The 71,664-nt window shown below is 33.8% G+C and overlaps 8 protein-coding genes and 6 pseudogenes across 10 annotated transcripts; 10 read left to right on the forward strand and 4 right to left on the reverse strand.

Annotated features, from left to right (window-relative positions):
* Positions 1-617: 617 nt before the first annotated feature.
* Positions 618-2,246, reverse strand: LOC120131313 (annotated as a pseudogene).
* Positions 2,247-2,328: 82 nt separating this feature from the next.
* Positions 2,329-4,435, forward strand: LOC120131294 (annotated as a pseudogene).
* Positions 4,436-15,149: 10,714 nt separating this feature from the next.
* Positions 15,150-16,820, forward strand: LOC120131480 (annotated as a pseudogene).
* A 965-nt stretch (positions 16,821-17,785) lies between these two features.
* LOC120131322 lies at positions 17,786-18,671 on the reverse strand (annotated as a pseudogene).
* Positions 18,672-18,975: 304 nt separating this feature from the next.
* On the forward strand, positions 18,976-20,325 carry LOC120131509 (L-type lectin-domain containing receptor kinase VIII.1-like). The gene has a single exon (XM_039148498.1). The coding sequence runs from the start codon at positions 19,014-19,016 to the stop codon at positions 19,866-19,868; it is 855 nt and encodes a 284-aa protein (XP_039004429.1). The 5' UTR covers positions 18,976-19,013; the 3' UTR covers positions 19,869-20,325.
* A 6,980-nt stretch (positions 20,326-27,305) lies between these two features.
* On the forward strand, positions 27,306-30,290 carry LOC120131491 (annotated as a pseudogene).
* A 986-nt stretch (positions 30,291-31,276) lies between these two features.
* Positions 31,277-34,511, forward strand: LOC120131502 (syntaxin-81-like). Its single transcript, XM_039148488.1, has 7 exons — positions 31,277-31,484; positions 31,619-31,702; positions 31,797-31,901; positions 32,511-32,651; positions 33,027-33,269; positions 33,732-33,863; positions 34,253-34,511. Exons 1-7 carry the CDS (start codon positions 31,407-31,409, stop codon positions 34,394-34,396), a joined length of 927 nt encoding a protein of 308 aa, XP_039004419.1. The 5' UTR covers positions 31,277-31,406; the 3' UTR covers positions 34,397-34,511.
* A 1,068-nt stretch (positions 34,512-35,579) lies between these two features.
* LOC120131518 (60S ribosomal protein L35a-1-like) lies at positions 35,580-52,835 on the forward strand. Of its 3 annotated transcripts, none has more exons than XM_039148510.1 (5): positions 35,580-35,689; positions 35,850-35,885; positions 36,293-36,521; positions 36,606-36,648; positions 52,826-52,835. In XM_039148510.1, exons 1-4 carry the CDS (start codon positions 35,658-35,660, stop codon positions 36,645-36,647), a joined length of 339 nt encoding a protein of 112 aa, XP_039004441.1. In that variant the 5' UTR covers positions 35,580-35,657; the 3' UTR covers position 36,648; positions 52,826-52,835. The 3 variants fall into 3 exon arrangements, with proteins under 3 accessions (XP_039004441.1, XP_039004439.1, XP_039004435.1); XM_039148508.1 differs by lacking the exon at positions 52,826-52,835 and adding an exon at positions 36,984-37,205; XM_039148504.1 differs by lacking the exon at positions 52,826-52,835 and adding an exon at positions 36,987-37,205.
* Positions 39,055-39,567, forward strand: LOC120131332 (probable sugar phosphate/phosphate translocator At5g05820). Its single transcript, XM_039148343.1, has one exon. The coding sequence runs from the start codon at positions 39,055-39,057 to the stop codon at positions 39,565-39,567; it is 513 nt and encodes a 170-aa protein (XP_039004274.1).
* LOC120131341 (probable sugar phosphate/phosphate translocator At3g11320) lies at positions 39,632-40,361 on the forward strand. Its single transcript, XM_039148351.1, has 3 exons — positions 39,632-39,863; positions 40,000-40,162; positions 40,270-40,361. The coding sequence occupies exons 1-3, from the start codon at positions 39,651-39,653 to the stop codon at positions 40,359-40,361; spliced, it is 468 nt and encodes a 155-aa protein (XP_039004282.1). The 5' UTR covers positions 39,632-39,650.
* On the forward strand, positions 41,896-44,202 carry LOC120131540 (annotated as a pseudogene).
* Positions 44,499-45,002, forward strand: LOC120131351 (the record flags this gene model as incomplete). The annotated part of the gene is made up of 1 exon (XM_039148361.1): positions 44,499-45,002. A coding segment is annotated over one exon (504 nt), but the record flags the coding sequence as incomplete, so codon positions are not given.
* LOC120131471 lies at positions 47,147-51,768 on the reverse strand. Its single transcript, XM_039148460.1, has 4 exons — positions 51,185-51,768; positions 50,922-51,037; positions 48,598-48,841; positions 47,147-48,494 (listed from the first exon to the last, which is right to left on the reverse strand). The coding sequence occupies exons 1-4, from the start codon at positions 51,569-51,571 to the stop codon at positions 47,148-47,150; spliced, it is 2,094 nt and encodes a 697-aa protein (XP_039004391.1). The 5' UTR covers positions 51,572-51,768; the 3' UTR covers position 47,147.
* Positions 52,836-55,660: 2,825 nt separating the features above from the next.
* On the reverse strand, positions 55,661-57,990 carry LOC120131551 (probable signal peptidase complex subunit 2). The gene is made up of 5 exons (XM_039148521.1): positions 57,837-57,990; positions 57,573-57,724; positions 56,849-56,930; positions 55,967-56,109; positions 55,661-55,898 (listed from the first exon to the last, which is right to left on the reverse strand). Exons 1-5 carry the CDS (start codon positions 57,936-57,938, stop codon positions 55,802-55,804), a joined length of 576 nt encoding a protein of 191 aa, XP_039004452.1. The 5' UTR covers positions 57,939-57,990; the 3' UTR covers positions 55,661-55,801.
* Positions 57,991-71,664: the final 13,674 nt, after the last annotated feature.

Raw genomic sequence — 71,664 nt, forward strand, 5'->3', positions numbered from 1 at the left:
ACCATTATTGTATCTTCTATATCACCAGACCCAGAGTCGAATACAATGATCAACATCAATATACAAATACTTTACACTCTTCTATCTCCTTTATCTCATATATGCAAATGAATTTTAGAAAAAGAAATGAAAAATAACCAATGGGAAAGAGAAGATTGTGAAAGAAGAAATAAGATGAGATAAAAAGATGGATTGAATACAAAATAAGTGCCCAAATTATAGCGTTTTTTACGAATAGGTGGCTAAACTATTTTTTGAATGATCCTGGTACATAACGTTACAAACGTTACAACTTTAGGTTCCTGGGCCGTCAATGGCGTTAATTTTCACTGTTAAGTGACACATGTCACAGTTTGTTAATTTTAAAAGTTTTATATAAAATTTTTAAAATAAAATTGTATTCTAAAAAACACAGAAATTTCAAAATAACACTAAAACTTTGAAAACCTTCATTTCAACCCCTAAACCCACGCCGACAGCCGCCCTTTTCCATCGATGAAACTACACCCGACCTTATCTCCCCCGACAACCGAAACCCCTAAGAAATCATGACCGATCGACGTTTTATACCTCGCGAAACCTATTATGAAAATTAGAATCCCACACGATTCTGACGGCTAATCGGCGACGACTACAACGGCATATGAATAGGAGGATGGCAGGGACTACATCGACGACGATGGTAGTGGTCGAAAAGGGCATCAACAGTGGGTTAGGCTTAGATTTTGGGGGTTTTGGGGGTTTTTGGGATTTAAGAGAAATTAGGGTTTTTTAATAAATATAATAACAATTTTAATATTTAAAAAAAATACATTTCAAAATTACCGGATTGTGATACGTGTCACTTAACGGAAGAAATTAACGTCGTTAATAGCCCAGACACTTAAAGTGATAACATTTGTAACATTATGCACCAAGATCATTCAAAAAATAGTTTAAACACTTATTCGTGAAAACGTTATAGTTTAGACACTTATTTTATATATAAGCGTAAAAAGATTGATCGTCTATAGTTCATCGTTGATGATAAACGACTAAATTTGTTAAATTTGATTAAAAGGTTATAAAATAAGAAAAATAATTAGAATTATAATGGCTTATTTAAAGCTATTAACCCTTGTGTATTAGATAGCAATAGTAATAAGTAACAAAATTTGGGACAAAAGTGACACATTGATGAATGTTTACTTGATGAATTCAAGCTCATTTCTCTAATAGCTTCGATTAGACGGTCCAAATTAATATAAGAAGAGCCACCAACATTGACACATTGATTGGTAAGCTTAGCCATTTCAGCGGCTGATTTGGCAAACTCCTCCTTTCGATCCACCATCACATCCTTCACCATCTTCTCCACGATCTTCCTATGGCACACATCCTTCATGTCCAACCCAATCTTCCACACCTCACTCACAACCCTACTGTTCAAGTGTTGCTCCGCAAAGTACGGCCAACAAATCATTGGCACCCCGGCAACGACGCTCTCCAAAGTTGAGTTCTATCCGCTATGTGTCAGGAACCCGCCTATGGCCGGATGGTTCAAGACCTCCTCTTGCGGTGCCTAATTGACAATGTAGCCTTGATCCTTGATCTTCTCGGAAAGCTCCCTCAACATATCCTCCCCGTCGACATCTTTCCCGATCACGGAATTCGGCCTTACAACACACAAGAGCTTCGTTTAACTATTAAGAAGTCCACTCCAAAGCTCAACGAGTTGCTCCCTTGACGTGGTCGTAATGCTACCGAAACTCACATAGATAACGCATCGATTCGGTTGCTGGTCGAGCCAAGAAATGCATTTCCTATCAACTTCCCAAAGGGTATTTAAAAAGGGATGGTATGATTCTCCATGTTTTGCCTTGAGTCTGGTGTTCAACTGTGCATTGATGGGTCCAACGGCATAGACATTAGGGCATTTGGTGCGTATTTGAGATAGGTCCGTCGAGCTCCTCGGTGGTGTTGAGTACCAAGGCGTTGGCTTGAAGGCTATTTCGTGTTTGTTTAACGACAAGTTTGATGAACGGGTCTTCCATGTCGGTCGCACGGCAACAACTCGGAAGATCTCGACATCGGAGATAATTTTCCATACCCGGTACCGATGTTATCGGTCGATCCATGTCTTCACTTCCTTTGTTGTATAAATAGCCCAACTAATGCCTATATTAGGATAAAAGTAGCTATAATTAACTTCCCTCTTTCTAGTCATAACATTATAGAAAACTCTTTTTTTAACCCCATAACCGCATTGAACTCTAAAATTTGACCTCTTTTGTTGTATAAATCCGTCAACAATCTCTCATTATTCTACACAAGACTAAAAAAAAGTAATTCAACAATGGCTACAATGTTATTGTGGTGCATTACGATGACCTTTTTTATAGTCTTTCAAATGACAAGTTCTAATGTCATTCCGGTTAAGATGAACGTGATCGATAAATGTTGGAGAAAGAACTCTCTTTGGCGGACTCAACGACAACGGCTGGCTAAATGTTCTGTTGGTTTCGTCGGTAAAATGACCAACAATATTGGTAAGGATGTCATAAAATATAAGGTCGTCGATCCTTCCGATGACCCGTTAAATCCTAAACAAGGAACCCTTCGTTACGGGACTACAATGATCAAGGGAAAAGTATGGATCACTTTCAAAAACAACATGCAAATCGTACTCCAAAGACCACTTCTTCTAAGCAGCTTTACCGTCATCGACGGTCGTGGTGTCGACGTCCACATAACCGGCGTCGGTTGTCTCGTGGTGTATAAGACAACCGATATAATCATCCACGGGGTACGGATCCACCACTGCAAATCCCACCCACCTAGCACCGTGATGGGTCCGGACTCAGAGGTGATCCCATTAGGTCAAATGGATGGAGATGCCATAAGATTGATCACCGCAAGGAAAGTGTGGATTGATCACAACACGTTGTATGAATGCCAAGATGGTCTCCTTGATGTCACTCGAGGTTCCACCGATGTTACCATATCTAACAACTGGTTCAGAAACCAGGACAAAGTTATGCTTCTTGGACATGATGATGGCCATTTGAGAGATAGAAACATGAAGGTCACTGTCATTTTTAACCATTTTGGACCTAACTGCAACCAAAGAATGCCAAGGTAAAAATGGCTTAGCTCTATGTTATAATTTACAACCATTATAATTTTTTTATAAAAAAATCAGATTCAGCTCGGATCGGGTCAAATTTTTTGAAGGAGTAAGATCAGGTCGGGTTCAGATGGAGGGTGAAAATACTTAGACCCGATCCGACCCGGGGATAAAAATGTAATTTTCATAAAAATATTATTATTTTAATTAACTCATTATTTTATATCGGGTCCGGTCAGAGATATACTCTAAAAATATAGCTCGGGTTCGAGTCAGATGAAGGATATATATTTTCGGGTTTGACCGGATTTGGATGGAGGATATATAATTTTTGGGTTGGATTCGTGTTCGGATGGCGGATACATACTTTGGGGTGGGTCGGAATCACCAAATACTCGACCCATTGCCATCCCTATCTGCAGTAGGCCACATACTTTGGGGTGGGTCGGAATCACCAAATACTCGACCCATTGCCATCCCTATCTGTAGTAGGCCAGTTTATCATTTTGACTCCTATAATATTTTCGCATCAATTTAGCCGAGATTGTTTAATTACATCATCCTAAACCTTAAACCCCTAGCTTTTATCCATAAACCCTAAACCTTTAAACCTTAATCCTTAATCCTTGGACCTTAAATTCTAGTTAATAATTGAGTCTACTACGTGGGTAGAAGTAGAGGTTCAACCTTACAACAACTATCTGACTGCTATATTAACTGCATCACAGAGTCCGCCATGGATACGCACATGTAGCTAACAATTTCTACCGAGGATGGGAAGTGGGAACAATACGCCATTGGTGGAAGCATGAGCCCTAGCATTAAGAGCGAAGCCAACGTTTTCGTAGCACCAAATGCAGACAACAAAGAAGTAATCTTTAGCACTATATCATCGATTATTCTTTTGTAAGTGAAATGTTTGGCTTAGAAATGGTGAACCCTAATTTTGTTTTCAAACAGGTGACATGGAGAAAAGGCGACAAGGCAAGTAAAGCTTTATGGAATTTCTATTCGGTGGGTGATATTTTCAAAAATGGAGCCTCTTTCAATGAGCAAACGGGTATAGGTGGGGCGAAACCTAATTATAACCCAGAACAAAGCTTTAAGGTTGTCAATGCCAGATTAGTTAAAGAATTAACACGTGCATCGGGTGTTTTACAATGCTCTAGGACTCTGATATGTTAAGTCCTTGTGAGGAAATAATAACTGTTTACTGTTGATATTTGGCTCAAATGAACATGAGTTCATCAAGATGAGTGCTTTGGTTATGTATTATTTGAGGTAAAAAATAAAACCTTGTGTGAATACTTTGTCCAAGAGGGGGATTGTGATATTATTGTGTTTACTTGTCAGCTTATATTATTATTATTAGATTTTATGTTATTGTTCTATTTATCAATCAATCAATCTATTTATATGTATGTTTCTTTATATATCTATTCATTTATGTTGTTAAATATCAATTCATATATATCTATTATTATAGAGCGCAAGACTCTTAACCTTGTGGTCATGGGATCGAGTCCCACGGTAGGCAATTCATAATTTTGACTGTCGGAGGTCTTCCACGAAAGTTGCTCTCAACCTAGCGTTGGGGGCAACCTACTATCCTACCTCCTCCTCACCCCATTACATATGGGAATAGGGTAAGCTAATTTTATTTATTTATATTGTTAGATATCTACTAGCTTATTTGTCCATGGTAATAAGATTGATCAGGCTGAAGTATTCCTACAAAATGGTTTATAAACCTGATTTTTATAATTTCGTCATCTCTTGAAATTTTAGAAGTTTACTCCTTAAAAATACGATCATGCGTAAACATAATTAATGTTTGTTTAGTAAAGTATAATGGTTGAATGATGTATTTGAATAAAGTTTTTCCAAAAAGATTAAGGAGCAGGAACCAAGTAGTCTCCGTGATAAAAGAATTGTTGTTGTTCCTTGAGAATTCGTGTTCGAGCACCATAGAGGTTGAGAATTCGTTTTGGTACCGGGTTGTTTAATTGGGTCTTTGGTTTGTCTTGTATGCTTTTAGGGTGATTGTCCGAATTGTATGTACTATTTTTCTCATTAGGGAGATTTTTAATGAGACATATAATTTTGATTTATTTGGTTCGAGAGATTAGGCGAGAAGTGTAGATTTGGAAAAAAATAATAGGGTAAACTACGCATGTGATACTTAAATTACCAGTTTTTGTTCGTTTTAGTACTAAACTTTCATTTTTTTAAAAATCATACGTAACGTTTAGTTTTTATTTCATATTAGTATCCCACCGTTAAAAACATAACGTGTTTAATACCTAAACTATCAGTTTTGATCTGTTTTAGTACCTAAACTTTCAATTTTTTTCAAAACCTAACGTTAAATTTTGAACGGGGTACTAAAATGGAATAAAAACTAAAATTTAGGTATTATTTTGAAAAAATTAAAAATTTAAATACTAAAATAAATCAAAATTGATAGTTTAGGTATTAAATACGTAATTCACCTAAAATAATATAATGGCATATCGAGGTTGAAAAATTAGGGGAACTTCGAAAATGTTTAGTAGGAAAGAGGACCTTTAAGTTCGAACTCCTGATGTTTAGGAATTGAGTGAATAGGGTTGGGAGGGTCGTCCTTGCATATACAATACGTGATCTGGATTAATCGATCAATAGATTATATACTAATGGTTATAAAAAAAATATTACATAGTTATGTTTAAACCGAAATAAATACGATTCATTATATTCTCGAAAAGAGAATAATTATTTAAATTTTATAATAATATTGAAAGAAAATAGCTATGTATCCTGATATTATTGTCAAATTGGTATCAATATAACATCAATCTATGCTGTGAACATGCCGTGATTCTCGCTGCTGATTTTGTCCCAATTATTTCTAAATCAAACATCATAAATTGATCCGAAGATCTATTTTTATTTTGAGAATAAATAATCAAAATATTTCTTTCTCAGATCACTCATTATAATTCATTAGATACCATTTATTTTCTATGAGAAGTTCTACTGTGCTACACCTTTAATATACGGTTAAAGAAAGTCGTTACCAGTTTTATTATTATTATTTTAATAAAATCGATAAAAAATTACCTAAAACATTATTATTTCTACCTAAAACATTAATATTTTTTTAACAATTCTGATAAAGTGCCCAATAATAACAAAACCGGTAGCGCTTTACCGGATTTGTTAATAAAATCGATAAAGCGCCCAATAATAACAAAACCAATAGAAATAATAATATTTTCGGTTTTTTTACCGATTTTATTATTACTTAACACCTTTTTTATTTGTATATTAAGGGTGACGTAGGTGATAATTTCGTTAAAAATAGGTATATAATGTTTTATCATGTCTATCGTTTAAAAAACCCATTAAGTGACACATGTCACGTTTATATTTTTACTTTTTTCTTAAAAATAAAATATTATTTAAAAATAGTATTTAAAAAAAATCTGGACATGACAGTGTCATTTAACATTTTTTAATGATAGGAACCTAAATGTGTAACGGAGAAAACATTAAACAACTAAAAATATAACGGAGAAAATATTAGGTACCAAAAGTCAATTTGAGATATAATTTAGGCAGTTAAAAGTGTATTAAGCCTTTAATTTAATATTGATTAAATGTTTATCGAGTTTTATTTAATTGTGTTGAGTATATTTTAACGTTTAATATATTTTAATTCATGAGAGGAAAAATATGTAGTTATTTTATTTAAAATATTTTTTTGAATAGTTTGAATAATTACAAGGTAGTATCTCTATATAATTTTTTTTAGCTACTGATAATGTACAAACTCTACAGACACATCTGCTCGAACTCGAATTCTCTAGAGAAAATAATATTTTCTTTTACCAATAAGGTCACTCAATGAGTTCTTTTAATTAAAAATTTTAAGGATATTAGTTCTTTGGACTAACTCATATAACAGTATAAAGGTGAAGGGATTAAACTGTCAAAATAAAAAAGGGCTAAATTCTGAATTTGAACATGTTAGAGGGACCATAATCAGAATTTAACTCTAGTTTATAAAACCCAAAAAGGAAGTTTTGGATATCACTTGCTTCTTACGGTAAAATCATTTGACATGAGTACTTGGAAGATTTGAGGAAATTAATGATAATAATTATATATCTAGCAATTTTCTTATTAATTTATATAAAAATAATCGAATTTACTTCACCTGAAATATAAAGTAAATATAAAAATGGGTTAACTACGTTGTTGATCACTTATATTTGTGTTTTGTCCACTTTTCCTCACTGATTTAAAAAAAACATAATATATGGTTACTTTCATTTTTATTTAATTAAGTGTAGTCGCAATGAGTTAATTGTTGTTAAATATTTTGATATAATCATAAATTTTGTCCCTATTATTTATATATTCTCTCAATTTAGTCATACTTTTAATAAATTAAAATAAATATAATCCGCCAATCGTATGATTCCACGTATCAAAGGCACCACGTGTCATGTGTCATCATTCAGTTGAAAGACTAACTTTTCAATATATATATATATTAAAATAAAATAAAGTTAGTCTTCTAATCGAATGGTGATACGTGGCACCAGCAACATGTGTCACCAATGACACGTGGTATCATTTGATTGAAGGATCAAATTTATTTTAATTTATTAAAAGTATGATTAAATTGAGAGAATATATAAATAACATTGAACAAATGTGTGATTATACCAAAATACCACGTCACCTAATATGTTAATGGCTAACGACAGTTAACTCGTGTTGACCATGTCTTAATTAAATATAAAAGAAAATGATCATATATTATGGTTTTTAAAATGAGTGAGTAAAAGTGGACAAAATATAAAGACAAGTGATGAACTATTTAATTAAGTGTGGTCACCACAAGTTAATTATTGTTAAATATTTTAATATAATCACACAATTTATCCCTATTATTTATATATCCTCTCAATTTAGTCCTACTTTTAATAAAAATATATTTCGTTGTCTAAATTATCTTTATTGGATGGGAAAAAATTAAATCAATATAGTTTATAGTATCATTTTATGATTAAAAAATCAATTTTTTTATCTTATCTTATTTACAGTTAAATTTAAACAAAAATGTTAAATCACATAATTGAATAATGAGAACAAACAAATAATTGTTTCCTTAATTATTTATTTCATGAGTAAAATCCAAAAATAATTTTATAAAGGATCCAACAAAGATCAATAATGTAGCTCACACAATCCAGGACAAAGAATGTTTTTTAAAAATCTTTTTCTCAATATTAAGAATCTTTGTAATAAAACAAACCCACAGCCATGAAATAAAAATAAAATCCAAATTATAAATAATTTATTTCTTAAAAAAATTCAATGAACGTGCATTACATGATTGGATTTGAAGGGAGGTGAGGTTCATATTTTTCTCAAATTTAAAATTTAAATAATAATAATTAATAAAATGTAGCAATACACGTGTCGAGATACAAGATATGGATTGTGTCTTAAAAAACCATCAATCAAGAGGTCGGTCGCATTTTATGACACAAACCCATGTTTAAGCTTTACTTTTCCAATGGTGATCAAAGGACACAAGCTAATGACCTACGAATGGAAAACAATTGGACGTTGAGCTTACAAAGCCCAACAATATAATCGCTAATCTAGAGCAACATTATGAGTCTCATAAACATAAACATGTTCAAGACATGGTACTAAGCAGTGAATACATGCATGAACTTAGTCAAGTGCTACCTACTTAAGGTTTAACTGTTTTATCGCTGAAGTAGGAGTCTCATGTTTCCCTTAATCCTCTACTAAGGGTCTCTCCATGAGTACACCTCTATTGGGTCTCTACCCACATTAACTATAACTGCTTTACATTATCTAAATGCGACACTAACTCTATTGTGCATTATCTGAATGCAATACTACTAGTATCTAGTCTCACATAGCAATCATACACTAGTTAATTGAGGAAACTCAATGTTACATAGCATCAGTAAATTCTCGCTCAATTAAAACATTGGCTTGGTCTTATACAACCATCAAGCCAAGCTCTAAGGACATCTATTGTACTAGACTGATACAACTATACATGCATAATTATGAGCCCTAAGGTCGCATAATGTTGACAAGGCCCCACTAGGGCAACTAAGGTAGTCTGGTTATACCCTAGCATAGTTGGACACACTAAAGTGAGGGCATCCTCTCACTAGCTGCTATCTCGCTCGTTCTCTTACCTAGAATGTTATACAAAGGTTCTTTAGTGGGTTACGTCTGTTAGTTTATTAAGTTGCTCTATTTTGGTTATTCATTACTTAAGAGCATTTTAGTCATTTTCTATCTCTAAAGAAGTCTCTGCGCATTTCATGATTTTATGATGATTATTTATTATACTGTTCATTAGCGGTAATGCTAGCTAGCTTGATATCTGACTCAGGTTTAATACTGGGTAGTGAAATTCTAATCACTCTTATCGTACTTCTCCTCAATAACCCTTGAATTGGAGGGACGACTTATATGTTATCGGTTCACTAACGTTCTCGAAGTACACAATTTTCGCTATTACTTAATCTAACTTACTTATTGTACCATACCGCTTATCAGTACATCATCTGTAATTATCTTCATTCTCAATTATTCGATACGTGCTCGACTGAATATACTTGGATGTATCATGCTTAGTAGGTTAGTTCGGTTGTAACCCACTCCTATGAGTGTTTTTAGGCCCCATGGGTCCTTTATGTCCATTATAGACTAAGTTCTACCATTACGAATCATCCTAGCTCTTATGGCCTTAACAAGGTAAAATCTAACCATCCAATGTGAGTAGTATCAATACTTTACTTGCAATATCTATACCCTAGGGTCAAGTATCGATACTCCTATGGGTATCGATACCAAAAATGGTTTTTTTTGCTAAAAAGTGGCCCAATATCGATACCAAGTATCCTCAATATCGATACCAGAGGGGCAGTATCAATACATTTTTTTTGACATCGAATTTAGTACATTTTTCCAATGTTGGATTTGGTATTCATTTCCGGCGTTAGATTTGGTATCCATTTTCGGCGCTAGATTTGGTAACCATTTCCGACGTTGGATTTGGTATCCATTTATGGTGTTGGATAATAAGTATCGATACTATTCTTCCAGTATCGGTACTCTCTACTAAAATTACCCAAATTTTACCCCAGTTTATTCAGTATTAATATTGATCATCCAATATCAATACTTAAACCCAAAAATGCCTTATTTAAGCTCAAGAAATAACCAAAAATATCTCAACGACCTTATTTTTTATCTTAAAACATGCTTTACATCAATTTCGACATCTATGACATGAATCAAGTATGAAACCCTAAATACTCAAATATCCAAATCTTAACAAATCACCATGCTTATGAAAGCCTTAACACCACAAAGGATTATAAATACATTACCTTGATGTTAGAATCCCGAAATGAAGCTCCTTTAACCACCCAACACTCTCCTCTAGAGCATGGATGATAAAACCTCTACTTTCTCTGGCAAAATAAGAAACCCAAAGGTTGAATCTTTAAAACAATATTGTTGAAGGGATTATGGATGAATTTGAAGTGTGAAAGAGGCTCAAGAACTTACCTTTGAGCTTTGAAACTTAATGAGGAAAAATGAGAGGGAAATGAAGAAACGAAGATGAAAGAGATAAAAGCCTTTATCTTTTTAAAAATTGGATAATCACACTATAAGTCATTCCTTATCTTTCTAGAATTCAAAAACCTCTTTTTTTAGCTAATTGTGCTCAATTCCAACTCAATTAAGCCCACACTAGACCCAACAACTTTAATTATGAACTACATGAGGTCCACAAATCTCTCGGGTAAACCCAAAACTACTAGCCCAAAAGTTGGGGTGTTATAATACCATTGGGTCGTCAAATCCAAACATTGTGATGACATGTACAAAACAATATCGTTTTGGCGTAGCTATTGATACCTAAAATAACGTCATTTTAGATATTAAACTTTAAGGGTATATCGATTTTGTCACTAAACTTTTAAATATATCTATTTTTGGTACTATACTTTTATGTTTGTTGCCAGCAACCAATTAATGCCTATCATCAACCTTTTTTCACGATAAGATCGATACCAAAATGTTCGTATTCCAATAATCTTTCTTCTCATATAATTGGTTTTCTACAAAATTCACTCAAAAGCGATAAAATTAAACAAAAAATATATTATTTTAGGGGTTTGAGGACTTTCTTAGATTTAAGAGATTTGAGATGTTTTTTTTTCAAAAATTCGAACGGACGAACGATGATAAGTATTATTTTAAGAAGACAAACAACATATCTCAAAACTAGTCTCATTGAAAGATATCAGAGTATTAGCACATCGAACTTTTAAAATGAATTGTCCTAGATTCTAAGTGGGTTTCATGAGAAAATACTTAGGAGAAGAAATGTGAGTGAAATGTGAATGTTTTGATATCGATCTTGTCGCAAAAGACGACCAATGACAGGAGATGATTAACTACCATCGGTGGTTGAAAAAGAGTAATACCACAAATGGATCCATTTAAAAATTTAGAGGAAAAATTAATTCACCCCCGAAAATTCAATGCCTAAAACAATGTCTTGTTAGGCATCAATAGTCATCGCCAAAATTACGATGTTTTGTCCACGACGTCACATTAATGGAAAGATATGTTCACGTCATCGTATAGTTAAAATTTAATGGTCTAGTGAAATAATTAAAGTCAAACCAAAGGTCAATGCTATAATTAGATAGATTGAAAGTTTAGTGATATAAATAATACACGAACTAAGCGATCTCGATGGTAAATGAATTATTACTATTCCTTGAGGCCTCAAGTTCGAGCATCAGAAATATCAAATGGTTGAGAGTTATTTTTAAATAAATATTAACTTGTACTTAGCTCATATTACTAAAATTCAAGATTACATTTAAATAAATTCACCGAATAATAAAAACCAACCACTAAATAATAAAAATGATCATATAGGAAGATAAATAATTAAAAATTCAACTAAATAACTAATAAAAATACAAGCAAACACAATTGTGGGCAGTAAATGATAAAAATAAATAATGATGACATGTTGACAATTGACTTTATTATAATTTAAGCGTGACTAAAATTATCGCAAGCATTTGTTAAAATGAGATAAATAATATCATGTCTACATGATAATTAAATAAACATCAATTGAGATATCGATGGATTCAACCCTAAATAAAGCATATTACAAGAACATGAGTAAATAAAATATCTACAATTTTCATAAAAAAAGGTGAAAGATTAATCTTTTGGGAATGTTTCTCCGAACGAGCTTTTCCAACATAAAAATATCGTTTTTTCAAACGAATATTTTATTTTTATTTTTTTGATAAATTGAGATGGATATAAGGTAATATCTATTTAAATACTCTAAACTATTTAATAATAAACGCTCATATCTCGATCTATGTTATGCTCAAACTTATGACCTCAAAAAATAACAACAAATTCTTTAATCGCTAATGTCACTTTATTCGTGTTTTTTGAGTGAATTTTAAGTTTATAATAATTGTTAATACTTGAATATAACATCTTTCTTAATGTTCTATTTTGGGTTAAATGCATATTAGGAGGGACTATTGTGAACCTAACTATTTGATATTTATGGCAAAAGAATTGATCCAATAATTGGGTGGTGAGTAGCTGTCAAAAATTGAATAACTTTTAGGAGAAAATCTAGGAGAGAAGGATGGTAGATAATGGGATGTCAATATATATATATATGAATATATTTTTATATATTATCTATAAATTAAAAATATGGTAGATTATTAAAATAAAAATATTAATAACTTTATTTATAAAAATAATTTAATGATTAAAATAAAAATAAAATAAAATATTCAAATATTGTAGGACCCTCTTAACTGAAAAATTATTGAGCTCTACTCTATATACCTTAATCTGCCAGGCTTTCATTTTCAAGTTTCAACCTTTGAAAAGAAGCTCCTTTTAGGAGAAAATAACACAATTAAATTAAATTAAATTAAATTAAATTAAATTAAATCCATTTTTTATACTCGATTACTTTTTTTTAATCAATGATATCCGATCTATTGATCTATTAATCTAAATTGGGTATGCAGAGGCGATGACGATCCTCCCAACCCGTTTGTTCCATTCGTAAATGTCAGGATTCGAACATCTGACCTTACTTAAGAGACCTAGTGCCTCATCCCATTAGATCAACTGGTTGTTGGTGTATACTCGGTTACTTTAAATTGTCATGCTTTCCCATTGTTCACGTAAACCTAAAAATTAATTAATGCAATAAAATTAATGGACCAAACCCTTTTTTATGTGCTCCAATGTGAATGCCACCTCCATTTTCTACATTGTTTTATGAGTCAAAAAGCTTGAGAGAAGGTTTACATTTTATTATTTATTTATTACAACGGTCTCAAGTAAACATTGAAAAATTCAAAGATTAGTTTAGATAATAAAAATATATTAAAATAAATAATAATTTATTAGATCGATTCACATAAAGTATATATAACTGATGACGTGACATATATCATATTTACGTAGATGATGATATGATATATATCATGACATCACTTTAGATACATAAACTTGTTACAGTGACGAGACGTTTTAACTATCAGTCAGTTAAAAATTTTGTATAAAAATAAAATGTTGTGGTCAAAGTGACTATTTTATCTAACATTAGAAGTGGATTTTATATTATACTTTTAAATTTTAATTATTTCGAATTCAAATTATTTTTTATCTGTAGTTAAGTTTAGGCTAAACTACACTCGTAACCACTTAATTATAGAGGGATTTTAATTTGACCATCGGTCTATTAATTTTGATAATCAAATCACTTACTAATTAAAATGATGACAATTAAGCCACTTGCTGACAACATTTGACGGACGTGACAAGTAAAGAGTTTGGTATAATTATACATTTAGTTCTTATTACTTACATATTCTATCAAGTTGGTCTTACCTTTAAATTAATTCAATAAATTTAATCCTCTAATCATATATAATTATTTAAAATCAATACCAAATTGATAGAATGTATAAGTAATAAGAATTGAATGGGTAATTATACTAATTTTGTTAACTATCACATCAGCTCTACTATCAAATGTTAACGACATGTGACTTGATTATTATAATTTAAATTCATAAGTGATTTTATTGATAAAATTAAAATAACGATGATCATCAACCAAGTTACCTTATTGATTAAAGGAATGATTGTTATTCCTATAGGTTACAGGTTCGAGCACATAAATTGTCAGGTATTTGAGCATTCATTATCAAATGATTGAGAGTCGTTATAACAGATGCTACCACACGTAAGCACCCTAATTATTAAAAAAAAAAGATCGGTGATCAAATTAAATAAAAATCCCTTCATAATTAAGTAGTCATATATATGATTTACTCTTAAGTTTAATGGTAAAATACACGTTTAGTACATAAATTATCAGTTTCGGTCTATTTTAGTATTTAAACTTTTAATTTTCAAAAACATACCTAACATTTAGTTTTTTTTCTCATTTTAGTACCACATTCAAAATTTAAAGTTAGTTTTGAAAAATATTGAAAGTTTAAGTACTAAAATATATTAAAATTGATAGTTTAGGTACTACACGCGTTAAGTTTTTAACGTTGATACTAAAACGAAATAAAAATTAAACATTAATATAATTTAAAAAAAATAAAAACGGATATAAAACGATAGTTTAAGCTATAAATGTGTAGTTTACCCCAAGTTTTATTGCTTAATATAACATGGGGATGGAGTTAGCAAACAAAAAAGACAACACAATATAGATCACTATTTGATTAACCAAGATTTGACAAAGCATATATCTAATATATATATTTGCTTGAAACAGAGGAAGAGAGAGAGAGAGACAAGGCGTGCAAACACGACAGTGACAAAAGCGTACCAGTTACAAAGGGTCCAACACTCCAACTGGTCGGTCGTTGATGTTCATTCCTCACCAGCTTCTCCTCTCTCGTTTATCTCTCCCCCTTTCAGCCCAATCCTCTCTTCTTCTTCACTATACTCTACCAAATCTCCTCTCTTTCAGTGCAGGGGAAAAAAAAGCAAAACCCTTTGATTTGATGAGGAAACTTTGTCCAAATCACGACATCCCAGATGCGTTGGACACTGTCCTCGAAGTACCAATCCCAGAAGAAATGTTTGTTCCCAAAAAGACGACTCATCATCACCATCGGCGTTCATGGCAGCAGAACATGAAATCATGGATGAACATGAAGCAGAACCCCGACCAAAGACATTCCATGGTGGCTGTTTCCGGTACGACGAACACCGAGATTCAGCTCCTGCTAGGTGTCATCGGCGCCCCGTTGATTCCTCTCCCTATAAACCCTAACACCGATGACCATCCCATCGCCAGAAACATCAAGGATCATCCGATTGTAAGTAAAAAATTTGAACTTTATTATCATCAGATTATGATGGCGTTGTGCTTATGGATTTGGGTTTGTTTTATTACAGGAATCTTCGATGGCGAAATACATAGTGAAGCAGTACATTGCGGCGGTCGGCGGGGAGAAGGCGTTGGGCGCGCTGGACAGTATGTATGCGATGGGGAAAGTGAGAATGGCGGCTTCGGAGTTCAGTGCCGGAGAAGGCAGTGTGAACAACAAGATCGTTAAGGTGAGGAACTTGAGGCAAGGCGGCGGAGAGGTGGGTGGTTTCGTTTTATGGCAGAAACGGCCGGAGCTCTGGTGTCTGGAACTGGTGGTTTCCGGTTGCAAAATCAGCGCCGGCAGTGACGGAAAAGTGGCTTGGAGGCAGACACCGTGGCACCGTTCTCATGCTTCTAGAGGTCCCCCTAGGCCTCTCCGGCGTTTCCTACAGGTAACCGGTCACGGTTATTTTCGACGTTACGACAATATTTCTTAAAGATGCGATTGCTTTATCGTGAACTAACGATCATTTCATTCAAATTCCTAGGGTCTTGATCCGAGATCGACGGCAAATTTGTTCACGAACTCGATTTGCATCGGCGAAAAAACAATCGACGACGATGATTGTTTCATCCTAAAACTAGAGGCAGAGCCATCAACCCTGAGAGCTAGAAGCAGCAGCAACGTAGAGATCATCCGCCACGCTATCTGGGGTTGCTTCAGTCAAAGAACCGGCCTCCTAATCCAACTCGAAGACTCCCATCTACTGCGAATAAAATCTCCCTGTTCCGACGGCGTCTTTTGGGAAACATCGATGGAATCCTCGATCCAAGACTATAGAACCGTGGACGGTGTAAACATCGCACACGCTGGCAAGACTCGTGTCTCGTTGTTCCGATTCGGGGAGAACTCGGAGAGCCATTCGAGGACGAGGATGGAAGAGGTGTGGACGATCGAAGAAATCGACTTTAACATCAAAGGATTGTCGATGGATTGCTTTTTGCCTCCCGGCGATCTGAAGAAAAAGAGGAAGGGTTCGAGACATTATCGAGCAACACGAGGTTGCCGTTCAGAGTTCGACATGATCAATCTAATATGGTTAATGGTTCCAAAGTTGTTACCATCGATGTTGAAGAATGTGACGATGAATCCTCCTCGGATGACGATGATTTGTTTTGAATTCGATTCCACGTAATATTAATTTGTAAATATTAATACTACAAAATTTTACGTATTTTGTAGCTCTCTATAGTATTTGATTTAAATCAATCGATTAATGAATCGGAGACTTGAATAAAACTAAGCAACTTCTTGCCTTTTCGCATTCAAGAACACAAAGGACTGTTGTAAAGATACTGCAATATGCAAATATATATCAGAGTTTCGTCAAATTGCTTGTTGTTCAAGCCATTTGATACTAATATTATAGACACCAGACTTTCGGATTTAACTAACGTGACGAACTGAATATATAATATGATTGTACACCGAGAAGCTCACCGGGGCACGCCTCAACTATCGTAGCCGGAATGAGTGCCGGAAGCTCGGATACTTGGATATGGGGTTTCTCAATATGGTACATTGAAGTGGAAGAGCCAAGAGATTACAAAGGCAAAAACCATACATACAAGCAGGAAATTTAGAAACCGATGGCCTAGCCAGAAGTTCCGGCAGCACAAATGGCAGTAGAAGCTGTTGTTGTTTCTGTTGCTGCTGATGTGGAATCGTACGGCTCAGTCGTGTCGATATCAATTGCAACAGCAACAACAGTCCGAGCGACAAGAAGATCGACAATCCGTTTTCTTGTTCCTCGTTACATGTTTCATCAACATCAATGGCTACTCCTTGGGGTTGTTTTGTTAAAGCTTCAATTTTTATCAAGACCCAGATTTTGAATCTTCATGTTATTGGTGTTAAACACAGAGAAGTCATCGAATTTCCGACAAGAAGATCGACAATCCTTCTTGAATTTAAGTTTAAATATACATTGTCGAATATTTCATTATCGACAATAATGATTCTAATCATATGATTAAGAGATAAAACGAACAATCATCACATTAAAATTCATGATCTCTTTGGCACAAGATCAATTTGCATAATCAAAAAGACAACATATCATCCTATACCCTAAACCCTCCAATATGAGACAACATTAAAAAAAATCTAACAATATGATCAGTCTTTCTATATAGAATCATAATCTTTAGCTCAAACCCTCCACCTCGGATAGCATCGTACACATTTGTTTGGCATCTCCGTCGGCATAACTTCCTTCGACATGCCTGTTAACCTGCTTGGTCCGTCATTGAAGTGCACGGGGTCTGATACCCCTATTTGCATGCAAGGAGTAGCTCCTTGAGACATTCTCTGCTTGTTGCATTGCTTGTATCCTAACACTATTGTTCTCTAGACCACTCTTTATCCATGCAATGTTGTTTATATCGGTTGCTATGGAGATTAGTTCATGGCTTGAAAAAACAGGGGGCTCCTCGTAGTCGAGGAACTCTGGCCCCAACAACGAACTCTGAGGATGACCCCCACATGGAGTTGAGCAGTAACCGAATCACATCGCAAGGGAATGACGGTTCACAGCGAATATCTTCTAGGATTTTCCCGACTCCCCAGTCTGCCCTGTATGATTGAGCTAGAGGCCCTTGCATCGGGATTCTATTCGTCATTCTGGACTCCATTTTAGAACTGCTAGGAGCATTATATCGGCTGAATGCACTAAGATGGGCAACTGGACAACAAATGGTAGGATGTTCCTTCGGTTCAACGGCAGTTTGATCCTCTTGTATCGGTGGTTTGTCTTCTTGAAAATTCGGTCAATCGCCCATCACCACATCTCTTCCTTCTTGAGGCCTGAAGTGGTTTATATCTCCAGCCGACAGTGTTTCCTCTGATGAAGCTTTTGATCTCTCAAGGCTGCCATCGTCCATCGTATCAGCCGGTCCGGGTTTAAACCTATGCAGTTCCATGCACCGGCGTCTTAAGTTAGAATTCCAATGGTTCATAATTGCATTATCAGTTCTACCGGGCAAGAGTTTTGCAATCGAAGCCCATTTGTTGCCGTGGATCGCATGTCGTAAAAGTAAAGTATGAAGATTAAATTTTAAGTTTTAATTAGTATAGAGACCCTTAGCATATTTAACCCAAAAGCAAACTATGTGAGATTAGTTGGATTAAACTCAAAATTTCAGCATAGTGGAGGGACGGAAACAAGAATTCTGATTAAACCAAAATAAGCCTTCATTTGCAAAACTCAAAAAAGTTAAAATTCCATAATAAAAACAAGATTTAGTCGTTCAAAGCAGTTCCATAATCCAAAAATGTAGCCTTTTTACCCTTGAATGTTGAAATCCAAAGACTTCGGATCCCTTATAAACTCCCCCCACCCTTCCCCCAAAAAAATCAGCAAAAATCTGAGAAAAATGTTAACAAGAATGGCAACATTTTCCATTCAAATCTACCCTTTCTCTGTTATTCTCCAAATCTTCATCTTCCTACTCTTTACAGCAAAACCCATTCCCATTTTCGCCCTCGAAAACAACCCGAACTTCGATCCCAACATTTCCCTCTTCGGCGACGCCAGGGTCGATAACGGAACCGCGACTGTTTATCTCACGCGCCGCCACGCTCCGAGTTCCGGGCTTTTGTTGCTGGACAAACCCTTCAGGTTCGTGGAAGAAAGCAATGTGGGTAAACCGATGTCGTTTTCGACCGAGTTTTCGTTCTCGTTGTCTCCTGGTGATGCTGATGATTTAGCTTTGGTGTTTGTGTCTGGTGGGTTTCATAATAGGTTTAATGATCAAGGATCATTTGGTGTTTTTGGTGAAAATTTGTTTCTGGGTATTGAATTTAATGAAAATCGTGTTGGAATCGATGTGGGAAGCCTTGAATCTGTTAAAGTTTGTGATTTGTTATCTTTGAATCTGGTGTTGAACAATGGTGAACCATTGAAATCTTGGGTTGATTATGATTCAGCCTCTAAGATCTTACAAATTCGATTGAGTAAATCGGACGAAAAACGACCTTTCGATCCGATTCTAGCGTATCGGGTCGATTTGTTGGAAATGTGGGGTGATAAGGATGTTTATGTTGGTATAATATCAAGTAACATTGATGAATTTAATTCACATGGTAGCAGCAGCAGCAATGTTTATTCATGGAGGTTTAGGGTTAGGCATGCTTCGAGTTCGATGCATTCGTTTCCGCAGATCCACGCCGAATTGTCGATAAGGATACTGATGAATTTAGATCAGGGGAAAGTGAATTTTTTGCATTGACATTCTTAGCAGGGTTGATTTTCGGTACCGGATGCGGAGCCTTGTTCGCGTTCATGATCCTGTTTATGTGGGCAATTTTAATTAGCAGGCACAGGGTCTTCCCGATCGAGAATCAAGCGAGTTCCGAAGAGACCAGATACGAGAAAATCGATGTTATCGTAGAGAAGGACAATCGATTCGATAAGATTTAATTGACAGAACTTATATATAGTTAGCTTGTGATGGTCGTCACTAACTTGTGTGACAAGCTTATGTATTTTTTGTTGTTGTGCACTGCTCTGTACGTATATAGCCTGTTTTGCAATGCAGTCATTGCCTTCTGCAAGATCTGTTGCTTCAATTTGAGTTGAATCTTTATATGTTTCTTCGAGTTCAAGCATCGTCGTGTCGGGGAAAAGAGCGGGAAAACAGAGGAAAGAGTTATGTGCCATGAATGAAATGCTCCATCTGAGAAGTTCACTATGTGCATTGTGCTTTAGCTTTTGTTCCACGCAACAGGTATTCTAGCTTTTGAAGAAGCTTTCTTTTCCGATATCTATATACGGCATGCGACCGGTTTACGGAAACTTGTCTATTCTTCATCAATGGAAGCATATAAGTTTGATTCGTTGGTTCTTCGTGTCGGATATATACTCGTATCTGATATTTATACCCGAGTTTGAGTACCGTAGTTCGGTCTTATTGATGAATTTTATATGATCAATGGTATCTATTGTCTTTTGACTAGTGAGTTGTTCCAGCCTGAAATAATTATAATGAATTAAAATAGAAGAACGAAACTTGTTATTCATGTGTAGACACTGATTCAGATGAGTAGAGTAAGATAAACCGAAGGAAATTTTTTTTATTGAGGCATGTGTAAACAGTTTCCTTAAGACGGATTCGTCATCTCCTAGGTGCTTTGAGTAACGTTGGACATCGGTCTCTCAAGATACAACAACAAATGATCACAACAGTAAGCACAACCGTAGGATCAGTCGAACATTATTTTGCCTTTTTCTATTACAAAAAAATTTGGGTTTAGGGTGAAAAATACCTGACCCGGAAAAAAATATAATTTTACCTTATACATTTAGAATAATTACAATAATATCCCTCTGTATATAATTTTTTTCTAATTAAGTCACTATTTTTATTGAATTAAAATATTTTTTATTATTTATGGGTCGGGTTGGTTGAGTTTTAAGTTATATATTGGGTCGAGTTCGGTCGGGTGAAATCTTATTTTGGTCGGGTCTGGTTTCAGGTAGAGGATCCCTTGTTCTCGGGTCGGGTGGACCAAAAATCTGACCCAACCCTATCCATGCCCATCCCTATTAAATATACATTATATATGCTATTTTCTCTTTTTTATGTCGAATAAACTTAATCATTAATGATAATATACACGGTCTATAACATAACTATTCAAATCCAGAATCTTTACGAAGACAATAATCTTTACTTAACAAAATGATGAGATATGTTACACTTCAAATCTCTTTAATACCCATTTTTCTCTCTTCTAATTTCTTTAATGCTCATTTTCTATTAGCTTAAATTCTCAATGTTTTGAAAATACATAAAATCCCTTATTGATTTAAGATAAATTTTACATTATTTATAAAAATATGATAAAATTCTTGATTTGATAGCAATTTTATATTATTTTTAGAAAAAAGTACCATACGAAAATATTATAAAATTATTTAATTTAACATTTAATTTATAATATAAGGTTGGAGAAGGTGCCAAATGTCCAAAGCAACTCGACAGTCTGAGTTAGGGGACCCTACAAGATTCCTTTATGGCATACAAATAGTCTCCCGAATTGATGGATACATTTAAACCATATTATATAACACCAATTTTACGTAAAAATATCTAAAATCAGATTTGGAAAAAACCAATTTTTATAAAATAGATCGGATATTTTAAAATCGGATAGTATAATCGATTTGGGAAAAAATTGAACGATCGGATTTTTTACCGGATTAAAAACCGATTTGAAAAAAATTGAATAAAAAACTGGTTTTTTATCCGGAAAAAAATCCGGTCTGGGGTTTAAAAAATTGGATGACTGGATTTTTTACCAGATTAAAAACTGTTTTTTTTCAAACTGAAACCGATTATACCGGTTACATCATCCGCCCTCCAAACCGATTATGATCCGAACCGGTTTTTTTATAAACCAGTTTTTGGCTTGGTAAAAAAACCGGATCAATTTTTATCCGATCCGATCGAATTTAAATCCAACTACGTGCATCTATAATCATATGGTCGCTTTTGTCCTCTAAAATGTCTCAATCCAAAATCACTTTAATTGTCCATTTAATTAAAAAATTATATTAAATTATTATTAAATAATTATTAAATTTATCAATTGTTATTTTTTAGGATAAATTACGCATTTAGTACATAAACTATCAGTTTTGATATGTTTTAGTACCTAAACTTTCAAAATTTTCAAAATCATACATAACATTAGTTTTTGTTTCATTTTAATTCTCCTGTCGTTAAAAACTTAAAGGATGGCTCGTCGACTGTCGCGTCTACAGTCACATGTTGTCACATCTTTCGATCGATGAAGCCCAAACTTTAAAACTTTTAAATTCAATCACTTAATTTTTGAATTATTCCTATTTTGATCACTCTACGATGAGATTAATTGTTTTATTAGTATTCCCTTGGACCATGTCATTAAAATTTAGGTTCTAACTCTAAACCCAAATTTATACCTTAAACCTCTAAATCATGTCTCAAATGCTAAACCCCAAATTACGATATCCACCCTATCCTCACCTTCACACCTGTAGACAATATCTCGTCGATGATCCCACCCCCAAATCATAACCCTCGTACCTTATCCTCACCCTTAACCACTTCTTATTCCCTTGCTCAACCCTTTTGTCGTCAAAAGACTCAACAAACATCGATACACAATGGTCTACGATTGTTGTCGTTTGCATCGCCATCTTGCCCTAATCCACTGGGTATGAAATCTGTTGTCAGTCACCAACAAGTGGGATTCAAATCACGGTCTTGGTCGTGTTTTCGGTCATGTCGAGTTTAAACGCGATTGCGGTCATAGCGGGAGCTACTGCGACCATAGCGGTATATCGGACGGCAACGCTACCACTATTCACGGGCGCTATCGCGGTCGCAGACCGCTATTTAAACCCTACCAACAACACTTTAGGTAAGACATTCGCCTCATTTTCCCTAAATGCTTCCGCCTATTAAAACCAATACACACCCGACGTCGCACGTTGCTCTAAACGCTTACCCTTGCTCTTGTAAACTTATTTGAGGAGGTTTATTGATGACCTAAGTTCAATGAGTGTTTAATGATTCGGGATTACGAGAGTTTAAGGAGTTTGGTTTCTAGCTTAGGTTTATAAGGGTACTGTCAACGATGCTGATATTTGTTCTAAATACTCTTTAATCATTTAACAATGAACGCTGAATCACCCTACTGTAGTCGTTGGTACTCGAACCCGTGACGAATAGGAGAGACGGGCAAAATTTATGTTGAGCTACTATTTTCCAAACGATCTCGAGCCAAAATTTAATTGCATAAAATTTTTCATTGAAATTCCTCTTTATTCTCATTAATTTACTTTAGGGTAAACTATACGTTTCAGTACTTAAATTATTAATTTTGTTTTATTTTGATACTCAAACTTTATTTTTTTTTCAAAATTGTATCTAACATTTAATTTATGTTTCAATTTGGAATTCGTTGCTACAAAATTAACAAAACCGCTGACGTGATTTTTTTTTTATTTTTTTCAATGATGACATGACATTATCGTATAGTGACACATCGATATGATCGCTAAGTTTTTAATGGGAAGTATCAAAATGAAACCTAAACTAAGTGTTGCGTATGATTTTGAGAAGTTTAGGTACCAAAACAAGACAAATGTAATAGTTTAGAAATTAAACGTCTAATTTACCCTTTATTTTATGCTTAATAAATGTAACTAAAAAATTACAACATAATTATATTATAAACAAAAAAAGTATGAATTTGATTACGATATAGATTTAAAAGTATGTTTTTTTCTTATTTTAAAAGAATGGTAATTATAAATTTATGATTCTTATCTTAAATGAATTCTCATCCCTTTCAAAAAAGAATTATAAATTTATGATTATAGTTTAATTTTAAAGGAAGTTGAAAGGTTATAAGCTAGATTTGTTGAGTTCAGAGTATGTTCAGGTGAAACAAAAACTTGATTCATATTCAGAAGTCAAAAAATGAGTGAACTAAAAATTTTGAGGTCCAATGGTCATCGAAGATAGCGGCATACGCCGATTAGCAATGATGGTGTTGAGTGACGACGGATGATGGGAGACTCTAGTTGAATTTAGGGGTCAATTTGATATTTTATATAAAATTTAGAAGTCAAAATGATATTTCATCTAGAGTTTAAGATCAAATTAGTAATCTATTTAAAGTTCATTAGTCAAATTAAAATTTAAGCTCTTTTGACTAACGTGACACATTATTAAACTAACAAGAAATAATGACGTAGTGACCAAAATGTAACAATCGATAACGTAAGTGGACAAAATTTAATAAATTAATAACATAAGTAATAAAATTTAATTTTTTTTTAAATTAATGGAAAAAGTTTACAAATATAAAAAGGAAAGTGATTAATTTAATAGTTTACCCTTAATTGATATTACATTCACATATAATTAGGGTAAAGTACAAACAAGTTTGGTAATTGAATATTATTCATTCACAATAGGTTTTTTTGTTACTCAATCGTTTACTTACTAACGAGGTTATGATATGACTTATTTTATTTTATTTTTAATGGGTAAATTACAAATTTAATCACTACACTTTACTCACTCTTATTTGACTCAATATACTTTTAATTATTTTCAATTTAATCACTCGTGCATTGAATTGTTTTGTTCACTCCTTTGTTAACAACAAAAAAGCCATGGCATAACGCCTTTAGTGAGGAAACAACTAAGCGACCAACAAAACCCAATATATTAAGTTCAATGAGGAAATTAAAAAGATTTAAAGTACAATGAGTGAAATAGGAGAAGAGTAAATTCAGTTACCAAATTTGTAATTTACCCAAAATATTATATTATAAAGAAAATATTAACAAGTTTGTAATTGTGTTGGATTTCTACAAAAGGGCTAAATATCAATATTTTGATCAAATATGTAATGTGATCCATAAAATTTGATTTAATATATATTTTTAAACAATTCATTTAGTATAATTCTATATATGAAGATTTTGATGTTAGTTCAACTATACATATAAAACTTTTATATTGATTCAGGTACACCTATATAATTGTACAAGCGATTTCAGTGGTTAAATGAATGATTGTTATCTTTAGAGGTCTTAGGTTCGAGCTCCGACGACTCTAGAATATTTAAGCATCATTGTCAAATGGTTGATCGCCTTTAAAAAAATATTACCGCTTGTAATCACCTTAGATTAATAAAAAAATACACATATAGAATTATTTTGGTTATATTAATTTAATTTTGATTCAGTTAAACACATTTTAAAAATAAATATTAATTGTTTGTGTATAGAATATTTAAATATAAAATGATATTATGTTAAAAATAATTTTAAAATTTTGAATAAAATAAAAAAAATTAAAAATTCACATATTATATTGTATATTTAACCAAAAATTCGTGTATAAGTTTAACATTTATCCTTTATAAAATGAAATTTTCAAAGCACTTTAAAATCCAATCAAATATCTTGATATTTTCTCCAATTAATACTCTTATTTTTAACCTTTTATTTTATAATTTATATTTAAATTAAATATCGATGTAATTAATAATAAACAATATTTAATTCAAAATTTTCATCATTAAAAATCTTATTATAAATCTCTTATGGAAAGATAAAAATAGTCATTAAATTTTATCAAATTATTATAGAGTGGTCATTAAATATTATCGAACTGTTATAAAATTATTATTAAATTTATTGAAATTTTACGACTATTATAAAATTACAGACTTTAAGGATGAACTGAAGGGGAGGCAAGTGGGGCAGTGGTCAGCCGTCCTCCTAAAAAATTTAAATTCACATATATTTTAAATATTTTATTTTTATTTTTTATTGATAATCTATTTTCATCCATCCTAAAAATTTAATAAGTTTATCACGCTTAAATAAATTCAAAATTTTCATCATTAAAAATCTTATTATAAATCTCTTATGGAAAGATAAAAATAGTCATTAAATTTTATCAAATTATTATAGAGTGGTCATTAAATATTATCGAACTGTTATAAAATTATTATTAAATTTATTGAAATTGTACGACTATTATAAAATTACAGACTTTAAGGATGAACCGAAGGGGAGGCAAGTGGGGCAGTGGTCAACCGTCCTCCTAAAAAATTTAAATTCACATATATTTTAAATATTTTATTTTTATTTTTTATTGATAATCTATTTTCATCCATCCTAAAAATTTTATAAGTTTATCACGTTTAAATAAAATTCATCACACCTAACCTAAAATCATATGTTCGCCCATGATTACAATGGTTTTTTGTAATAGTTTAATACATATAATGATCATATGTCATTATGTCGTTCAATTATTTTTTTTTTCAAAATCATATTTAATATTTAATTTTAGTTTCATTTTGGTTATATGTTGTTAAAAAATTAACAATGATATCGACGTGTCACTATATAATACCAAATCATCATTGAATAAAATAAAAAATACCACGCCAATAGTTCTGTTAGTTTTTAAGGTTTATATAACAAATAAGTACTTAAAATATATCATCTTTTACATTTAAGTACCTAAAGTATTTTTTGTCAAAATAAGTATCTAAAGTTATCTTTTTGGTCAAAATAGGTACCTAAAGTATTTTTTTGTAAAAATAGGTACTTACATTATTCAACTTTTTCATCTAAGTACATAAAGTACTCTTTAATTAATATTATATGTCAACTTTTTTAGAACTTAGATGAAAAAAGTTTGAATAATTTAGGTAACTATTTGACCAATAAGATAACTTTAGGTATTTACTTTGACAAAAAGATACTTTAGGTAACTAAATGTAAAAATGATATATTTTAGGTACTTATTTATGATATGATCCATTTTTAACGGTGGGTGACTAAAATAAAACAAAAATATAACGTTAGGTATGATTTTTAAAAAAATAGTTAGTGATCAAAACATAACAAATGAGGTAGTTGGGATACTAAATGTGTAGTTTACGCTTTTCATTTTTGGATTCTATATACGTGTGCGTGTGTGTGTGTATATATATATATATTTGAGGATATGCGTGCTTAAAGAAGAGAAGCAGAGGGAGATCAGTTACTGAGCCATTACTTTCCTTCACCAAACAACAAGAATGAATTCTTTAACAAAAAGGAAAAGAAACCCAGATTTCACTTCGCTTTGATCATTTGCCAAAATCCAGAAATTTTCCATTACCGGGTATCGATTTCTCTCATTGACTGTGCTAAATTTGACGTCGATATACAAGAAATAAAGAATAAGAAGAAGGTTTAATCCCCAATCAGCAACCCTGGCGTTCATAGATATATTTGCGGAAGAAGATAAACACGGCGACCAACAAGAGCAGACTGTTTGGCTCTTCGCCGAGGAAGGGAAAGAAGAGCCAAACATGGTGGAAGAAAGCAGAGATGAACCCGAGGATGATAAGTTGACTGTTAAAGTCCCTGAAACTGCTCATCAGATAAGCACCGGTGAATTTCTAATTCTGGGTTTTTGTTTGATTTGATTGCAACGCTTTGTTTAATTCTGCGATTTTGCTTCTATTAATGCCTTTGTATGGACTTGGATCGCATGTTTTGTTCGATTCCAATGCTTTAAATTACGATTTCGATTGTGTTTTCGATTGCGTCAACGTACCAAATACTATTACAGTGATTATGGGTATATAACGGATGCTATTTAAATCTTTGGTTGTGATAATTTTACGATTATTGTTGTTGTAGACATAAATGTTATTATAATTGTTGCACAACTTATTGTAGATTATAATAATTTTAATTATTTCAACATAATGTTGATTTTTCTTAATTTTTTCGTAATTGAACAATAAGCGTAATAGATGTCGTTATCGTTGCAATTAATCGCTATCAGTTAGCTACGATCACGATTCATCGTTATTGGTGTGAATCTAATTTATATCATAACTTTCAATAATAACGGTTTCAGCCGCCGCTGCTACCCTTATATAAGGGCTATGTGTTATTGGTCTCTTTTTTTTGGTAATTTAGGTTGGACCGAAGGGAGTTGGCGCCCTGAAAATTATGAATTCTCAAAAATTTAAAAATTTTATTTTATAATTTTCATCGATAATATATTTTTAAAATTTAAAAATTATATTTTTATCTTTTAAAATTTTATAAATTTGTTCGGTACATTCTGCTTGTAATAAGCCTCCTGTGTGAGTTTTGATCTGATAGGCTCCGGTTTCCGGTTTGACCTTTTGGTGTGGCTTTCCAGATTCATGGTTCCAGGCAGGTTTTGTCTTGACCACTGGTATCAACAGTGTATTTGTCTTGGGATATTCCGGGACCATCATGGTCCCTCTCGGCTGGGTCGGAGGTGTAGTCGGGTTGCTTCTAGCCACCGCGATATCGCTGCACGCGAATATGCTTGTTGCCAAGCTCCATGAATTCGAGGGAAAGAGGCATATCCGATACCGAGAACTCGCAGCTCAAATCTACGGTACGAGTTGCCTAATTAACGTTTGATGTTCTCCGTTATCTATTTCGATTGTTGTTTGAATAGCTTATTGTTTTCATCAGGCAGGGAAGCTTATTACATTACATGGCGTTGCAATATGTCAATCTGTTCATGATCAACCTCGGATATCTCATTTTGGGTGGTTCCGCTTTAATGGTAAGATCCGATCCGGATGTTAACTTGTTGAATATCCGGAAGACGATTTGAATATAGTTTGCAGCTCGGGAATCTGTAACATACGTATATGCGATGCAGGCTTGTTATGTCCTTTTCAACGAAGAGCATACCATGAAGCTTCCGCACTTTATTGCCATCGAAGGACTCGCGTGTATTCTGTTTGCTGTTTCGACACCCCATCTGTCATCACTGAGAATATGGTTAGGATGTTCGACTGTTCTCAGCTTGATATATATCGTCGTGGCGTGCGTGCTGGCAACTAATGACGGTAAGTTCGAACATTGCCTTGAAAGTTATTGTAGGCACTCTGAAGTGATAATTGAATCGTCGACGGAAATAGTTAACGGTTAACCTCGAAATGAATCACTTTTATGACTTAGGATCGAATGCTGCACTCTAATCAATCTTTTGAGTAGACCAAAATACCATAAGAAGCTTTTAATCTTCATTTTATGGCGTTAATGATTCTCATGCTGTTATAGGATTGAATGCGCCGCCCCGAGATTATACCATACACTGGAAATCGATCACCGACAGAATTTTTACGACCATAGGGGCATCTGCGAATCTCGTTTTTGCATTCAATACAGGAATGCTTCCTGAAATACAGGCAACGGCGAGGCAACCTGCAGTGAGGAATATGCTGAAAGCTTTGTACTTTCAGTTCTCTTTTGGAGTTGTACCGATGTATGCCGTTACTTTTATCGGCTACTGGGCTTACGGGTCTTCGACGCCTACATATTTACTTAACGGTACCAGCGGCCCGGTTTGGGTGAAGGCAGCTGCAAACCTGTCCGCCTTCCTGCAATCGGTTATTGCTTTGCATGTAAGTGTTCTTATTTGTATTTCCTGTTTTTGGAAAACGCCTCGACGAACCCTTATCAGCTTCCTCACCGCCGCAGATATTCGCAAGTCCGGCTTACGAGTATTTGGACACAAAGTTCGGGGTTCACGGAAACTGAAAACACAGCCTTCAGAATCGTAGCGAGAGGCAGCTACCTTGTGGCAAGTACGCTGGTGTCGGCTCTCATGCCTTTCCTCGGTGATTTCGAGACCCTCACTGGGGCATTGAGCACGTTCCCCCTGACGTTCATCCTCGCGAACCACATGTACCTCGTGGCGAAGACGAAGCAGAACAAACTGAGTTCCTTGCAACGGTTCTGGCATTGGGTCAATGTCGGTTTCTTCGGTCTCATGTCTCTTGCGGCAACGATCGCCGGTATAAGGCTCATTGCCGTGGATTCCAAGGAGTATCATATATTCGCTGACGTGTGAGTAGTTGTACTCGTCGGTGAAGAATAGATGAAGATGACGCGGTTGCATACGTTAGAATTCGAACTCTTTGAGACGTCGGAGATTCGTCTCGAGTGATTCTTTTCATTTCGAGTAGTTGTATTCTTTTAACTTGGAACCTCTGATTCAGCTAGGTGTTGAATAAGAGTTGGTATAGTATTGGTAGTAGTAGTTTTACACTATAAAGTGTGTTTATAAATAATGGTGAAAAAAAAGCTTGTTTTTTTATAATTTATTTAAGTGGTATTTGAGTGGAATTAAATGAAAAAGAAAAAAAATAAGATTAATACTAAATATTATTTTACATTTATACTCCATATTTATTTAATATGAAAATAAATGAATACTTTTTTTAATATGTATAGTTAAATCAAAATCAAAATTTTATGTGTGCAAATAAATTAACATCAAATTTTCATGTGTATAATTGATAAGATCAAAATTCATGTATAATATTATATATTTAAATATAATTTAAATATTTATTTTTAAAATTTAAAATTTATATTTTTTAGAAAAAAAAAATTAAATAAAAAATTATTAATTAAATTCAATCTGAATTAAATAAATCCAGAATATATAATATTTTATCTACATCCGAATCTTACCAAACAAAACGGATCTACCGACCCAAACAGATGGGATGCCAACGAGTTTTTAGAGTATAAATATGTATCCTTTGCCTGAACACAATTCCGACCCGAAAAGTATATATATTCCATTCGATTCTGATTTGAAAAAATATATATTATTCACCTGACTCTGACATGGATGGAAAATTCAAATTATAAATTTGACCCGATATAAAATAAAAATTTATTTAAATAATAATATTTTTTAAAGAAAATTATATTATTTTCTCTGGATCTAGTTGAGTAGGGTCAAAGTTTTTTTACTCTTTACTTGAGCTAGACCCGATCTTATTCCCTTAGAAAATCAATCCAGCCCGACTCAAATTCGATTTTTTTTCAAAATAACTAACCCTTTTGATTTAGATCAGATCGAAACCTATCGATTTCGGATTAAATTAACAGCACTAGGCAGGTGGCATCTATACAAATTGCTACTATTTTCTTCACACGACACGACGTCGTATTGTATTTCAAAAGTGAAATGACAAAGTTACCTCTCTCACTTTCTTTTATTTCCGTTTATAATTTTCCTCACGTTTCGCTCCTTTGTTTTCCCTTTGGATCTTCTCTTTTGAGTTCTAGATTCCAATTCAACTGAATAAAAGTAATTTAAATCGCTTTTGTTTTTGAAAAGAAAACCCTAAAATCTCAGCGAAATTCGAGAGGAAAAAAAAGCAGTTGAAAATTGCAAAACATGTCGAGAATCAGAGATCGAACTGAAGATTTCAAAGATGCTGTGCGGCAGTCTGCGATTTCATCGGGTTTCAACGAGGTAAACAATTTTGTTTCCTTTATTTCGTGTAAAAATTATAGTAATTTTGAATCTGCTCATTGTTTAATTAGTTTTACAATTTCTCTTTAATTTCAAATTTCATTTGATTTGGAATTTTTTTTTGGTGTTGACAGGCTAAATTGGCAGCGATAATGGCGTCGTTCATAATCCATAAACCGCGGCAAACGTCGCCTTTTACTAAATCTGCACTGAAAACGGTAAAGTTTGGAAAACATTTCCACATTCTCGTTTTTGTTCTTTTATGGCATGGAATTTTGAGTTTTTTTTTCTTCATATTTTTTGTTTAATTAGCTGGAGAGTATTGAAGCTTTGGATCAGTTCTTGCCAAAGCACCGTAAGGATTACGTTGATCGTCATAGAACAACGGAGCAAGAAAGGGACAGCATTGAACATGAAGTAATGTTGCATGTTTTAGTTTCATGTACTATTATGCCTGTTCTTTACTGAGTAAAATTCAGCTGTTCTTACTTTAATCAGTAACATTTTGGAAGTTTTTTTGTGTTCTGATTGCGCGAATTGTCTAACGACGAACACTTGTGCGATCTCTCTTCATTATCGGGTCAAGTGTGACATGTGGTTGGATTGTGAGTTTGTACTTTAAAGCTATGTGGACTTAAGTTTTAATTTCTACTGATCTAGCTCAAAGGTAGTAATGCATTTTAATGTGTTATAATTATTTTGCCGATATGCATTTAAAGTGTGAAGAATTTTTAGCAGTTTTTGTTATTTGGTGTTATTTTTCTTGATCAAATTGTGCCAAATGGTGGGGTGCAGATTTTGATGATTGAGTATATGTGCATTTCGCTTTTCTGCTCTGCAAGTCACATGGAACCGATAGATTATAGAGTTTATGGCAGTTATTAGTTCCCAATAGAGTGTTTGATTGCATTTGGTTCGTTGTTGCTTTGATTCACCAGAAAATGGTTTTATTGTCAATTAATTAAGTTCATGATTGTGAGTATTAGATTCTTTGCATCCAATGTTGTAAGTCAAAATTTGATGCAGGTTACTGCTTTTGTTAAAGCTTGCAAAGACCAAATTGATATCCTCAAAAATTGTATAAATGATGAAGAGGCAAGCTCGAAGGGGTGGCTGGGAATTAGGGATACCTCAAATGTTGATACCATTGCGCACAAACATGGAGTGGTATGTTTAAATTCTTCCTGTTTATTGAGAGAAATTGGTTGAGACTTTGTCTGTTTTCTACATCTATCTAGCTTAATTTGATCGATTACACTGTTAATCTTGCTCACCTCCTGGGGTTAATAGCTCTAGTTTGTCTCCTTCCTTTTTATTGGAGCTACATGATCTTATGAAGATTCAAAAGTCCTTTATACTTTTTCTTTTCACGTTTTACACAATAATTTCAATTTCCTTTGTAGTAATATATTATGTCCTCGGCATTTCTTCATTCAATAGCTTTTTATTTCTTCAAATGTACTGTTTTCTTCCTCTAAGAAAAACAGCTAGTGGTATAGTTAGCTTGCTGAAAGTGCATCTATGGTTTTCCTTGACACTCAGGTACTAATTATAAGTGAGAAACTTCACTCAGTCACTGCACAGTTCGATCAGATGAGAGCCGTTCGTTTCCAAGATGCTATCAATAGAGCAATGCCAAGAAGGAAACTTAAGAAGTCTGTTAATTCAAATTCTGCAGATGCCTCTAAACCATACAACATGGAGCCCACAGATACCAAGGATATTCAACACGAATCTCTTAGAGTCAAACAGGAATTACTGGATGATGAAACCCGTGCCCTTCAGGTAAAAACTTATGAATCTTAACCATTTGATTAACAAATTATCCGTCCTTCATACCGAGCAAAGCCTTAAGTTTTGTCCCTGCAGTTTGCCACTAACCATTGAATTTTATCCTGCCGAGTATAGTGAACAGCATTGCAGCCACAAGCATTTAATATTTCTTCCCATAGCAACTTAGAATACGAGCATGTAACGAAAAGATGAATTATGGTTTTCAATGCTTGACCACACAAGACACAATCAGTAATATTTTGATAACCCCAGGAGGCCTACTCCTAGTGGGAAGTCTATCCACTTTGGCTAGCCAGGATATGAATTAATGTTTAGGTATAGAGAGCTGACCTATCTTTGCCATGGTACCTTCACCAATCCATTCGGAGTTCGGATTCATATGGCCTTTTCTATCACGTCCTTATGTAATTCGTTTTCTGAAATGAGATGTTAATTGCTCTACTTATTATTTAGATGGAGTTGAGTAGTCTTCTAGATGCCGCTCAACAAACTGAAACTAAAATGGTGGAGATGTCTGCTCTGAATCACCTAATGTCCACACATGTTCTGCAACAGGCTCAACAAATAGAACATCTTTATGATCAGGTGCAAAACATTCCCCTCGACGTTCACCTTCTCTTTGCACTGCATATATCTTTCACTAATGTTACTGCATCACACGAACCATCTGTTTTCCTCTTTTTCGTTATTAATCCATTATTACATAGAGCTCATTTATGAAACTGATTCGAGTTAGTTCGATTGTGTAAACTGGATTTCCTTCATGGGTGATTGTAAATACCTGAGTTGTTCCACATAAGGTAAGAAACATCTATAGGGATATATACAGTTTCATTACGGTAATTGAATCAAAACATTTCGGTATGAGGTGTTTAGCTTTATTTTGTTCATCCCTAAGCATTGGTTTTCCATTTCCCCCCTCTTTTAACGCAACCTCGAAATCGGGACCGTCATTTTTTTTGGTCTTACCGCAGGCGGTTGAAGCGACAAAAAATGTAGAGCTCGGTAACAAAGAACTTTCTCAAGCGATCCAGCGGAATAGCGGCAGCCGGACGTTTCTCGTGCTATTTTTCCTCGTCCTCACCTTTTCAATCTTGTTTCTTGACTGGTATAACTGAACAAAATTGTACTTGTTACCATTTTTCTTTTGTTGGGAGCGACTCGAGTATTTTTCTCTTTTCATTTGTATACTTCGACGCATATGGAGATATATTCTTTAAAGTTTTCGAAACACATTTAGCATATAAACTAGATCCGATTACGAGTCGAATTACTTGTTTGACTCGATAGGTTTAGCTTGAATTGCTGAGCTCAACTCGACTTGTATATTTTAAAACTAAACTCGAGTCGATTTGAAATTTCGCGAGCTTAAAATTTTCGAGCGTCATTTGAAATAAAAAATTGACATCTCGAATTAGAATTCAAACCTTAAATACATGGAAGTTTTATGTTGTATTTTTTATATAAAATGATGTATAAATGTTAATTTTATTAACAATTTAATTTAAAAAATCTAAAATTTTAGTATATTATCTTTTCGAGTTGCTCGTAAAATTTTTCAATTCGAAATCACATAAGGACTAACAAAAGCTAAAGTCCAACCCGAATAACCAAAATCATCAACAGAAATGAAATCTATTAACTATTATAACGTGCCATGTCAGACGTTTGCGAGGGTAACTAAAGGTTAACAATTGAGGTGATCGTTTTGTTATAAATAAAAAAATTAGCTATTATTCTGTAATTTCTCGAACTTTAGTGGTGAAAACAATTTTGGGTAAATTACGCATTCAGTATCTAAACTATCAGTTTTGATCCGTTTTAGTACCTAATTTTTTTAAAAAATATACGTAAAGTTTAGTTATTGTTCATTTTAGTACCCATCCGTTAAAAAAATTAGTTTTTGTTTCATTTAATACCTTGTTCAAAATTTAACTTTAAGTTTTGAAAAAAAATTGAATGTTTAGGTACTAAAACAGATCAAAACTGATAGTTTAGGTACTAAGCGTGTTAATTTTTTAACGGTAAGATACTAAAATAAAAATAAAAATTAAATATCAGATATGATTTTTAAAAAAAATTAAAAATTCATATATTAAAAAGATCAAAACTGATAGTTAGATACCAAATGCGTAATTACCCAAAAAATTATCTAAACTTTAGTAATTGTTTGTATAGTTTCCCTAAGAACAATGCCCAAAATGCTAAGGCCCAAATCCATAGGCACATATCAATTGGGCTTACTTAAATAAATTTCAGACACCTTATATAAATTCCCCAAATCTTTAGCACTTATATAATGAGGGTTTTAGGTATCCGCCTCGCAGCCACCTCTATCAGAATCCAAAGGACTGAAAAGAAAAGCTTCTGCTTCCGAAAATGGTGAAGGGACGCCAAGGAGAGCGAGTCAGGTCTGTTTTGATCTTTCCATTAGCCCTTTTAAAACCCTTATTTTCCTTTTCATTTCCCCATTTTGAGCACATGGAATGGAATTTCAGTTTATAGATTTAGTTACTGTTTTCCATTTTCGTTTTCAGTTAATTTTAATTGTTTTTTACTCATTATTTGCAGGCTCTATGTAAGAGGAACTATCTTGGGTTACAAGAGGTAATGAAAGCTTAAAACTTTTTTGTATTACTTCAAGTACCGTTTTTTCAAGTAAAATTGAATATTTAATAAATATTTGTGTAAAATGAGCTTGATTTAATCTTTTTGTAAAAGAAAATTTTTAGCTTTCTGGGCTAGAATTAGTGTATTGGAACAAAGGGTGTGATTGAATTTCTAGGTTTTTGGGGGACTGAAAGTAATTTGTTTTGTAAACTAAATTATGAATGTGTTCTGTGAAAGTACTCGAACAAAGGGTGTGATTGAATTTCTAGGTTGTGTTGGGGGACTTAAATTAATTTTTTTTTCTAAACAAAATTATGAACGTATTCTGTTAAAGTACCAGAACAAAGGGTGTCATTGAATTTTGAACTGGTGCTTATGATTCGTTTGGTTCTGGTGGGTGTTAGGTCGAAGTCAAACCAGTACCCGAACACTTCACTGATCCAGATCGAGGGAGTTAACACCAAGGAGGAAGTCGCTTGGTATGCCGGCAAGCGAATGGCCTATATCTACAAGGCCAAGGTGAAGAAGAATGGTTCACACTATCGCTGCATTTGGGGCAAGGTAGCCAGGCCTCATGGTAACAGCGGTGTTGTTCGAGCTAAGTTCAAGTCTAACCTTCCCCCCAAATCTATGGTAAGTGAGTTATATCGTTGTTGATTAGCGGGATTATGTACACTGTGCTCTTAGTCTTACACGTATCTCTCGGTTCCTTTGCAGGGAGATAGAGTTAGAGTCTTCATGTACCCCAGCAACATTTGAGGTAATGTTGACTACCCAATTTATGATCTTTCTTAGTTAATCTCTCGGTTTATTTGATTTGTATGCGAGGAATGACAGCATCAATAATGATTCACGTTAACATTTAACCGAACGGTATAAGCTGCTTTACTAATTTTCCCAGCTGTTGTAGGTTTTCTCCGTTTCCGTGTTCTTGTGTTCCTGATTGCTGCTATAAGCTTATTTAGGCCTTGTTTTAGTGATATTATGCTTCCCCCGCTTGTGAAAACATTAAGAAAACTAATTGCTAATCTTTTCCGTTGTCAAACTGGAACAATTTGTCCAAGCTCCCTAATGTTATACTCTTTTTTCTCTCTGCTGTTCTCTCTAGATGCTTGACGCCATTCGGTTGATGATCCGAGTGACTCTCGCCTTCCCGAACTTTGTCAAAATGCTGTGTGTTGCTTCGTCTCTTTACGACGGTAGATGGAACTCTGCTTTTGCCTGAATACTTCTTCTATCTCGGATTTTTAGACATTTTTGCTTATTTACTTTGAAGTTTTGGTTAATCAATTATTCATGGAACTGAATAGCAAATTTGTTAGCTTTCGGATAATTATGTTTTCGACCTGTTCGTATTAGCCCCGATACATTCGTTCAAGGTCCGATTCATGGTAGTTCGATCGATGGTCAAGTCTAGTTGGAGTTTTTCAAGAAAATTTTTGAAATTGCAAGCTAAAAAAATGTTTGACAATATCAATATGAAGATGATAATTTAGAAGTTTACAACATAATTGTTATATACTTCTAATTCAAGTGAGTTACATCTTTGCATAAAGCATGCATGTACATAAATGGCCTTGATTATAGGGTGTAATAAATGGCCCTTGAGTATAAGGTGATGTTTTGTTGAGTCCTTATGCTTTTAAAAGTTACAAAATGGTCTTTGACTATTAAAAGTTATAAAATTGTCATTTCACTATTCATATATTTCATTTTTTGGGTAAAAGTACATATATCTATGAGTTTTATGTTAATCTGCTGATTGAGAAATAATAGAATAATATTTTAATGATGTTTATTAATCCTATCGTTGTTTTTAAACATTGGATTGATGACATAATGTTTTAAGCATTAGGTTGATAATATAATGTAAACAAAGAGTTGGTCCATAAAGTATAAATTAAACGATTTTGAGATTAGATTTTATCATATCTTAGTTATCAGATGAATGTTAATATAGTTATGGAAAAATAATATACGAGTAATTAAGTGATTGTTTTGTAATTTTTAATAGTTGGAAGAATTAACAAAATAATGTCTTATAGTTGAAGGATTATTTTGTAATTTTTAATAGTTGAGAGACTCGACAAAATTAATATTTTATAAATTGAGGATTATTTGTGTATTTTACCCTAAATTATTATGAATCTTTGTATATGAAAGCATTTTCTTTAAAGATTAATTAATTAATAATTACATATATATTAATTGGCAATTTCATTTATTGTTTTTTCATGTACTAAACATGTTTCATTTAATAATTACATCACAAATATAATGAAAAATAAATACATATTTTAGGATAATTCATTAAAATTATTTTTCTTTCCATATAAAATCACAACACCATTTTATTTTATTTAAAAAAAAATCTCAAATATTTAAAAGTCAAAATTAGCTTTCCTTTTTCCCTACACTTTCCTCTTATTAACATTGAACCTTCAAGCAAATCCATAAAGAAGTTAACAAAAAAAAAAAGAGATTTATTTTTTAATTAATCTCTGATATCTGATTTATTGACCGACTGACTAATCAAGATCGGGTACTGCAGAGGCGAGGATGACCTTCCCAACCTAGTTTGTTCCATTCGCAAACATTAGGATTCGAACTCCTGACCTTGTTTAAGGGAGGGACCTTATGCGTCATCCCACTAGACTAACTGATCATTAGTAAGAGATTTATTATATATGAATATGATAATTATTTTTAAATTAATACTTGAAATAAAAAAAATAGAAATCGAGATTTAAACTTGAATTTGCTTGAGACGAAAATAATTAAATATCGTTTTTAAAAATAAGGGTTAATTCTATCATATATCCTCAAATTTTGACCCTCATTCTAAATTGGACCCTACTTTTTTTAATATTTTAATTTCATCTCTATATTGTGACTCATATTCTATATTGATCCTCAAAATTTTTAAGCATTCCAAATTTATTCTTAAATTATGACTCTCGTTCTAATTTGATCCTGAAACTTTTGAATATTTTAATAATGTCCCCTTAAATCATTCAAAAGTTCAAAGATAAGATTAGAACATTTAAAAGTTTAGGGATGAATTTGGAATGTTCAGAAGTTTGGAGATTAATTTAAAAGGAGACTCATAATTTAAAGATTAATTGGATCATAGTTTGGAAACATATATCCTCAAAGCATTAGAAAAATGAAAACAAATTCGAGATTCTTCACGATCGGGCTGGTGACATCTTGGTACTCATCGAACATTGGAGTCTTGTTGTTGAACAAATATTTGCTGAGCAATTACGGCTTCAAGTATCCAATCTTCTTGACCATGTGTCACTTGACGGCTTGTTCTTTGTTGAGCTACATCGTGATTGCATGGATGAAGATGGTCCCCATGCAGACGATTCGATCCCGGATTCAATTCCTGAAGATCTCAACCCCGAGCCTGGTCTTTTGCGTGTCGGTGGTGTTTGGGAACATCTCTTTGAGGTTCCTTCTCGTGAGTTTTAACCAGGCCATCGGCGCTACGACGCCGTTCTTCACGGCGGTCTTCGCTTACTTGATGACGTTGAAGAGGGAGGCTTGGCTTACTTATGTTACCCTTATCCCAGTTGTCACTGGGGTCATCATTGCCAGTGGGGAATTTTACTTTCTTTCGAAGGGTGAGCAAATTTTTTATGCCTTTGCTTCTGCGTTGCGGTCAATGGCATAAAATATATATTTACGTGAAGTTTAGAGATTAGACACGAGCGCTGAAAAGTTCTCGTAATTTATTTTTGCGAGAAGGTGAATTCCATGAACCTCCTTCTTTTCATGGCTCCCATAGCTGTTGTATTTCTACTCCCGGCAACGCTCATTATGGAAGAAAATGTGGTCGGTACCACCGTTGCCCTTGCCAGAGATGACGTCAATATCGTTTGGTATCTAATATTCAATTCAGCGCTTGCGTACTTCGTGAATTTGACCAACTTTTTGGTCACGAAACACACCAGTGCCCTCACGTTGCAGGTATGAACTTTGCATATGAATGGCTGTCGCCGGTAATTCCATGCACACATTCCTTTGTTTTAGTATGACCGGTTCCGATATTCGAACTTGCCATAATTTTAAGCTTTTTGAGATACTGAGGTTTCTGCTCTTGCAGGTTCTAGGAAATGGAAAAGGAGCTGTAGCTGTGGTGGTTTCGATTTTATTTTTTAAAAATCCGATCTCTGTCACCGGATTGCTCGGCTATACTCTCACAGTCTCCGGGGTCATACTCTACGGCGAAGCCAAGAAACGAAACAAAATTTCCCCGGAAAATCCCGGTAACCGGGTTTTCTTCTTTATCGGCTACGGCTGCTGGACTAGCCGAGCATTCGGAAACTCGAATAAGCGACTGATTTGGTCTCATTTTTATGTTTTTTATTCTCAGGAAAAAGAAAAAAGTTGTCGAATTGGTCTTTTACAGATTTATCTGTTACTAACATTTCTAATATTGATTTTTTAATGAGAAAAACCTCATAATTTTGCTCATTTTTATTGTTTATTGTGTTGGTGTTGGTCTCTTTATATGCTGGAAATCATGGATGTATGATGACTATGTCATCGTATGATGGATTCATCATTCATGCATTACATTACACAGAATTTGCCATCACTAATTGTCAAAACACTCGACATTTAGAACATGCATGGCATATATCTATACGTCATCACGTAAGCGAAAGCCGCCGTGAAGAACAGCGTCGTAGCGCCGATAGCCTTCTTTGTTAAGCTTTATTCTCTCTTCTGTTTCATTCATTGTATTTTTAATTTTCCAATTTTACTCATTGAACTTTCAAATTATTCATGTTTTGGTTACTTTGACTTATTTTAAATTATTTTAATACGACGTGGTATTTTTATTATTATTTTGTTATTTATCTTAAAAGGTAAATTACAAATATCACCACTAAACTTTACTCTCTCTCTTGTTTTACTCACTGAACTTTAAAAATTTTCAATTTTCTTACTAAATTTTAAAAGGTTCATTGAGTATTTTTAGTCACTTCGTCATTAAATAAGTAACGTCATTAAAACGATGCCATTTTAAAATAATAAATCTTTTTACCAAAACGACGTCATTTTGAATATATATAAAAGTTTATTTATAACACTGTTAGTGAGAAAACGGTTGAGTGACAAAAAAAACTCAATGTATTAAGTTCAATGAAGAAAATGAAAAGATTTAAAGTACAATGAGTGAAATATGAGATAGAGTAAAATTCAGATACCAACTTTATAATTTACTCAAAAATTAATAACAATTTGAGCTGAATGATAATATGTTGATTGCGTAAATCTCGAAAAAATACGTGGATTCAAAAAAAAAAAATCAACTCAATCGGACGACGGTAGACTAAGTTATGCCCTTTCAAAGTTTTGGCACTCATATTATCGTTTTACTGCACTGAAATTATAAAAGTGAAACGCAGCGTTTCATTTTAAGCAAATGAAATTATAGTTTTAAGCCCTTCCAACAAAACTCACCGTTTTGATATAAACCACAAAATGGTTTTATATTCCCCCGTTATATCCTCCCCGTCAAAAATTTCACACCCTTTCAACAAAACTCACCGTTTTGCAATAAACCAAAAAGATATGATAGTGATTTAAGATTTTGGGATAAAAATTTATCATATTACAATAAATAAATTAACGTCCAACTTATGTTATCATTAATTTTTTTTAAAAAAAGAACGAGTTTGAAATAAATAAATAGTTTGATGATTATTTTATAATTTTTAATAATTAGAAGACTATTTGTGTACTTAATCCTTTATTTTTTTTTGGGTTAAAGGATTAGAAATAGGGTTTCCAAGTTGCAAAAGGCCTAACCCTTTAAGCCAACATTCTTTGAACACAATCACATATCTTACAAAACATAGGAACCTTGCCCACACATCAAATGTGAGATGCTAATCTCACCAAAGCCTAACCCCTTCCCCCGCCACGTGTCACAACACGGTTAACTCCTTATCTGCTATCCCACTTAAGCCTCTCAAACCATATCAATCTTCTTCTTCTTCATCATCTTCTTCTCCTCTTTGAGAAAACCCTTTTCTTTTCACCAATGGAGACTGGTATCACGTGCTACGCTCGTGGGATTGTTCTTCCTAGTGTCTCCTCTAAGCAGTTACTCTCCCCTCCATCCATATCTTCTTTCATCTCAAGGGTACATAATTATATACATATATATATATATATACGTATTGCAGTTAATTTCAGTTGATTTCATGCTGGTGTATGTGTTGCAGAGCCTTATCGAGCTCGATATTCGGCGAATGGCTTCGTGTTGTTCCGAGATCATCATTGAAGGTTTCAAAGGCAAAGAACACTCCCCTTGTGACAAAATGTGAGATTGGAGACAGTCTGGTATGTTCAACATGCTGAAAGTACTTATCTGTCCATGTTGTCTATATTGAGTTTTGAATCGATTTTGATATCGGTTTTTTAGGAAGAGTTTCTTACGAAATCGACATCGGACAAGGGACTGGTGAGGTTGATGATGTGCATGGGAGAAGCATTGAGGACCATTGCTTTCAAAGTGAGGACAGCTTCATGTGGAGGTACAGCTTGTGTCAATTCATTTGGAGATGAACAGCTTGCTGTGGATTTGCTAGCCAACAAGCTTCTTTTCGAGGTTCAAATTGATTATCTTTTATCCGAGTGTTCGATGAAATTCTCGAGAAATTAACGGTTTTTTTTTACGGTCGTGATCGATAACGTTTAGGCCTTGACGTACTCGCACTTCTGCAAATACACGTGCTCCGAATAAGTTCCCGAGCTTCAAGACATGGGAGGCCCTGCTGAAGGTCTGCAATTTTTCTTTTTCACGGTTTCTTGTGGTACAAGGAAACCTGAATCTGCGGTCATAATGTATCACACTACATGCAACAGGTGGATTCAGTGTCGCTTTCGACCCGCTCGACTGCTCTAGCATTGTCGATACGAACTTCACCGTAGGTACCATCTTCGGGGTGTGGCCTGGTGACAAATTAACCGATGTAACAGGACGGGACCAAGTTGCCGCCGCGATGGGAATTTTCGGTCCTCGGACGACATACGTTCTCGCGTTTAAGGACGTCCTGGGCACCCATGAGTTCCTCCTCCTTGATGAAGGTACTTGCAGGTTACATTTATCATCAAATTCTACAATCATATAAAAATGATGTTTTTCAATGGGGCATTAATCAGGAAAATGGCAGCATATGAAGGACACCTACGAGATTGGTGAAGGAAAGATGTTCTCCCCTGGGAATTTGAGAGCCTCATTCGACAACCCCGAATACGATAAGGTTCGAACCTACCGAACTTTCCGACCCTTCATTTTCCTTAAAGTATATGAATTCGACACTCGTGTCCGACACATATTTGAACTTAAGTATGGATATTTGACTCTCAAACACGTAGAAAAACTGGAAAAATGAAGCATACCGAAGTCGGACACATATCTATACTCGAAACTCACCCGAATTCGAGTAATATAAGCTTTCATATGTCCATAATTTCGTAATTTTTTTTAATGAAACAGTTGATCAACTATTACGTGAGAGAGAAGTACACATTGAGGTACACTGGTGGAATGGTACCTGATGTCAACCAGGTATCTCCCATGCTTCTTCTACTGTATCCTTTAATTTTCATGTCAAGGCTTACAATACAAAACAGCCCTTGAACTTAGAAAGTTTGGTCAGATTGGTTCCTAAATGTTTCTGTAGTCAAATAGGCCCCTAAACTTGATAAGCTTAAACTTATTTCGGGGCCAATTTGACCTATGAACTTGCAAGTTGCTGTAAAAAGTTCAGGGCCAATTTGACCAAACTTGACAAAGTTTAGGGACTAATTTGACCAATGTATCAAGTTCAAGGGCCATTCTTGCCTTTTTAAGCCTGAATAATTTAATATTTGTTCATTTTTACCCTACAGATCATTGTAAAAGAGAAGGGTGTATTCACAAATGTGGCCTCACCATCTGCCAAGGCCAAGCTGAGATTGTTGTTTGAGGTTGCACCATTGGGGTTCTTGATTGAGAAAGCCGAAGGTTACAGCAGCGACGGTCAACAATCAGTGCTCGACAAAGTGATCACGAACCTCGACGACAGGACTCAAGTCGCGTACGGTTCGAAAGCCGAGATTATCCGGTTCGAAGAAACTCTATATGGATCGTCGAGGCTCAGTGCAGGGGTCCCTGTTGGAGCTACTGCCTAAATAAACAATGTTTCACTTGTTTGCCTTTTCAAGACATTTTCTTTTCCTTGTACCTTATTCATGTGGATGAAATGAAATGCTTGAATTATGATGAAACTTCGACTTTCGGATTCGAGTTCTCGATAGGTTAACATCGATCGAATAACATCCGGTTTTCGAATAATTATCACACCGAACTATCTAAACAATGCAACTAAATCCGAAAAGATGGAAATTCCTAAGAAATTAAGCCTTGGAATTATCCCCATTTGTATAGTCTTATTGGCATAATCAAAGGGTGAGCTATTATAAGCATTAGAATTGTAGTCCATCACATATACAACATTTTCTCTCAATACATAGATCTGAATAACACCGTAGTATGGTACGAGTCGTATTTTGTTCACCCTTCGATTTTATATCTTAACATGATTAAAGTTCAGACCTTGTTTGCAGGCCATTGAAACCGGAAACCGGAAATGGCGTGGATCGGTTTGTGGGATAGTTGATTCACCTCTAGACAAAGTCTGGTCTGTTGTCTCGCAAACGAAAAGATTATCACAATGGATGCCGATGGTCGAGCGCTGCACGGATTTAGCCGGGGACGAAGGCGTTCCTGGGTACGTCCGTCTAGTCTCGGGCTTCATGTTCCCTCAACACGACAGAGAAAGGTCGTGGATTAAAGAGAGGCTGGTCGCAATCGATCCAACGTCACACAGTTATGTGTACAAGATGGAAGCAAGCAACGTGGGATTAGATGGATCTGTGAATTCTTTGAAACTTATGGATTATGGAGATGGCTCAACGTTGGTCAATTGGTCATTTGAGATAGACCCTTTAGAAGGTACAATTGAGGATAGCATCATTGATTATTTAGGGTTTCTCTATAAATCCTGCATTAATAGGATCCAATGTGCCATTGAAATAGGGACGTAAATGAACTAAACTTAAATGAATAGACTTATGTTCGTGTTTTGTTCATATTTGTTAAAAAAATTAAAATTATGTTTGTTTCTGTTTATTTAAAAGGAATAATGTGCTCGTGTTCGTTTAGTGTCTATGTTTTGGACATCCATCTTTCAGAACTTTTAATTTTAAACCTCAATTCAAATCTGACTCGGCTCGATTTGGTATTGAAAATTAAATCAATTGAACCTAGGAATGTTCTAAATCCGAAATGATATAAACATATAATGACTCGAACTCAAAATAAACCAAACTAGTGATCTGAAATGGCCCGATTTCAACTATTTGATAATGAACGCTCATACCCCTACATATGCAGTGCTTGAACTTGGGACCTCAAGGATAACAACAATTCTCTTAATCACTAAGTTCGCTTGTTCATGATGAGTTTCGAGTTTAAATACCTAATAAGTCTTTATATTTTTCTTAAATAGTCTAATATTTCGGCCTCTGTCAATATTTAATTTTGACTCCATCCCTGGGTGTACATATGACCATGGTTAATTAAAATTAATTAATTAATCTTAACCAAATATTATAGTAAATAGAATTTCACGTCGTCACTTTAAACCACTATAGATATTTACCAATTTCAACTAAAGGTATTAGATTCCAAAATTTAACCTAATAGGGGGACTACAACCATAATTAAACCTTCGTTTTTTGTTTAAAAGAGCACGTCAGCCTATTATTTTCCTAGTCACGTGGGCCCCATTAAAACGGAAAAAGCCACGTCACGGTGGGCAGGGGCGGTGATAATGAAGTGTGGTTTTTTTTTTTGTTTCTGTTTGTTTGGGACCGAGAAAAGGAAAGAAAATATTAGTGATAATAGATAATGGGGGTAAATTATGTGTTTAGTATATATACTATTAGTTTTGATCTATTTTAGTATCTAAACTTTTAATTTTTTGAAATCATACTTAAAATTTAGTTTTTGTTTCATTTTAATACATGTCGTTAAAAACTTAAGTTTTTTTATTTCATTTTAGTATCTCATTCAAAATTTAATATTAAATTTTGTAAAAATTGAAAGTTAGGCACTAAAACATATGAAAACCAATAGTTTAAATACTAAACTTATTAAATTTTTAACGACGGGTATTAATATAAATTTGTGATTATAAAACAAATATAATGCACACTAATATAAATTTGGAGAATCCTTTTTTAATTATCAAGGATAAAAGTTTAGCATCTTATTTAATTTTAAAGGATTTTATAACCATTTTTAGAGGATTCACCCAATCAAATTAGTAGATTTGATTGGTTAAAATACTCTAAAAGTGGTCCAATCCTTTAAATTTGGCTCAAATTATGTTTATCAAGTAGGGCCAAAGATTCAATATGATCAAAATATGAATTTTTTATTCTATATATAATTTAATAATCATATAATTTATAATTTGATAAAAATAGGATGTAAATGTGGTCAAAAGATGGTTAGTGGAGGACCATTTAAATTATTTATCCAAGGACTTATTTGGATGTTAAACCAAGACAAAGTCAGTGGAGGATTAAAACTGTTTTCTTTAGGATGAAAGTATGGCCATTCGATTATGGCATTAGTGAAGAGTTAAATATTCCTTCGCCCTGCACTATATTAAAGAAACCCTATTTCTGTGAGTAGTTCCAACTTCCGAGAGAAAAAAATAGGCCAAAAAAAACCCCATCCCAATGCTTTTCTTTTTTCTTCACAGTATCACCTATTAGTATGCATGAATGACCTCCCTCATGATGGTCATGTAACAATTCTATTGGATCCCTTATATCTCAATAGTCCATTTCTAATTGAAACTGAATGAAGAGCAAAAGGATTTATAATATCTTATCGTAGTTGTTCTTGAAGTCTGTTTTTCTTTTGCAGGCTGTCACTCGAGCCAAGATGAAGAAATCGTTGAAAACCATGGAGATGAGTTTCAAAGATTTGCTTGCTGAAAATAATGAACTAAACAGTTGAATACAGTGGGGACGAAGTACAATGATGTACTTGGTGAAAGAAATGAAGCTGAGTTACGAATTGCTGAACTCTAGAGTCGATTGAAGGAAGCCGTGCAAATGATGGGTAGAGCTATTGAAGATTTTAATCATGTTTTATATTCTTGTCAGGTGTTTGTATCACTGATTAGCTTCTTTCGAGTCCAAAAGTTTAGCAGTACTGCCATCACTGCTTGAACAAGAACTTTCCGAGCCAATAGATCCTATTGGCTTCATCGTATCGGGATTATCCAGGATGCTGCTACATTGTCTTATAAGGCTGTCTGTCTTGGAGGTTGAAGAAAGTGTAGCAAAACTAATACTGGCGATGCCGGTGGTAATGACGTTAACGTCTCTAGTTTCGCTGTATAGACCCCGGCTTCCTGTAACAAGGATACCTTTTTTCTCATCAGTAGTAGTCAGAACAGCTGGTAGTACATCACTCAATGGCGGGTTGCTCTGAGTTGAGTTGCTGATGAGTAGCCGTAGAGTTTCTCTTGCACCTTTCTCCACCATGGAATCAGTAGTATCGGGTAATAGTGGGTTCACAAGGTTTGGACGCAATGGAGGGATTGCGGTTGATATTGTAGGACCAGCACTAACCAAGTAGCCTTGTCCTGAAGAGCAAACATCGATGACCGGAATGTGAACAATGGGGTCACAAATCAAAGGTGTGAAGGTTGGAATTTGCTGTGAACTTGCCAAGGGCAGTCGGACCAACGGTTCTGGGAGGAAAGCTGGAAAATCAAGTGAGGGAACATCGGGAAGACCAAGAGGAAGAGTTAGTTTCAACGAGCTGGAGGCAACATTTGTTGGTAATATTGACGAGAGTGGCGGAAGCTTAAAAGATCCGATTGATGAGGCAGGGAGTTGAAAGGCAGCTGAGTGTTGCACAGTCGATGATCCTGGGGGGCACCAACAATAGTAAGGAGAAAAGAGAGGAGAGCCTAAGTTGGAAACTCGAGAAACACTGCTCGGGGTTGGAGGAACAGTAAGTTTTCCAAGTGATTCATGGAAATTTGGAGTGAACGAACCACTCTTGCCATCTGGAAGATTGTCATTTTCAGCTTGACTGCAATTCGACAAATTGTTTGTAATAGGTGAAGCAATTGAAAGGCTCTCAGCTACGGATAGATGGTTATCTCCACGCCGTCGCAACATATCCCTGGCAATGGTCCTTGGAAAAGATACATTTCGGGTCAAACCCTCTTTGAAAGAGCTTGATCTTGGACTTAAGCTACCTTGATAAAGTGCATTCACCTTGAGTGCTTGACTGCTAGTGTATCGGGATCGCAAAGATTTTGATGCAGTTGACGAAGATTGCCCATTGTGCACACCGGGTGAAGGTGAACCAGAACAACTTGTCTGAATATTTACTGTTGTTCCCAGGAGATAAGAACGGAGCTGAGTTGCGAAACAGCCTAGTCTTGACTCGCTGATTCCAGTTAATTCAGCCATGGATGGTTTTCTCTTGATCAGATCCTTCATCTATTAAAGGAAAGAACACAATATTAGATCGAAATGGCTCCACAAACAAAGAAATGTGCACAGAACTGTTAGTGAGAGTATTAAAGAGTCGAACATCAAGTACCTTTGAAAGCAATTCAACCCCCAAGAGCTTCGACTTCTCCGAGCACCAATAGTAAAAGGCTTTGTCATCTGGCACTTTCACAAGGAAAGATCGTCCAGAAATGTCTGCTGGAATCTCATTGATGGAAACAACAGCACACTGAGGTTTGTCGCTTAAGGTAAACAACCTCTCTGTTTGACCATCATCCCCAACAAATGAAAGGCGCAAGTCCGATGTTGGAAGGAGGGTAAGACTCAAATTTCCTCTGTGACAATTCAAAAAATTTAGGGAAAATTTTAGAATTCAGAAAGAGAGCTAATTACAAGTGAAATATAACATTACAACTTGCATGAACCAAGCTGTAAGATTTGACATTTGAAATCATCCTAAAAAGGCCCAAGTGGGAATTCTAATTGGAGGGATTCAGCAGTAAGTTATAGAACTACAGCAATGGTAACCAAATAAGATAAATAGAGGTTTTAGGGAACTTATTTTGGACGTCTATGGAAGTCTGGGACCTTAATTTTAATAAATTCAATATAGAAAATCCCTAGAGAAGTTCAGTTTGTTCTATCTCAAGCATCACACATGATATAAACGTACCCATCCGCTATGACAGTAACAATAAAGAACTTAATATTTTGGTTTTTTCAAACAAAACAACAGCAAGACAACACTACTCAATGATTTAATGTCAACTAAAGATACAGTCTAGCTCTAGCATTCCTATACATTTCCAAATGTATTGTTTTATGGTCTCAGTAATTCACAAACAACCAAGGGAATATCATGCAACGCTTCTTACAAACTTCCCTTAAACAAACATGGATAGATATGAACAAGTATAAGGGGCTATCATAAATTCCTATAAAGAATTTGATCAAACTCATTTCTATTTAATAAAACAATCAAATCAACTAATAAATGGAAGTATATGGCGAAGAATAACTATGGGATAGTAATGGCGGGTAAATATACAGTTCATATTTGAAACAGAACTTACAGTAAAATTAAGAACACTGACACTGACACTGACACTGACACTGACAAATCAGCATAACTGTAATTCATATAAGTCACTAGCACCCTATTTTACTTGTAATTGATTCATTACATGTCAACCCTGTATATCCACAAAACAGCAGCAGCAAACCATATAATATGGGAGATGAAACTACCTTTATTTCCTCATAATTCAGAGATCATTATAGCATACGCCCACTTTACCTACAAGCGAAAAGATATATTTATTTGGAAGCATGCACATGATGACCAACAACAAGCTGAAATAGAATCCTTCAATTTCTACTGATTATCTACCACAAAACACACACCTCCCATTCAAATTGTAAAGTAAAATAAACGTGGTACTACATAACAGATTTCAATTAGTTGATAGATTAAAACACTATTGAGGAAATGTTCGTGAATGATACAGATATAGGGATTTAGCAGACAACAGTTATCAAAACATAATAAATAGACCAAACTCCAAGCTTCTAACCAAGCAGAATGCAACTAGATAAGATGCACCAATATAATAAATCATGAAATTGATCAAAAATGGACTCAACACAAGCCTATATTAAAAATAATGTCTAGTAAACCTCAAAAATAATCAAAAGAGAAACATTCACAACAATTAAGAAATAACCCAACATAGAACAACGACACAAAGGGGAGAAAAGAGTTGTAGTAATCCAAGGTACATTGCCAACATGATATATGCTTTAAGACTATGAAAGATAAAAGGAATGAGACCATTACAAAGGTATCACTGATGAATACGAATCATCGATGAAAAACTAGGGAAAAGGACGCTGTATCCAAAATTGGTCTTTAATATATTGAGCTACGCATAAGCTCGCTAATATGATAATTCCAAATCTAAACCTGGGGAAGAAAAGTGTTGTAGTAATCCAAGGTAAATTCCCCATGTGCTATATGCTTAAGGATCATGAGAGATCAAATGAATGAGACCATTACAGTGGTATATCACTAATGAATATGACCTATGGATAAAAACCTAGGAATAAATGTGCTATATTTATAAATTGGTCTTTAATATTCCAAACTAAAGATTAACTAACTAATTTAATAATTCCAAATTTAAATGAAAAGGGGGGGGGGTGATATCTATCATAAAAGACTAGTTTCTACCAAAATGTAAAATTTCCCTAGAAATTCTGAACAATTAATTAAGTATATGGCTGTGTGATGTGTGTTATGGATAAATGCCAGTGGTTCGCAACAAAAAGGATAACATGTATCCCATAGACCGAACATGATATCCAAACCAGGTTAATCTATTACAAATCCTCCGATAAGAGTAAAAATTCAACTACCTTACAGAAGTAGGCTGGAAACGAATCCCTTGTTTGTTGATCTTCCCCACTCGAATAGAAACCAAAGGTATGCAAAAGCACCTCGCCAGCAAACCAACTTCCGATGGCTCAAAGTGCTGAAAATTTATGCAAACAAATCAAATTTAACACATATAATCCTCCGATTTTAAATTTACTAAGCAAATACAGATTTGAGCTAAATTTTCATGTTAAAGTTCGATTAGAAAGGATAAATAACATAAACTTCAGATTTATCAATATACCTGACTCAAATGTGCCAACAATCGATCCTCGGCAACGCCGTTTGAGGCATTGACTTTCAACAAAGGCTTTAACCTTTCATCGGTTCGACATGCGCCGATTAGTTGCATATCCAAAGCTTGTAGCCACTGCAACACCCTATCCTCTCGATCGCTTTGTTGAAGCAACAAATCCCCGTCGTTCTCCTCCACAAATATGTCCGTTAACCGTTCCGTGAGTCCTATTCCGTTCCTCACCTTACCGTTCTGTCTCGACGTTGTTCCAGATCCAACGTTAGAGGTCTCAACAACGCTGGTGATCGAGGACGACGCGTCTGTCGATTCGATTGACTCGTCGTCACTTCGATCCACGCGATCGTCAACAAATTCTCCGTTTCTAGAATCAGACATCTTAGAAATCAAACAATTAGAACAAAAAAATCACGAGAAATCAAATTCTTCGATTGATTAAGAAACTATAGATTCGATTTACGAAAAGAAATATGTGATCAAAAGCGTGAAAATCGAAGAGATCGAACGGAGAAAACTTCGAAGGAAGCGTTGTTTGGAGAGAGAAAGGACAATTTTAGAGAGAAAAGAATATGCCCCCTTCACAAAAATGGTAATCAAAGGTTAAAGAGGCAGCCTGGAATTTGCTATATAGAAGGAAAAGACGGACATCAAGGTGCTATTAGAATACCATTAATTGTTCTCATTTGAGATCCGTGTTTGGTTTGATTAGGTTAGTCACTTATTTTATTTTTCGGATAAAATATATAATAGGTCCTTGAAATATAATGAAATGATCATTTTATCTATTAAATTTTAAACAATTATAAAACCATCATTGAATCTATCAAATGATCTCAAAATTATCATTAAATTATATCAAATTATTCAAAAGTTTCATTAATTTTTACAAGTTGTTGAAAAATATTATTAAATGTATTAAATTTTATTAATAATATAGTGTTTCATTAAATTATCATTTTATTAAAATGAAACTAAATAAATAATTCTATTAAATATTGAAATAAATTTTTTAAAAGGTAAATTAGACAAAGATTTGGATAAATGGATGCAAATATGTTATCCAAACAAAATAAATTAATTAAAAACATATTACAATTAGCTGACCCTATTCCCATATGTAATGGGATAAGGGAAGGTAGGATAGTAGGCTGCCCCAACGCCAGGATGAGAGCAGTTTCCGTGGAAGACCTCCTGCAGTCAGAATTATGAATTGTCCATCGTTGGATGACATTGAATAATGCATATTTAATAATTTAAAACATATTAAGTATGCACTATTCAATGTCATCTTTAAACAACTAAAGGTGTTAGATTCTAAAATTTTACCTAATAGAGGAACTAAAACCATAATTAAACCTTTATAATTTATTTATTTGGTTAAGGTCCGTTTGTGTGGCTTTCTAAAAAATATTTTTAGATAAAAATCACATTTGGACAACAAAATTAATGTTAAATGAGTAAAAAATGAAAAAAAATTACGGTGAAAATGATGATTCTAAAACAATAATAAAGTAGTGTATGTTTTAAATATTTTCAACTATTTAACAATAAATTTTCAATTATCCTACTGTAATTGTCGGTATTTAAACATGTGACCTATAATAACAATAATAATTACTTTTAACTATCGAGATAAATTGATTCGTAATAATTTTGTTTAAAAAAACCACGTGGGCTTTATATTTTCCTAGTTGCGTGGGTCCCACTAAAACAGAAAAAGCCACGTCACGGGGGCAGGGCAGTGATAGTTAAGTGTGATTTGTTTGTTTGTCGATCTGCTTGGGACCCGAGAAAAGGAAAGAAAATATCAGAAGAAAAAGTAGGAGCGATGATAGATAATTTAGCTAACGGAAAATGACGGGTTCAAAATAGTTGTGTTGATGGGATTTTTTCCCTAAATTATCATTTTTTTATTATTGTAGTCATTAATTTTTTAAGATTAAATAATAGTTAAATTTATAGATTTATTATATAAAAAAATATTATCATAATATTATAAAATAATCATTAAATTTATTAAATTTTATTATTTTCATAACATTATAATTATCATTTTGAAACAATGTAATAACTTTTTGTTAATTTTTAAAAATTTAATGATCAGAATAATACATAAATCATATATTAGGGACTACACATGTACTTTTACCTTTTTTATTTGAAATAGAAGAGGAGAAGATTCAAAAGTGAAGGACTGACAAAATGGTAATTAGTGGGGTCATTAAGGTGACTTAATTGATAGTTGAAGGAACACATCCAAACAATATTCTATACATAACTGAATTAATGGTGTAAAGGGATGTATTTAATCACCTCGTGGTAAGGACGACAGACGAGTATAATTTGTTGATTTCGTACTGAAATGTGTATAAGTTTAATGATAGTACATGCGTGTGGATATAAAAAATTATATCTGACGTGGGTAGTGGCTAGGTGATGAATTTGATACATTACCTGTTCTGCATCTACCCTCCCCACATCTACACGTCCACTAATTATATTCCACATAAATTTGGGATCATTGTGAATTTAGGTATAATTTTAAAGATTATTGTATAAATCTTAAGATTCAATAGGACATAAATTGTAATTTAACCAAATGTTAGGTATAAACTTGACATGAATCGGAGTTTTAAAAAATATGATCCTATAAAATTAGGTCAAAATTTATCATGTTCGAATAAAATGACCGTCCTTACATAATAGTCGAGTGACTCAACAAAGCAACATTCTATAATCAAAAGACCATTTTGTAACTTTTAATAGTCAAGTGATTTATAAAGCAATATCCTATAATCGAGAGATCATTTGTGTACTTTAACATTGTTTTTATTGGATTTGATGAGATGTTAATCAAATAACTCATCGACTTACTAAGATAATCTTATCTTCTTCTTTTATTATTATTATTATTATTTCGGGGTAAGTATAAGACAATATCAATTCAAAGATAACTCTCAACCTTTCAATATTGAACGCTCACTTCCCTGGCATCTATGGTGCTCGAATTCTAATCCTCAAGAAACAACATCAATTCCTCTACCACGGAGGCTACGTGTTCGTGCAAGATAATCTTATCTTAACATACAAATAATAGAAATTTTGTCCCTCGTAATATTTGATTGTTTTTAGTATAAAAATTCACTTGTGAACACAGTATCAAGCATATATTTTTAATTTTAAACACTAAAATGAAGAGTCAAAACGACGTAGGGATATCTTGCATTGTTCGGAGAATGCGAACATTAAGTTGAGGAACTAACATGAATTTCACCATCTTGGACTGTATTCTGAGACTGAATTTTGCCTTCACCATCCATATACAGATCATGGTTTATAAGTTGCAACACGGAGATAACTCGGAGACGATCGGCTACCGCTCTTTTTCGAGTTGAGACACACACTTCATCGTCGGTCGGAACTTTGGGTCCAACCGTAAGCAAGCGAAGGCAATCGTAGCAGCAAAAACAATATCCTTTGCAACTCTTGGATCGCTTGGAAGTGGTAGGCGTGGATCTAATACATCACTCAACATTACGTTGGAAGATAATGTTTAAAGTGATGCCAAGAGGAACTTATAATTAGGGATGTTAACAGGTGCCGATGAAGTTTCTTCAAGGCAACGATCTTCCCACTCGGTAACCGTGCTCTATAGACACTACCGTAACCACCGGTGCCGATACAATATCGGATGTCGAAGTCATTTGTCGCCTCAATGATGTCTTCGAATGCTATTCTTCCATCGAAGTTCCAGATCGAGAATAAATCTCCATTTCTTGTGATATTTGGTTTAGGGATGTTGTTTTTTTCACTACATATGAAAAAGAGGTAAACTAGTGATGATATCAAGGCTATACCACCGGCGTATGGAAGAAAGGTCAGGAGCAAAAGAAGCGAGGCCATGTTTGATGATAGCATACGTTAGTGATTTCCACAGGCTTATCCATCAGTCCAATGATAGACAAGTTCATGATAAAATTGGACGAATAGGCAAGACGGATAAAAAAAATTAGTTTTTTAGACCATCTCTAAAATTAATTAGTATCTACGATATTTGTTATAATGACTTGAAACTTATCACGTCGACCTGATAATTTTCAATAAAATATATTTTTTATTAAAATTTATCATCTAAACATGAAAAAATTTAATAAAAAAAAATGATTCGAGTAAACTCGTGAGGAGTTTACCCTACACATTAACATTGATTTCTTCGAGAAATTAAAGATTATAATTACTTGTTTAACTAAAGGTGATAAGATTCAGCATGATACGATTATATAAAATAATTAAAAAAATCAAATTATAAACTTGTCTAGAGGATTCTTTAATATTATTTTTGGAAAATATTGTGAAAGAGTACTTCTAATTTTTTTTAAGAAATACTTTTTAAATTATTTAGGTACCAAATGCGTAGTTTTCCCAAAAGAAAGTAGGCATAAAATCATAAAATTAGTTCGCAAGCTAGAAAACTGTCTTCTAATCCTCGGGCAAAGCTCATTCAGTTTAAAATCCTCAAACACAAGACCAATAATGTTATGAACCTATCAGAATTCGCGGGGTAACCAGTAACTTATGAGTATTAGGCTTACTATCTAGTTACCAAGATCACTTCTTTTTCTTTGGTTCTGCTGCATAATCATTTACTAGTGCTTCGACGTCTTTCCAGAATAGGCCCTCCACCAATACTCCGTCCTTGGTGAACCTGCAGTATTTTTACAGGTTAGAAATGTAAATGGGGCAGGAAAGAGCGAAATTAGGCAGGGGGGATACCATTGGGTAACACTTTTGGTCAACTCGACCGTTTTCCCTGCAGAGATTGACTTGGGATCTGCACTCGCTATCGTAAGGGTATAAAGATCAGAGAATCTTGGCAACTTTGAGGAGACCACCAGACCAGTGCTGGTGACGGATCCCTGAAAGCACGGAATCAGTACTTAGATGTAGAAAACATCGAACCGCAAGAACTAGGTATATCATGTAGTGGATTTACTTCCTTAACTTAGTGATTTTGAAAGTTCCTTCTACCCACGGGCACGCAAAAAGCACCACACTACTAAACTTTCTTTTGGAAGACCATGTAGAGGCTTAGGCAATAATTGGGATTTGTTTGTGTTGAGTTTGTGCCGCAACATCATTGACCTTGGGAAATATTCAAGAAAAAAGGAGTCTATGGATTGGATGCTAGCCATTGTTCCACCTCATTACTTTGAGCATAAAACATTGATAGACTAAAAAGGTAACATTGTAATAAGGATGAAATGTAATAGTTTAACCATAAAGAGAACGCAACAAAAGTAGATATAGTCCTAAAGCTCCTTTTTCTTCAATTTTATTTATGATGCAAATACTTTTTCAACATTCCAATAGAAACTTGAACAGAGTGCTAGATGGCAATGAATTCGCATTAAAAAGTGCCATCATGCATTAATACTAATAGCCAATATGACAGCAGAGTTTGATGGTAATATCATGAATCAGTAACCATGCAAATATTGCGGAAAGTTCAACATCACAGGCTTAAACACGTCAAGAACAATGTCCAAACTTATCATACATGAAGATGATCTTCGCTTAAAGAAAAAGAAATCAACATATAACATGAGCACAATATATAACATAAGGAAATATTTAATTATAAAGCAAAGAACTTACAGCAGGAGGATAAGTAAAGAGAATGGCATTCTTTTCCTTTGTGTACATGATCAGCTGGAGTACTCCATTGAAGACTACATATTTTCCAGCGTCAAGGATCATAGAAACATGAAAGAAATATAAAAGATTACACCCTTTATTTGCCCTAAAAATCAGGGGGAACGTGGAAACTATGTTAACACCATCTAGTTCTGAGTGGTAGGTACATTCTAACCAATTGTTTTCCGGTTTTAGCATTATAAACTAAGACGAAAAGATTATCATTGTTTTGGCCTCTCTTCACAAGTAGGAAAAAAGCCAAATGTCGAATCAAGGTAAGGTGAAGGAAAAGGGTTCTTCCTCAAAGCTCTTAATCATTTAATTTTAAAATAGTGCCAAATAGATGAAAATTTCAACAAAACTTAGTTCATAAACAAAAATTCCACATACTCAGTCTAGTAGCTGCTTTCACTGCTCAGTTTTACATCTAGAAAAAAAAGGTCCATTTGATTACAAAAGCTAAAATATTTTTAACTAAATAAATTTTAAATTTTAACCCTTTTTTGTGAATAACAAAGTACCTAAATTCCAATTTTACTTTCATATGGATAATTATGATTAGATCTGTATCATACTTATAATACTGCATCACATAACTACTTGTTTCTATTAAATAACCAAAATTAACAGCCAAACAGAGCGTAATTATTAATCTAGAAATTACAATAGTGAGGAAAAAGGATATAATCCGATGCAACCGATGAGGAAATCACGGTTTTCGGGGAACTTCTTTTTGTAAAATTGAGCAACAAGAGCGATTACAATAATAACAGTTCCGATCAATAACCTGATATTGCTCATCCTCAAATCTTCAACATGTCCACGACTCTTAACCATCTGTTTAAAATTATCAAGAGAGAAAAACAATTACACAAAAATTAAACTGTAATTGCGAAAACTAACGGATCTAGGGTTGTTTTGATTCGTTTTCTTTTTCAATTAGTCTTACCTCGGAGACGGATTCATCGAGGATGTGTTTGATGGAGCTGTGATCTAAGAGATTCGCCTTCTTCGCGTTTTTATTTCCCGTTTCTGCCTTCTTCTCTGCCATTTTTGTTTCTAAGGAAATGGCGCAGCGGATTTTATGAGACGGGAGGAGACTGCCAAAAATATCGAAGTCAAGGCTTATATGAGTGATCTCACGGAGTGTTTAACCGACGCGTTTAGAAATTTTAATATTTTCAAGGATAAAATACACAAATGGTCCCCTGACTATAGAGTATTATTTTATTAAGTTCCTCAATTATTAAAAGTTACAAAATGAACCCATAATTACAAGTCAATTCTTTGTTGAGTCCTTAGTGTTGGCTCTTACAATCAACCGAAAACCGCCAAGAGGGGGTGAATTGACCTTTAAAAATCTTTGGTGTGGAAGCAATAAAATATAAGAATTAGACGCAAGATTTATAGTGGTTCGACTTTCTCAACCAAAGTCTATATCCACTTCCTTAGCTCCACACTAAGGATTTCAACAAATTCACTGATATGTTCTTTCTTTTTCTAGGCCCAAGAGTAACATTTACAATTCTCTAGCTTTTCAAGGATAAACTATAACCACTCCCCTATTGTAAAGGATAAGAAATGTAAACAAGAAACCTCAAAAAGTAGGTCTTTACAAAGATTTAAGCTCACAAGAATAAAAACAAAAGATATTCAATTAAGCTTATACACTTATGTACAAGAGAAAAATGGAGGAAATAGGAATGAAAACTATTTTCTCTTGATCTTTAAGCTTGGATAGGTGTAATAACCTTCTTCAAGTGTCATTGGAGAGTTTTTATTGTGTGGAATGAGTTGCTAGCCGTTTATAACCGTTGGGGATGAGTTATAGCCGTTGGGAAGCTTTAAAAACATGCAATAAAGGTCACAAGCGCATGTAGTTTTGAAACTTTTTGAAAGTGTCGAAACTTTTAAACACGCTATTCTTCAAAGTTTCAAAATTCTTACTTAAAAAATATGACCGTTCAAGAAAATCGGACCGTTAAAACAATTTCTGAGTACAAAGTTTCGAAACTTTTGTAAAGTTTCGAAACTTTTAATAAAATTTTCAAAACTCTTACAAAGTTTCTAAACTATGAACAATATCCGTGTATGAACAGTGTCATGAACAGTGCCACATAGTGACTAAATATTGTTTTTCATATTTAAAAAAAGCTTTAAACATATTTTAATTAACTAAAAAATATTTCACATATATAAAGCAATTAAGAACAAATTATTTTCAAATTATTTTGGACTTTGAATTATTTTTAAAAATTTTGATTAAGTCCAAAATCAATTTTACAAATATTTGTTATATCAAAATATAAGTTCAACACTTAGACTATCAAAAGTTAGAAAATGGTCACAAAACTATTCATATATTCCAAATTCACCATTTTTGTTAAAAAATTGACGAACTATTTTGTTGTACATTAACATACTGATTCAGATATGATAAAATCTGATAGTAGAATCTTAAATGACTAGATAGCTCAAATGGTTTTGAGATCCGATTTTATTATATTGCAGTTAACAAGTTAACATCTAGTCCAGACGACTATTGTTTTTTTTTTAACGAAAAAGGACGATCAAAGGACTTTTCGAGATCAACTTTTATTGCAGACTGTAATATAATGGTGCATAAGCTTATAGGTCCGAGGGTGGTCCAATTTCGGGATAAGAACTAGAATTGTTTTATTCAATTCAGGTTCAGTAACACCTCCTTTAAAAATGTCTTGAATGAAATTGCAGACTGAAGGGCCAATGATTTGCCAATTTTTTTATAGAACTCAGCGTGTAACCCGTCCCAGCCAGGAGACTTAAGCAGAGCCATATTCATGAGAGCTTCATGGATCTCAGTTGCAGAAAGAGGGGTATCCAACGAGTGCACAAGGTGATCAGGAATAGAAAGTAAGTGACCTTTAAGAGGAAAACCGGCTACATTTGGGATATCATTGGTGAAGAGACCTTTGAAGAAAGAACACGCTTCATCTCGAAGAGCCTCATTGTCCGAGCACCACTCTCCATTAGGAAGTTTCAGGTTCAAAATTTTATTATTTTTCTTCGACAAGTAGCTCTTTGGTGGAAGTAGCGAGTGTTACAATCTCCATTGGTGATCCAATCAGTTCTTGATTTTTTCCTCCATAAGAGTTCTTCGTGGTCAAGGAGATTCTCAAGTTCAATAAGTAAATCAGCTTCCAAGTCAATGAGAAAACGACTCTTACGGATAGAAAGAGATTTCTGGATGCCCCTTAAGCGCACCATAATAATGCACTTTTTAGTGTCGATATAGCCAAAAACCTTTTTATTCAAGATATCAACGGCTTTAGAGAAGTTGGTGATGGTAGTCGACATGCACTCAGAGGGGATCCAATTGTCATGAAAATCTTCATGAGAATTCCAACCAGAGAAGTAATGAAAAGGGAGGCTGGGGGGGGGGAATGAGGCAGAGTTACCAACCTGGAGAAAGATAGGCCTATGATCAGAGCGTAAACGTAGTAAATGACGAACTTGAGATTCTGAAAAAGCTTCGTCCCATTGATCATTACAAAGAAATCTATCTAGACGAACGTTAGCTTTGCCGCGAGACCAAGTGTAATTAGGGCCTTGAAACCCATATCGCGAATACCATAATCATAATCAGAAATAAGGTTCTGAAATGTTGTACTCGGCTTGGTAGAATTAGCACAACCCATTCTATCAGAGGCTGTAAGAGTGGCGTTGAAATCCCAGAAAATAAGCCAAGGGAGATGGATAGAATCAGCCAAGTGTCGAAGATGACTCCAAAGAACAGCTCTTTTAGTAGCATTAGGACTTGCGTAAACAGTGGTCACAAGGAAGGATTTACCGACGTTTTTAGTTGTGACCCGAAGATGAATAAATTGGAAATCTTGATATCAATTCTCATGAGATAATTTCTATGCATGATATGCTTGAAGAGACGGGCAAGGATGTTGTTCGTCAAGAATCAGAAGACCCTGGGGAACGCAGTAGGTTGTGGAATTCCGAAGAAGTGTATAAAGTGCTCAAATATAATAAAAGTAAGTGTTACTTATATTTATATTTCTAATACTCTTTCATATGGTTTAATAATGGGTAGTTATGTCGTACTATAGTCTAGTTTAAGGCTAATAACGGTAGGGAATGTATATTTATCAGGTATGAATCTTATTGTGTAGGAATTACAACATAGCAACATAGAACAACTTTGGGATGAAAATGATTTCGGGTATGTGCTTTCATACTTTCTTCATCTATATTAATGAATATTTTTTAGAACAAATATAAAATATTTAATCTTATTTATTTTAAACATTTCAATTTCATCCTTAAATTATGGCTGTCATTCTAAATTAGTACACAAACTTTTGAACATTTTAATTTTATCCCCAAACACTACATCATAATAGAGTTTTAGCTGCGTTTTTTAGTCCTATAGCGGCGTTTTTAAGTGCAGCTAAAAGCACTCGCGGTGATAGCAAAAACGCCGTAAGAAACGCCGGCCATACTAGCGTCGCTAATGTTAGAGGCGTTTGTGAAATAAAAACGCCGTAAAAATCAAGATCTATAGCGGCATTTTTTGAACAAACACCGCAAAAGGTCGAGATCTATAGCGGCGTTTTAGAACAAACACCGAAAAAGGTTGAGATATATAGCGGTGTTTTTGGTACAAACGCCGCAAAAGATCGAGATCTATAGTGGCATTTTTGAAACAAACGCCACAAAAGGTCAGACCTATAGCGGCATTTTTGGATATAAACGCCGCAAAAGGTTAAATCTATAGCGACGTTTTTGAAACAAACGCCGCAGAAGGTCGAGATCTATAGTGACGTTTTTGGAACAAACGACGCTAATTACCATTCTTTTGCTAAGATTAATTGATATTTTGCATATTTCATTTCTGCTCTACATCACCTAAATTTAATATCATGTAACTTTATATAAATAACAACAACCATAAATTTTGACAACAAAATAAATTAAAATTTATAAACATTAAAATTAAATGTAATGTAGTTTGACATTGTTCTCTAGAATTTAGTCTAGGTTATTTCACTTTCAATTAAAAAAATATTATTCACTAGAATTTAGTCTTCATTGCTCCTTCGTGGGGAAAGGCAGTAAAAAAACAATTTTCCTTGTTTGATAAAGCATCGTTAAGTTTTTCCTCCGTGTAAACTGTATATGGAGAAACTCTTCATCCATTTCACCAAATAAATCCCCTAGTTCCGGTTCACCAAGAAGACTCCTTGCACGCTTCAATGCTTCACTTGAAACAGATAACGACCTTCCACCTACAATATGAAAATTGATTGGAGGTTGCTTGGGAACATAATCAAACATTAAACAAAAAAATTAAGTAAAAGAGAGAAGCGTTTACTTGGAGTAACAGTAGAGGTAGCGTCGTATTCATCGAGGATAGATATTGCTTTTGCCATTGAAGATTCTTTCAATGCCACAGATTTCCATAATCCAGTTCTAAACATCGGATATTTATCCACTCCTCTATCATCGTTCTAAATAAGCTTTGAATATCCTGCATACGATCTATGAAATTTGAGAGTACAAAATAAAAATATAGCGACAGAAAGATTCAAAGATTATTACCTTGAAGTAGGAGATCGACCATGGAAGGGTATGGAGCAATAGAAGTTCCTTTCGGGTTATCATCGGGTTTTGACGGCAAGAACGAACCGGAAGCCTCCCAACTATAATTTGATCCAGCGTCAGGGAAAATACGCCACGTGGACATTTTGATGATTTTGCTTAGGGATTGTGGATTAAATTTTCTGAAGTTTAATCCACAATCAATTTATCTTACTCTGTCTTTTGATGTTTCAACATTAGTAAACAAAAGTAAACACAAACCAAAAGCAAGCAAGAAAAACAAACATGCAAGAACCCAAGCTAAATACTAAACTCTCTTTCATATTGCTAAAGAGAGCATATCAGCTCATCAGAGAAACAATCAAACATAAAAGATACCATGTAAGTGTCCACAAGATTCATTTTTTCCCTGACTAGAAAATGGAATAGCATATTTCCTCCTTACACAGTATGATATGAAGGGTACATGAATTCACAGAAAACATAATGAGAAACATGTTGCGATAGGCATGTTCAATTTACTTGAGCATGGATTTTACTTTTGTAAAAGATATTGTAGTTCAGTTTAAATTAGTAAGGAATTCTGATGGACTATATACTATTCGTATGGTTTTAAAATATTGTATGACATTTTCACTTCCAAAGGATTTACACTTTACATACGAACAAGTGTGTAATTTAGTGCTTTATGTAGTAGTAATGACAAAATCTTTTCCCGCATCGTTGGAGACCTTAACAGTAAGTAATGATTTTAGTTCATAGGCCTTATTTATTTATTGTTAATAATCATATGAATCAGAAACCGAACAATTAGCAAATACACAACACAAACCAGCATTCTTTCCTTTTTCTGATGATGATAAGTTCCTTTTAGTCCTTCTATCGTTGTAAGCATTAATTAGTTATTCCTGCCAGTCTTCCAATCATATACCCTCTGCATCATATAGGGGCATATCCTACTTCAATCCTCAATCATGTAAGCATACCTACCTCAAGACAGGAAGAACGACCCCTTTTTCTTTTTTAGAATTGTTCCAGTCTAAGGCCTAATCCTTCTCAAAAGAGGATAATCCTATCATCCTTTCAGTCAGCGCCTTGGCAGCTCTTACGAGTATTATTTGTTAACTATATTTTCTTGGAAACGATGGCCAAGGATAAGGTTTATGAAGAACTAGATGAAGTCAAAGTTGAGAATGAAAAGTTAAGGGAAGATTTCATAAGCAAAGTTGAATTATACGAGGACTTGAAGAAAGTGCAGAATGAGTAGGTAACCAATAAATAATGTACATCCTTTATCTATGATGCATAAGTCCATTTAAGCAAATGAAGCATATAAAGACAGTTCAATTGCAACAACTATAGCAGTTAAAAATCAGCAAAAACCAAATACAAACCAAACAAAATAGCATGGAATTTGACGCATTAACCGGAACCAAGAAACTACTTCATAGGCCTTCAAAAATTAGAAAAACCTTATCAGTAAATGTGCAGGATAAATCCAAGACACAAAGTAATAAAAATTCACACCATCTCCAAATGCACTGGTGTAAAAACTTAACTTGTAAACCTCAATTCCACATAGAGAAATAAAAATGACAGCGGGATTTTCTGGGTTTTCCTATTCGAAAGCCATTATTTTTCTCAAATACATTAGGTTTCTAGGTTTTCCCCCATTTTCAGAATATCCACATTTAAAAAAAAAAGAAAAAGTTCGGTAGTGAAAGAAGGGGTAAAACCGTGCAATCGTGTTATGGTTCGCCAATAAGAGGCCCGGTTTGGTCTTTGGGAGAGACAGAAGACGACGTCGCTTGGAATGCCCACTATTGTACCAGAGAAGAAGCTTTTAGGAAGGAAGAGTTGAAATGATTTGAGGGATCGGGCAGAAGAAAAGGATGGAGCATATATTGATTATTTGGTAGCGTTTTAAAAAAACGCCACTAAAGTATGCATTTTTGCGGCGTTTGTTGAAAAAATGCCACTATAGATGAACCCTATTACGACGTTTTTATACAAACACCGCTAAAGTACTACTCTTTTGCGGTGTTTGTTGAAAAAAAGCCACTATAGTCGAAACCTATTGCGGCATTTTTATAAAAACGCCGCAAAATTAATACTCTGTCACGATGTTTGTTGAGAAACGCCACTATAATTGAATCCATTGTGGTGTTTGTATAAAAATGCCGCTAAAGTATTACTCTGTTGCGGCATTTGTTGAAAACGCCACTATGGATGAACCATATTGCGTCGTTTTTATACAAACGCCACTAAAGTTACCATTTTGTGGCGTTTGGAATATAAATGTCGCTATATGTTTAAATTTAGTGGCGTTTGCTCTCAAAATGCCGTTAAAAACGTCGTTATAGAACAATTTTGCTGTAGTGAAACTATGACTTTCATTCCAAATTAATGCACAAACTTTTTGAACATTTCAATTCCATCCCAAACTATACATATTTACTAATCACATCTCTTGCTAATAAAATTGTTAGTCCACATGTTTTAAAAAATAAATTTTAGGTTAAACTGTGGTGGAAACTAATGTCATGTTTGGTGAATTTGGGGGTGAAGTTGAAAGATTTAAAAGTTTAGGAACTAATTTAAAATGAGGGTTGTAGTTTGGGGATGAAATTAAAATATTCAAAAGTTTAAGGACTAATTAGAATGAGAGTCGATATAAAACACAAATTATGAGATAGAGGGAGTATTTATTAAGTATTTTATAATTATTTTTTTTATGCGACTAAAGTAGATAGATAATACTTGTAAGTACTATAATTATTTTATACGTTGTTTACACGGGATCTTGTAAATTTAAGCGTAACTGACGTTTCTTATTGCAAGAAGTTAAGGAAGATCCCTAGTCTCTTAGGAGCCATCAACCTCAAAAGCCTTTGGTGCATAGGGTGTGAAAGTTTGGTGCATATCTCGTTTAAACTTATCTGGAACTCAAATTAAAGAAGTGTCTTTGTCTTCAGATCGTTTGAGTAATCTTCATGAGTTGTCAGTGATTAATTGCATGAGACTCAAATTACTGTCAAAGCTTCCATCAGATACGAGGAAATTGAATGCCCATGGTTGCACGTCATTAAGAACACTATCCTTCACCGATCAAAATCTTCATTCTTCTGATGATGAAGAAGAAAACTTCTTTATGATATTCTCTAATTGCTTCTGCTTGAATAAAGATTCAGTTGATAACATTGAGGCAAATGACATGCTTCGAATTCAATCCCTGGTGGAGAAATGGGCATCAAGATATGATCCGAGGTACTCGATTAAATTTCAATTAATGGGCAGATTCTTGGGTTTTGCTATCTGCCTTGTGGCCAATCTCACTCACTGCTATTCCATTGCTGATCTTGAATTTATCTGTGCATACCAACTGGCAGCAGCCCATGGTGGTGGCGGTGGCGGTGGAATTGAATTTTCCGAAAGTAGGTTATCTTGCAGACCAATTCAATGGATAGAGCAGAAGTGCAACGGTGATCATGTGTTAATTCTATGCGGTGACGATATGGTTAGAGAAGACAAGAATTATGAGGAAGCATGGTTTGAATTCTACATCAAACATAGCATATTCAATTATGAAGAATATATCAAGGTGAAGAAATGTGGAGTTCATGTATTTTACGTGGATGCAGAAGACCATTACCATTCTGCTACAGAAACAAGCTTTAGCTATTCTAGGAATGAAGAAGAGGACAGACACAGATGATCCAAAAGATTGAAATACTTTCATTTCTTGGAAGAAGTAACTTCTCCATAATGTCATCCAATTTCACAACTACTGAAGTAGTGTTGGTTAATGGAACTTAGCAACACAAGGAGATCAAAGTGGCACAGGTGATTGCAACTTAAATACATTTGCTTCTCTGTTACACCTGATAACTGCACAAATAAATTATGGGTTAATCTCTTGTTATATCATCATGCAGGGCCTTGAGCATGCTATTACTGGTGATTATGTGGTAGATCTCAAAGAAGCAGTGAAAGAAGAAACCCAATCAGTAAAGGAAGGAGTATACTACCCTATAAAAAGTGGGAAAGGGGTCTACATGCAGGTATCTACCCTATACACAAACAAGACATAATGAAATGAAGGAGTATACTACCATTGATGGAGATGACAACAATGGTAATCCTTTTGATGATGCATGCACCATAATCAAACAGGAATAAGATGATGCTTGGAAATTGAGTGGAGCTAAGCTCAAGTTTACCATATAGGGGTCCCATTTCATACATCAATCATCGAATCTAAAATCTCAACTTTATCTTATCCAAAGGTTGGAGTCATTGTCTACATCATTCCCCCCGCCTTTCTTTCTCTAGGGGTCTTATCTACAATTTCTTGATTTATTTGGGACACTTGAGAATAAAGTTAAACTTTGCATAAAGTACAAGTTCTCCAAACATCAACTACAGGATGAATGTAAGACTTTATGCTGAGAGTAAATTTATAACATTTTAAGATGGCGAACTTATAATATTTTAAAGATAAAAAAGTATCAAAAGCTATAAAAAAAAATACCTAAATGATATGATAATATAAAAATTTTAGGAGATCGACTACTTACCAACCCCTTGATCCAATCCTACTCAGGAGCATAATTCAGCTTCTCCAAGGGACATCAAATATAAAATAAAAGGAAACTACACGTTTAGTAATTCAAGTATATTTTTTCTTATGTTTTATTCACTTAATTATTTTTTTCAAAATAATATCAAATGTTTAGTTTTGATTTCATTTTGGTCAGTCGTCGTTAAAAATAACTTAATTATAAAATAAGTGTCCAAACTATACCGCTTGTCACTAATATGTGCCTAAGCTATTTTTTGAACGATCTCGGTGCCTAGCGTTACAAACGTTACCATGTTAGCTACCCAGGCCATAAACTTCGTTAATTTATTCCGTTAAGTGACACATGTAATGGTAATTTTGAAATTTATTTCTTTTTAAAAAAATTAAAAAAATATTATATTTATATAAAAAACCCTAATTTCTCTTTAATCATAAAAAAACTCAAATCCCTAAAAATCCTAAATCCCTAACCCTAACCTCCCATTGTCGCCCTTTCCGTCCATGACGACCACCGTCAACGTAGTCTCTGCCATCCTTTAATCATACGTTGCCATGGTTGCCACTGTTGGCCATCGGAATCGCATGGGATCACGATTTTCACCATAGGGTTCGCAGGGTATAAAATATCGATTTGCAATTGATCGATCGTCGATCGGTCGCGATTTCATAGGGTATTAATCGTAAGGGAGATGTAAGGTTGGGTGGAGCTTCGTCGACAACAAAGGACGGCGGTCGACGTGGGTTAAGGGTATTAATGGTGACGTTGACGTGTCGCCATAAGGTAATGTCATTTCATCATTGAAAAAAATAAGAAAATGTCATGTCAGTAGTTATGTTAACTTTTTAACGGTCGATGATCAAAATGAAACAAAAACATAACTTAAATACGATTTTGGAAAAAAAATAATTACGTTATCAAAACAGAACAAAAATGATAGTTGGGGTACAAATTGTGTAGTTTACCCTAAATTGTTTTATCCATAAATTTGAGAGATTATAGTGGAATCTCAACCAATGAAGAGAACTGAAACTATATCTTCGTCCGGTGTTTATTGACTAAACATGTCCAGGCTCTTCAGATGAAACTGTGAATTCAGGTCCATTAGCATTACAATTTCTTTATTGGCTACTTGGTTGTTGGTCATAGTTGTTGCAGGCACATCATTTAAATGTGTTTTTAATGCATAAATTCATGGTTTGATTCATGAATCTTTATTTGGTTTTTGGGGTTAATCTTCATGTTCAAATTGCATTTGGACTTGTTATAAGCTTGATTTGGTTCATTCCATCTGGAAAGAGAAGAAATGTTCATTATTCATTAATTACAATGATCAGGGATGGATCGAAGGGGTGGGTGAGAATCGCCTCTGAAAATTTAGGATGATCATATATCTGGATCTTTTTCTATGTATTTTCTAGGGTAAACTATGCATTTAGTTCTTAAACTATTAATTTTGGTTCGTTTTTGTATCTAAACTTTCATTTTAAAAACTATACCTAATGTTTAGTTTTCATTTTAGTACTCCGCCGTTAAAAATTTGACACGTTTAGTACCTAAACTTAAAAAACTATATTAAAATTTTAGAGATGTAGAAATAAAATTTCAGGAGATACGGAATCAATAAAAATAACTAAAATTGCATAGGATTTAAAATTTTAAAGTGATATGATTGCGCTCTAACATGTCTCGATAGACTCTCTCAAAAGATATAGAGGCTTTGTGCTATTTTTGTTAAATAAGACCCTAAATATTTAATAATAAGACGAAATTATAAAATATCAAACTTTATCATATTATGATTGTTTCCTATAAAATTAAAAAGATCCAAATATATAAAATTAAGACAATATCACAAAATAACTCTATAATTGTAATATTTTATTTAAAAAGTGTCATCATTCGAACATTTTGGACAGCTACTTGATATATTTTGTTTAGAGAAATATTTAAATGTATATGGTCGTTCTTAGAATTGTCATCTGCTGGTAATTTGGATGATGTCAAGGTTCACTGCAACACAACTCAACTCTCTCACTCATTAATGCCCACCGTCTTGGACATAGAGATTTGTGGGTAATTTGTGGGTAATTTTACTATACGTCAATTTTAATATACAGTTAATAAAATACACTATCGGAAATGATAATTTTTTTAATATTTTCGATAAAGTATTACTTAAAATATTATTTTTTTTACTGAAAATGTTAATTTCACTACCTAATTTTCGGTAGAAAAAATAATATTTTAGGTAGCGCTTTACCGAAAATGTTAAATATTTTAGGTATGGCCTAATATTAACATTTTCGGTAGAAAAAAATAATGTTTTAAATTGTGTTTTACCGGAAATGTTAAAAAATATTAACATTTCCGGTAGCGTCTTTCCTTAGCCGTATATTAAGGTTGTCGTACCTTAGACATCCCCTAAATTTGTGGATATTTAGTTTATAGAATAATTTTATTTCTAAAGGTTTTGTGGAGTAAGATGGTAAATGTTAAGTTTGCGGCTCAAACTTTTTACATATTCTTTGGGGTAAATTATAAATCCCAGCACTCGACTTTCTTTCCACTTTTATTTTAGTCATAAAAATTTAATTTTTGTGTTATTCATTAAACTTTTATTGCGATGGTATAATTTAAATTTAAGACATTGATCCTCAAAATATTAATATGATCTTAACATCTTGAAATATCAATATGATCTTAACATCTTGAAATATCTGAAAAAGAGATAAAATACGGGCGACTATAAAGCTCAGTGTGGCCAAGATATATGAATAAGTACTTATAAAATCGAATAAGCGTACATAGCAAATTAATAACACATGCATACTAAAATGCAAACATGAACTAGTAATCTCCTAACTACCCAACTATATGTTAAGTTTCACGAGATGAGTTCCCTAGAATCTTAGACAACTGAATACCAAACAAGATATGAAAAATAACATAAACAAGAGTAGTGACCGTCGAGGTGTGGGAATTACGTACTCATACATATAGATGAATCAATCTTCACATCCCGACCCATGCAACAAGACATGTGTGACATGTTTATAGTGATTAAAGGACAACGCAAGGCATATAATAGACAATTAAGAAACGTGTTTATCGTCTAACCAATGAACCATGCAGTACAGAACACATATCATAATAATGCAAACAGAGACACGTAAGAATTTGAAAAATAATACTTTAAAGATATCAATTTAATTGTAACACGATGAGACATGTATCTCCCCTTGAAGTGGTTTGACCTTAGCATGAATAGAAACTGATGAAATATTCTATTCTTCGCTTTGATCATTTCCCCTTGAAGGGTATCAAATCACAGATGCCCTTAAAAAGGTTCTTAGATAAAGGAACCCTACGTGTATTCATGAAGAAAATTAGTGATTGAGAATTGAGATGAAAAGAATGGCATTCCTTTCAATGAAATCATCCATTATTATGCATGCACCATAACCAAACTCAGGAATTGAGTGGACCTAAGATTAAGTTTAGGGTAAACTACACATTTGGTACTTAAACTCTCAGTTTTAGTCTGTTTCAGTACCTAAACTTTCAATTTTTTCAAAATCATATTCGACGTTTAGTTTTTGTTTCATTTTAATATCTCGTTAAAAACTTAACAACACTGCATTTTTTATGGGTAAATTACATCATTCATATCTCAATAATCTTCTCACTCCTAATTTGGTACTAAAGTTTAAAAAATTTCAATTTAACTACACAACTTTCAAATTGCTCCTATTTTAATCACTCTAATTTATTTTATTAATAATTTTTGTGACATGATATTTTTTTTACTAATATATAATTAAAAGTAAAAAAATTAAATTTGAAAGTTAGAGTGATTAAATTAGGAGTAATTTGAAATTTAAGTAATTATATTTTTAAAAAATTAAACTTTAGTGACCAAATAGGAGAGATAATATAGATGAGTGATGAATGATGCAATTTATCCATAAAAAAAAAGTATCACGTGCAAAGCACTCGTTAAGTTTTTAACATCGATGTACTAAAATGAAACAAAAACTAAACGATATATATGATTTTGAAAAAAATTAAAAGTTTAAATACTAAAACGGATTAAAAATGATAGTTTAAGTATTAAATGTGTAATTTACCCTTAGGTTCACGATAAAGGGCTCCCATTTTGAACATCAAATCCAAATTCTCAACTTTATTTTATGCTCCACAACCTATACATTTTTTTATTCTGCAAATGACAAGATCACAAGTGGGATTCCCCCCCCCCCCTAAAATAAAGGCAGTGTCTTGTCCTAAGATTGGGGTCATTGCCTTGTCTTCCTTTGGAATTTTCCACCATTCACCCCCTTTTTTCTCTAGGGGTCTTATCTACCCTTTCTTGATTTGTTTGAGACATTTGAGAATAAAATTGAACTTTGCATAAGGTATAACTGCCCCACAAAAAGTGGAATCATAACCAGAAACTGTATTTTTGTCTGTTGTTTTCTTTACCAAACACGTTTATGTTATTCTCACATTTTATCATTTCGGGGGAGTTTTATCTCAAATCATTCACGAAGTCTGATAATAAATATTTCAAATGATTTAGCAGATCCAAACATCATATCATAGAAT

The sequence above is a fragment of the Hibiscus syriacus genome, unplaced genomic scaffold, assembly GCF_006381635.1.
Source record: "Hibiscus syriacus cultivar Baekdansim isolate YM2019G1 unplaced genomic scaffold, ASM638163v2 tig00001695_pilon, whole genome shotgun sequence".
NCBI classification, from domain to species: domain Eukaryota; kingdom Viridiplantae; phylum Streptophyta; class Magnoliopsida; order Malvales; family Malvaceae; genus Hibiscus; species Hibiscus syriacus.

Excerpts from the sequence above, each read along its gene's own strand:
- LOC120131518 (XM_039148510.1), top strand. The coding sequence starts at position 35,658 with ATGGTGAAGGGACGCCAAGGAGAGCGAGTCAG. Across the intron at positions 35,690-35,849 it reads CGCCAAGGAGAGCGAGTCAG|GCTCTATGTAAGAGGAACTA; the intron begins GTCTGTTTTGAT and ends CATTATTTGCAG. Across the intron at positions 36,522-36,605 it reads ACCTTCCCCCCAAATCTATG|GGAGATAGAGTTAGAGTCTT; the intron begins GTAAGTGAGTTA and ends GTTCCTTTGCAG.
- LOC120131502 (XM_039148488.1), top strand. The coding sequence starts at position 31,407 with ATGTCGAGAATCAGAGATCGAACTGAAGATTTCAAAGATGCTGTGCGG. Across the intron at positions 31,703-31,796 it reads CTAAATCTGCACTGAAAACG|CTGGAGAGTATTGAAGCTTT; the intron begins GTAAAGTTTGGA and ends TTGTTTAATTAG. Across the intron at positions 33,864-34,252 it reads TAGAACATCTTTATGATCAG|GCGGTTGAAGCGACAAAAAA; the intron begins GTGCAAAACATT and ends GTCTTACCGCAG.
- LOC120131551 (XM_039148521.1), bottom strand. The coding sequence starts at position 57,938 with ATGGCAGAGAAGAAGGCAGAAACGGGAAATAAAAACGCGAAGAAGGCG. Across the intron at positions 56,931-57,572 it reads CTCATCGGTTGCATCGGATT|ATATGTAGTCTTCAATGGAG; the intron begins ATATCCTTTTTC and ends TGACGCTGGAAA. Across the intron at positions 56,110-56,848 it reads TCTTTACTTATCCTCCTGCT|GGATCCGTCACCAGCACTGG; the intron begins GTAAGTTCTTTG and ends CCGTGCTTTCAG.
- LOC120131509 (XM_039148498.1), top strand. The coding sequence starts at position 19,014 with ATGTTAACAAGAATGGCAACATTTTCCATTCAAATCTACCCTTTCTCT.
- LOC120131471 (XM_039148460.1), bottom strand. The coding sequence starts at position 51,571 with ATGTCTGATTCTAGAAACGGAGAATTTGTTGACGATCGCGTGGATCGA. Across the intron at positions 48,842-50,921 it reads TTCCAGCCTACTTCTGTAAG|AGGAAATTTGAGTCTTACCC; the intron begins GTAGTTGAATTT and ends GAATTGTCACAG. Across the intron at positions 48,495-48,597 it reads GGGTTGAATTGCTTTCAAAG|ATGAAGGATCTGATCAAGAG; the intron begins GTACTTGATGTT and ends TTCCTTTAATAG.
- LOC120131332 (XM_039148343.1), top strand. The coding sequence starts at position 39,055 with ATGAAAACAAATTCGAGATTCTTCACGATCGGGCTGGTGACATCTTGG.
- LOC120131341 (XM_039148351.1), top strand. The coding sequence starts at position 39,651 with ATGAACCTCCTTCTTTTCATGGCTCCCATAGCTGTTGTATTTCTACTC. Across the intron at positions 39,864-39,999 it reads CCAGTGCCCTCACGTTGCAG|GTTCTAGGAAATGGAAAAGG; the intron begins GTATGAACTTTG and ends CTGCTCTTGCAG. Across the intron at positions 40,163-40,269 it reads AATTTCCCCGGAAAATCCCG|GAAAAAGAAAAAAGTTGTCG; the intron begins GTAACCGGGTTT and ends TTTTATTCTCAG.